At 41.8% G+C, this 72,089-nt stretch overlaps 1 protein-coding gene across 1 annotated transcript; it reads right to left on the reverse strand.

Annotated features, from left to right (window-relative positions):
* Window positions 1-5,276: 5,276 nt before the first annotated feature.
* Window positions 5,277-52,308, reverse strand: LOC124545818 (odorant receptor Or2-like). The gene is made up of 5 exons (XM_047124770.1): window positions 51,509-52,308; window positions 44,288-44,387; window positions 32,200-32,301; window positions 25,486-25,641; window positions 5,277-5,351 (listed from the first exon to the last, which is right to left on the reverse strand). Exons 1-5 carry the CDS (start codon window positions 52,306-52,308, stop codon window positions 5,295-5,297), a joined length of 1,215 nt encoding a protein of 404 aa, XP_046980726.1. The 3' UTR covers window positions 5,277-5,294.
* Between the last annotated feature and the right edge of the window lie 19,781 nt (window positions 52,309-72,089).

The following is a 72,089-nucleotide window of genomic DNA, read 5'->3' on the forward strand; positions in this document are numbered from 1 at the left end:
GATGGTTTTAAATATTTATTGCAACTATTACACTCAACTTGTTTCTATCTTGGTATATTACTTCTTTCGACAATGATGTCAAATTGAAATTCATATATACAGTAGTCATATTTATAAAGATTAAAAATTTAAATACTATTAAAATTTTGTTCTATATAAATGGAAACTCTACTGAAGAAGCTCAATAATGCAAGCAAATCTAATCTGTTTGAAAAGATTAGTGAATCTGAGGCAAATGAGTGTTATTACATTACTGATTGTGAATGTTTCAAAACTGGATATGGTGGGAAAATTTCTCCTGAACTCAATAGTAAATTAAAATAATTTTGCCATAAAGGTTCAATAAAGAAATAGAAAACTGTGACTTCCAATTTTTATGGATGGCGAAATGAAACTAAAATATAAAGCATGAAAAGAACTGAAAGTAATGATAACGAATTTCATGATCTGGAGATTTTTGTGTAGCTGTAGAATTTTAGTTGAAAATGTTTAAAAATTTATATTTTTCATGACTTTCATCCATTTGTAAAAATTTTTAGTAAGTAAGTGGCTAATGTGCTCAGAAATAAGGTTTATAAGAAAATAGTTTATAAGAAAAAATTTATACATAGATTAAAAACATTATTCAATAATCTGTGACTGCACTCAATGTACCCACTTGCTACTCATCTCTAGGTAATTTTGTTGTGGCTTTAAGTGTATTGTGTATCTCTTGTGCAACTGATCTAATTTCCTCACTGCTGTTCCTGGCACAAGCTTTAATTTCCTCATGTAATTGTACTCTAGTTTCATTACATTGCACCGAAATGATTGAAACCTGTTCATTAATGTTTTTGAATTGTTCATTAGTTTTTTTGCACGACCTGTCGTGTTTTTCATTCGACTATTTGAAATTATTATTAAGATGTTTGTTCGATCATTAAGCTGTAGAAATATTGCCATAATTTGACAACATCAAATTTAGTGGTTCTGTTTCCTGTGCTGTGTGATAGTGTTCGAAAAGGTTTCCTGATTGGTTGTGCACTGTTGGTCACTACATCGAAATTAAATAAACCTGACATATTTTGAGTAAATTGTTCATCTCGATGATTAACATTTATCTGCTAACTGTGTAAATTTGGCACATATGATGTGTCAAACTGGGCAGCATTTCCACATGAGATGCAGCGTTCACAAAAATACGTCAGTATCGCTCTGATTTGAAATATAATTGTATTTTACAGATGCTGACTTTGCTGCACCATGCTAAAAATATTCAACAGCTGCATTCCCCGAACTAAAAACTGTTTTATTCCTACAAAAGATTAGCCCATTTCGCTTCATTTGACTTCGCACACGAGCTTCATTTTATTTTACAGCCGCCTGAATACGAGTATTAGTTATGAAGTACTCTTCCATTGTGCTTTGTTTTATGTCAGCAAGGAAAACCACTCTCGTTCTATTCTTATGTGAAAAAAGATCAGTTTGTTCGCCAGTCATCAAATACAATGAACATGTGTTTCGTGCTGACTATCTACACTGCTTTTTAATTTCTTAATTAATTTTGCAGAAAACTGATGTATTTCACTTTTTGGAGGAAATCCACAATAACTGCTTGCACAACAAATTCTACCCTTTGACCAGATTACATATTTTTGTAAAATTGCCGACGGTTCTGTTTCCATGAATCCGAAAATGGTCATAATTTTATATACGTGATGTAATGTGTACTATGAATCCGGACAAACAATATAACGTGTTTCCTCATTTTCTTATGCAAGTTAATGACGTCCTTTGCTTTACAGCCGTTAGTCGCATCCTTTTTATCTAGTAAATCGCTCTCATGACGAACGCCTCACTCGGCAGTTTACTCGGGTCACTCGTAGTGCATATTAATGTATTATGACTTCTACACTTATACTTTACTCTGATGAAGGTCCCAGACCCATAGGCAATACTGAAGAATGGCTCTTGTTTCGGGAGTCACACACGTTTCCGTAAGATTCTTTCACAGAATCTCATCCTGGTTTCTGCTTTTCGCATAGATGACTTTATATAGTCCTTCCACTTTAGGTGGTTCCGGGTTGTTATTCACAGATATTTTATGATTGTTACTGTTTACAATGATTTATCAGCAGTAGATTAATCCAACAGTAAATAATCTCCTACGTTATTTTATTCATTTACCTTATCGTTAACAGAAATGAAGTGAATAAAATAAATAAATTTCCTGCAATGAGGATACTATTGTTACATTAAATACACTTTTGTCTACAGTCTATGACCTCCCACGCCAGAAGTGAAGAAGTCATCGACACAACAATTTTTTATGTTTAATCAACCCGACCTGAGATTCTTTGCCTCCGTGCCAAGGTCGGGTATCCTCAGTGTTACACGAAGTATATACACATCACCATACACACTTTGCAAACTGAAGGGCATGGCATACGGTATTTGTGTAGTACTATAGAGTAGTGTTTCGTCACGTTTAAGCTTCAGCGCGAGATGAATGAGCGCTTTCATACTTCTGCTTATGCTGCACTTAGTATAATTTTGTATTCACGATCTTGAAGTGAGTGATACGTTCCATTCTGAATATTTCTGTGTTTTTCTCTTAATACAGGGTCTTGAAATTTTGTGAGCAGGGACAATGTGTGACAGTCTTCACGGGTCTACTAGTGCAGCTTTTTCTACTTTACTGTCACTGTCTAGTTTGAGCCAAAGTAACCTGCGACCACTGGTGCTACGGCCTTCGGTATGTGTTGTACATCCCTGTTAGGCTACTTGATTTGGGTCCCACCTACTGCCAGAGTAATCTAACATAGGAGAGGAAGACTTGTACATGGTCACTTTTGTAGTATGACTGTATTTTCTCAGAATCCAGTCAATGAACCGAAGTCTCTAGCGTTCTCTACCAACTACTCAGGCTACGTCACCTTTCCATTTCATATTCCCTCCAACTGCAACATTGAGAGTTTTGAGACTTGACTAATTAAAATTGTGAATCATTTTGATTGTTGACATACCACACGACATTTTTCTCGTTCTCTAAACCACATAGTCTTACATTTAAAGCAAGTCGCTAATTTTATGCCATACTTTGTAATCTTATCAAGATCTGATTACAATCTTATCAAGATCTGGCCCTCAGCTCGTGGTCTCGCGGTAGCGTTCTCGCTTCCCGAGCATGGGGTCCCGGGTTCGATTCCCGGCGGGGTCAGGGATTTTTCCTGCCTCGAGATGACTGGGTGTTGTTGTGTCGTCTTCATCATCATCATTCATCCCCATTACAGTCGGAGGAAGGCAATGGCAACTCACCTCCACTAGGACCCTGCCTAGTAAGGCGGCGAGGGTTTCCCGCGTCGTTCCCCTACGCTCTGTAAAGGAGTATGGGACTCATCATCATCATCAAGATCTGATTGAATATTTCAGCTGTTTATTTCAGAAACTACGTCATTACTGGTAACTGCACCATCTGCAAAAAGTCTGAGTTTCCTATTAATATTGTCAGTCAGGTCATTAAAATAAAACATGAACAACAATAATCCCATCATTCTTTCCTGGTCCTCCCATGAAGTTCCTTTGACATCGGTTAACGACTCATTCCGAGGTAATATGTTGCGAATTGCGTACCAAGGAATTTTAAGTGCAGTTATAAGCTTTGTTTCATATCCCATAACATATTACGTATGCTAATATATGCTGTCGTTGTGCTGACTCAGACGTTATAGAGAAATGAAGAACAGCTGCATCTGTTTTATTTCCAAGATGCATGGCTTTCAAGAAGTCTTGTGCGAAAAGTGCAAGGTTGTTTTCGTGAGATCGTTGTTTTCGGAATCCATGTTTGTGCTCAAAAAATGTTGTAGGGCGCTACAGCTGGTGGGCTTCAGTGCGACCTGGTGGTAATTTTGTGGATGTGTTCTGTTACCCTTGTTATAGAGAGACATGGACTCTGATTTCCTTTTCTAATCTTTCTGCACATATTTTTGTTCGATGGGTCATCGTTATGCAGTGGTCGAAATGGGAGCTAACTCAGCTGCATGTTCTATATAAAACCTGAAAGGAACTTATCGGGCTCTGTAGTCCTGTGTGATTTTAGAGATTTCAGCAGTTTTTCAACTCCACTGATGGCAACATCTTTACAACTCATCTTTTCTTTGCTGCTAGAACTTGGGATGTACATCCGTATGTTGCCTGACAATGGAACATTGTGAAACATGTTCAGTACTTTTGCTATGCTACGTTCAGTTTCAGGTGCTCTTATAGCGTATGCGTTTGCGAGACATTATCGAGGGAGCTGTGGCGCACTTTCGCACGCTTCTGCTACCAGTCACGCTGGTAGTGAATGCTGTGGGCTAACACAGTTCCCCAGAGCATCCAGTGTCTTTCATCGTAGTAGCTATTATTACTCCGCGACCCTCCATCAGGATGAAAATTCGCCATTTTCTCTTCTTGTGGGATGTTACTGGTTACATTGCTCATTACCATATTGCAATAGAGAAACTGGATGACATTACCATTTTCAGCCATCATCAGTTTTGTATGAGTCTTTCAGACAGTCAACCCTTGCAGTCAGCAGAAGTTCACCAAAGAGAGTGCATTAATGTTTGCTGAAAAACTGCAAACTGACGAGAACGAGCAACATGTTTCATCAAAACTGCATCAAACTAGTCTCCGGACATAAAACAACAACTGTGAAAGGGAGGAACAGCGCTGTCATAGATCTTATGTAAACTTTTCTTACTCACCACTGATATCTCGTCGTTAATGTCACAGTAAGCAATAGCGCTTCATTCAACACTTAGGACATAGGTTGTGGAAACGTATGTTGTAACATCTCTGCAAAAATTGCTTTTGTTATTTCTTTAGACCGTTATATTACAAAAATATGGGCGTTGTAGATAAATGAAAGGAATTTACTTGTGAACAGCGAAGGAACATATCTTATCGGGTATAAAATCTAGAGCACTGGTATACATTTTATATCTTGCAATCTTCATTGAGTTTAATATCAGTTGATATGCAAGACAACACATAATATAAAATATTACGTGATGTGTAACTATACCTTTAGAACTAAGTAATTGTGGCTTAGATAAGCTCAAGTGACTGAATACATTCATTAGTATGCCTCATGTGAAGAACATTTTTTTTTCCGTCAACCAAGTTACAGAAATCTTTCAGAAACATCTCTCGTGTGCTTCCGAGGGATACTATATGACAGACATACAACTGAAACGGCGGTGGAATCTACTGTTAGACGGATGTCCATGCAGTACCCAGCTCAGTTAACTTCCCTGCGCCGAGTCCTTCATCTAGCGTTTGTTGATTTGGCCCAGCAGAGCGTAGTAGGAGTAGGAGGCATTCAGCAGCTGTAACAGAGGTGAACAGAGGTGAGGATGCGCGGAACACGATGAAATTATTACATATTGCTTAGAATATCCTTATTGTTTCGTCTTACATGGTTCAACGCATTAAAAGTTCAACACTATTCCGGATATATATGGTGATTAGCCCCCCCCATGAACCATGGACCTTGCCGTTGGAGGGGAGGCTTACGTGCCTCAGCGATACAGATAGCCGTACCGTAGGTGCAACCACAACGGAGGGGTATCTGTTGAGAGGCCAGACAACCGTGTGGTTCCTGAAAAAGGGCAGCAGCCTTTTCAGTAGTTGCAAGGGCAACAGTCGGGATGATTGACTGATTTGGCCTTGTAACACTAACCAAAACGGCCTTGCTGTGTTGGTACTGCAAACGGCTGAAAGCAAGGGGAAACTACGGCCGTAATTTTTTCCCGAGGGCATGCAGCTTTACTGTATGGTTAAATGATGATTGTGTCCTCTTTGGTAAAGTATTCCGGAGGTAAAATAGTCCCCCATTCGGATCTCCGGGCGGGGACTATTCAAGACGATGTCATTAACAGGAGAAAGAAAACTGGCATTCTACGGATCGGAGCGTGAAATGTCAGATCCCTTAATCGGGAAAGTAGGTTAGAAAATTTTTAAAGGAAAATGGATAGTTTAAAGTTAGATATAGTGGGAATTAGTGAAGTTCGGTGGAAGGAGGAACAAGATTTCTGGTCAGGTGACTGCAGGATTATAAACATAAAATCAAATAGGGGTAGTGCAGGAGTAGGTTTAATAATGAATAGGAAAATAGGAATGAGGGTAAGCTACTACAAACAGCATAGTGAACGCATTATTGTGGCCAAGATAGATACGAAGCCCACGCCTACTACAGTAGTACAAGTTTATATGCCAACTAGCTCTGCAGATGACGAAGAAATTGAAGAAATGTATGATGAAATAAAACAAATTATTCAGATTGTGAAGGGAGACGAAAATTTAATAGTCATGGGTGACTGGAATTCGGCAGTAGGAAAAGGGAGAGAAGGAAACGTAGTAGGTGAATATGGATTGGGGTAAGAAATGAAAGAGGAAGCCGCGTGGTAGAATTTTGCACAGAGCACAGCTTAATCATAGCTAATACTTGTTTCAAAAATCATGAAAGAAGGTTGCCTACATGGAAGAAGCCTGGACATACTGACAGGTTTCAGATAGATTATATAATGGTAAGACGTAGATTTAGGAACCAGGTTTTAAATTGTAAGGCATTTCCAGGGGCAGATGTGGATTCTGACCACAATCTATTGGTTATGACCTGTAGATTAAAACTGAAGAAACTGCAAAAAGGTGGGAATTTAAGAAGAAGGGACCTGGATAAATTGAAAGAACCAGAGGTTGTACAGAGTTTCAGGAAGAGCATAAGGAAACAATTGACAGGAATGGGGGAAAGAAATACAGTAGAAGAAGAATGGGTAGCTTTGAGGGATGAGGTAGTGAAGGCAGCAGAGGATCAAGTAGGTAAAAAGACGAGGGCTAGTAGAAATCCTTGGGTGACAGAAGAAATACTGAATTTAATTGATGAAAGGAGAAAATATAAAAATGCATTAAATGAAGCAGGCAAAAAGGAATACAAACGTCTCAAAAATGAGATCGACAGCAAGTGCAAAATGGCTAAGCAGGCATGTTTAGAGGACAAATGTAAGGATGTAGTGGCTTATCTCACTAGTGGTAAGATAGATGCAGCCTACAGGAAAATTAAAGAGACCTTCAGAGAAAAGAGAACCACTTGTATGAATATCAAAAGCTCAGATGGAAATCCAGTTCTAAGCAAAGAAGGGAAAGCAGAAAGGTGGAAGGGGTATATAGAGGGTATATACAAGGGCGATGTACTTGAGGACAGTATTATGGAAATGGAAGAGGATGTAGATGAAGATGAAATGAGAGATGCGATACTGCGTGAAGAGTTTGACAGAGCACTGAAAGACCTGAGTCGAAACAAGGCCCCGGGAGTAGACAACATTCCATTAGAACTACTGACGGCCTCGGGAGAGCCAGTCCTGACAAAACTCTACCATCTGGTGAGCAAGATGTATGGAACAGGCGAAATACCCGCAGACTTCAATAAGAATATAATAATTCCAAACCCAAAGAAAGGAGGTGTTGACAAATGTGAAAATTACCGAACTATCAGTTTAATAAGTCACGGCTGCCAATTACTAACGTGGATTCTTTACAGACGAATGGAAAAAGCAGTAAAAGCCGACCTCGGGGAAGATCAGTTTGGATTCCGTAGAAATGTTGGGACACATGAGGCAATACTGACCCTACGACTTATCTTAGAAGCTAGATTGAGGAAAGGCAAACCTGCGTTTCTAGCATTTGTAGACTTAGAGAAAGGTTTTGACAATGTTGACTGGAATACGCTCTTTCAAATTCTGAAGTTGCCAGGGGTAAAATACAGGGAGCGAAAGGCTATTTACAATTTGTACAGAAACCAGACGGCAGTCATAAGAGTGAAGGGGCATGAAAGGGAAGCAGTGGTTGGGAAAGGAGTGAGACAGGGTTGTAGTCTCTCCCAGATGTTATTCAATCTGTATATTGAGCAAGCAGTGAAGGACACAAAAGACAAATTCGGTGTAGGTATTAAAATCCATGAAGAAGAAATAAAAACTTTGAGGTTCGCCGATGACATTGTAATTCTGTCAGAGACAGCAAAGGACTTGGAAGAGCAGTTGAATGGAATCGATAGTGTCTTGAAAGGAAGGTATAAGATGAACATCAACAAAAGCAAAACGAGGATAATGGAATGTAGTCGAATTAAGTCGGGTGATGCTGAGAGAATTAGATTAGGAAATGAGACGCTTGAAGCAGTAAAGGAATTTTGCTATTTGGGGAGCAAAATAACTGATGATGGTTGAAGTAGAGAGGATATAAAATGTAGACTGGCGATGGCAAGGAAAACGTTTCTGAAGAAGAGAAATTTGTTAACATCGAGTATAGATTTAAGTGTCAGGAAGTCATTTCTGAAAGTATTTGTATGGAGTGTAGCCATGTATGGAAGTGAAACATGGACGATAAATAATTTGGACAAGAAGAGAATAGAAGCTTTTGAAATGTGGTGCTACAGAATAATGCTGAAGATTAGATGGGTAGATCACATAACCAATGAGAAAGTATTGAATAGGATTGGGGAGAAGAGAAGTTTGTGGCACAACGTGACTAGAAGAAGGGATCGGTTGGTAGGACATGTGTTGAGGCATCAAGAGATCACCAATTTAGTATTGGAGGCAGCTTGGAGCGTAAAAACCGCAGAGGGAGACCAAGAGAAGAATACACTAAGCAGATTCAGAAGGATGTGGGTTGCAGTAGGTACTGGGAGATGAAGAAGCTTGCACAGGATAGAGTAGCATGGAGAGCTGCATCAAACCAGTCTCAGGACTGAAGACCACAACAACAACAACATGGTGATTTGATAACAAGTCTGAAGTCTCCATATTTGTTGTGATTTTTCTAGGGAATGATCTTCTGAAGAACAACATAGGAAATACTCCGACTGGCGGTGCAACGGTTGCATTTACAGTGGCACTTCCCACCAAGAAGACCAGCTTCAGAAGGTGGAATGAGTGCATTACGAGAGGTACTATACCTCGATGTGAAATGCAAATATTGTAAAATCAGGATTAGTAAAAAGAATTGGTCCAAGATGGCGGTGATAAAGGCAGCCATTTTGTAAATTGTGCTAGGTTCCGCATATCAATGACAACTCACCCGACTATGGGGTGTACTATACAGTATCATGTAGGAGTCAACACAAGAAAACGTAATGTAAACGCAGTGATAAAGAGTCTACGGATTTCTCACTCACGTCTGTGTAAAAATAATATCGGGAAGACAAAGATTGGGTTCTTGAAAGGAAGCAGGACCACTTAACGATCCAGTGTGCTTTTAAAGCTACGTTGCGTAACTTTTGTTCCGCTCCATGCACAGATCGTATAATGTGTGTGCCAGCTGCTCCCTATGAAATTAACAAATTGTTAAGCGAACACATTCTGCTGGTGACACGTCCGGAATAACAGAAGACGACTCTTCCTTGGGCAGCAAATTGTTGCAGTAAGTTTTAGAGCTCCGTCTTAGTCTTGGACTAGGTCACCTTTGGCTGCATAAAATAAGTTGTAGGGACTGTTAAGCGATGCCCCTTGCCGTACCCTACCAGTAACTGCAGTAACAATTTGCACTTGATAACGTCTAAGTCATTATGCGACGTATACTCAGAACGTACATTTATGTTACTTGTAAAATACGGACAACATATTTCTGATTACAAGAAGTGACTGCAAGTACATGCAGTATAAATATATCAGGAGTTAATACGCCAACAGTAAAATCAAAATACTAGGGCGACTGGAGGCTGGTCAAACACAACAGGTCGTAGCACGGACCCTCCGTGTGCCACAATGTGTGATCTCAAGATTATGGCAACGATTCCAGCAGACAGGAAACTTGTCCAGAAGCTACAGTACGGGACTTCCACTGTGTACAACACCACAAGAAGACCAATATCTCACCATCAGTCCCCGCAGACGGCCACGGAGTATTGAGGTAGCCTTGCTCGGGACCTTACCGCAGCCACTGGAACAGTTGTTTCCAGACACACAGTCTACAGACGACTGAATAAACATGGTTTATTCGCCTAGAGACCTGCAAGGTGAATTCCTCTGACCCCTGGTTACAGGAGAACACATAAAGCCCGGTGTCACGAACACAGTACATTATTTTTAGAACAGTGGTCCAAGGTTATGTTCACGGACGAGTCCACGTATAGCCTGAACAGTGATTCTCGCAGGGTTTTCATCTGGCGTGAACCAGGAACCAGATACCAACCCCTTAATGTCCTTGAAAGGGACGTGTATGGAGGTCGTGGTTTGATGGTGTGGGCTGGGATTATGATTAGTGCACGCACACCCCTGCATGTCTTTGACAGAGGAACTGTAACAGGTCAGGTGTATCGGAACGTCATTTTGCACCAGTATGTCCGCCTTTTCAGGGGTGCAGTGGTTCCCAACTTCCTCCTGATGGATGATAACGCACGGCCCCACCGAGCTGCCATCGTGGAGGAGTACCTTGAAACACAAGATATCAGGCGAATGGAGTGGCCTGCCTGTTCTCGAGACCTAAACCCCCTCGAGCACGTCTTGAATGCTCTCGGTCGTCGTATCGCTGCTCGTCTTCAAACCCCTACGACACTTCAGGAGCTCCGATAGGCACTTGTGCAAGAATGGGAGGCTATACCCCAGCAGCTGCTCGACCGCCCGATCCAGAGTATGCTAACCCGTTGTGCGGCCTGTGTACGTGTGCATGGTGATCATATCCCATACTGATGTCGGGATACATGCGCAGGAAACAGTGGCGGTTAGTAGCACATGTGTTTCGGGACGGTTTTCTCAACTTATCACAAATACCGTGGACTTACAGATCTGTCTCATGTGTGTTCCTTATGTTATGTGCCTATGCTATTAGCGCCAGTTTTGTGTAGTGCCACGTTGTATGGCACCACTTTCTGCAACTATCCTCAATTTATGAGCATGAGTGTACTTTGCAGAGATGCAGTTAATTAAAACTCTTGCCACGCACAAGTCGCCATGACACCCTGAAAAGCCAGAAAAAATTAATTAGTTATCCTCCACTAAATTACGACTCACAACCAAAACATCGTCAGTGACGACAATAACACTGCGCTTGAGTAGTTATATCTTGCCACTACATCGTGCACAACCTCCATATTCAGGAGTGTCTAAGTATCACAATATGAGCATAAGCAACGGTTAATGTGCAATCCCAGTGGTGCGGCAACAAGCGCACGTCCGTCTGGCAAAACCTCCGATCTGTACGTCCCTAATAATGGTGTGTCACCCTACTGCTCAAGATTCTTGGGGGCAATGACGTCAGACACTGCAGTTACACGGATACTCCGCAAAAGCACTTAAATGCCTGGCAGAGGGTTTATCGAACCACCTTCACAATAATTATCTATTATTCCACTCTCTAACGGCGTGCGGAAAAGCGAACACGTACATCTTTACGTGCGACTTCTGATTTCCCTTATTTTGTTATGATGATCATTTCTCCCTATGCAGATTGGCCTCAGAAAAATATTTTCGTTTGGAGGAGAAAGTTGGAGATTGAAATTTCGTGAGAAGATCTCGCTGCAACAAGATACGCCTTTGTTTTAATGATGTCCACCCCAAATCCTGTGTCATGTCAGTGACACTCTCAGCCCTATTTCTCGAAATACAAAACGTGCCGCTCTTCCTTGACGTTTCTCGATGTATCCGATAATCCTGTCTAATAAGAATCCCACACCACCCAGCAGTACTCCAAAAGAGATAGACAATTGTAGTGTAGGCGGCTTCCTTAGTAGATCTGTTGCATCTTCTAAGCGTTCTACCAACGCAACGCAATCTTTTGTTCGGCATCCTCACAAGATTTTCAATGCTTTCTTTCCAATTTAAGTTGTTCGTAGTTGCAGATTTGATTGATTTATCGTGTAACTGAAGTTTAATAGATTCCTTTTAGCAGTCACATGGATGAGCTCTTACTTTTCTATATTTAGGGTCAACTGTGAATTTTCGCAACATACAAAAATCTTTTCTATATCGTTTTGCTATTTGTTTTGATCTTCTGATGAGTTTACTAGATGATAAACGACAACATCTCCTGGAAACAACCTATGACGGCTGCACAGATTGTGTCCTAAATCGTTTATATAGCTAAGGAACAGCAGAGGGTCTCTAACAGTACTTTGGGGAAGTCCAGAAATCCCTTCTGTTTTACTCTATGACTTTCTACATCTACATCTACATCCATACTTCGCAAGCCACCTGACGGTGTGTGGCGGAGGGTACCTTGAGTACCTCTATCGGTTCTCCCTTCTATTCCAGGCTCGTATTGTTCGTGGAAAGAAGGATTGTCGGTATGCCTCCGTGTGGGCTCTAATCTCTCTGATTTTATCCTCATGGTCTCTTCGTGAGATATACGTAGGAGGGAGCAATATACTGCTCGACTCTTCGGTGAAGATATGTTCACGAAACTTCAACAAAAGCCCGTACCGTGCTTCTGAGCGTCTCTCCTGCAGAGTCTTCCACTGGAGTTTATCTATCATCTCCGTAACGCTTTCGCGATTGCTAAATGTTCCTGTAACGAAGCGCGCTGCTCTCCTTTGGATCTTCTCTATCTTTTCTATCAACCCTATCTGGTACGGATCCCACACTACTGAGCAGTATTCAAGCAGCGGGCGAACAAGCGTACTGTAACCTACTTCCTTTGTTTTCGGATTGCATTTCCTTAGGATTCTTCCAAAGAATCTCAGTCTCGTATCTGATTTACCGACGATCAACTTTATATGATAATTCCATTTTAAATCACTCCTAATGCGTACTCCCAGATAATTTATGGCATTAACTGCTCCCAGTTGCTGACCTGCTATATTGTAGCTATATGATAAGGGATCTTTCTTGCTATGTATTCGCATTACATTACATTTGTCTACATTGACATTCAACTGCCATTCCCTGCACCATGCGTCAATTCGCTGCAGATCCTCCTGCATGTCAGTACAATTTTCCATTGTTACAACCTCTCGATATACCACAGCATCATCCGCAAAAAGCCTGAGCGAACTTCCGATGTCATCTACAAGGCTATTTATGTATATTGTGAATAGCAACGGTCATACGACACTCCCCTGCGGAACACCTGAAATCACTTTTACTTCGGAAGACTTCTCTCCATTGAGAATGACATGCTGCGTTCTGGTATCTAGGAACTCTTCAATCCAATCACACAATCGGTCTGATAGTCCATATGGTCTTACTTTGTTTATTAAACGACTGTGGGGAACTGTATCGAACGCCTTGCGGAAGTCAAGAAACACGGCATCTACCTGGGAACCCGTGTCTACGGCCCTCTGAGTCTCGTGAACGCATAGCGCGAGCTGGGTTTCACACGACCGTCTTTTTCGAAACCCATGCTGATTCCTACAGAGTCGATTTCTAGTCTCCAGAAAAGTCATTATACTCGAACATAATACGTGTTCCAGAATTCTACAACTGATCGACGTTAGAGATATAGGTCTATAGTTTTGCACATCTGTTCGACGTCCCTTCTTGGAAACGGGGATGACCTGTGCCCTTTTCCAATCCTTTGGAACGCTACGCTCTTCTAGAGACCTACGGTACACCGCTGCAAGTAGGGGGGGGGGGCCAATTTCCTTCGCGTACTCTGTGTAAAATAGAACTGGTATCCCATCATGTCCAGCGGCCTTTCCTCTTTTGAGCGATTTTAATTGTTTCTCTATCCCTCTGTCGTCTATTTCGATATCTACCATTTTGTCATCTGTGCGACAGTCTAGAGAAGGAACTACAGTGCAGTCTTCCTCTGTGAAACAGCTTTGGAAAAAGACATTTAGTATTTCGGCCTTTAGTCTGTCATCCTCAGTTTCAGGACCATTTTGGTCACAGAGTGTCTGGACATTTTGTTTTGATCCACCTACTGCTTTTACATAAGACAAAATTTCTTAGGATTTTCTGTCGAGTCAGTACACAGAACTTTACTTTCGAATTCATTGAACGCCTCTCGCATAGCCCTCCTCACACTACATTTCGCCTCGGGTAATTTTTGTTTGTCCGCAAGGCTTTGGCTATGTTTATGTTTCCTGTGAAGTTACCTTTGCTTCCGCAGCAGTTTTCTAACTCGGTTGTTGTACCCCGGTGGCTCATTCCCATCTCTTACAATCTTGCTTGGCACACACTCATCTAACGCATATTGTACGATGGTTTTGGACTTTGTCCACTGATCCTCAACACTATATGTACTTGAGACAAAAACTTTGTGTTGAGCCGTCAGGTATTCTGAAATCTGCTTTTTGTCACTTTTGCTAAACAGAAAAATCTTCCTACGTTTTTTAATATTTCTATTTACTGCTGAAATCATCGATGCAGTAACCGCTTTAGGATCGCTGATTCCCTGTTCTGCGTTAACTCTTTTAAACAGTTCGGGTCTGTTTGTCTAATATGTTTGTCTAATATGTTGTCGCCACGAGTCGGTTCTCTGTTTAACTGCTCAAGGTAGTTTTCAGATAAAGCACCTAAAAAAATTTCACTGGATTCTTTGTCCCTGCCAACCGTTATGAACGTTTGAGTCTCCCAGTCTATATCCGGCAAATTAAAATCTCCACCCAGAACTATAACATGGTGGGGAAATCTACTCGAAATATTTTCCAAATTATCCTTCACGTGCTCAGCTGACTTTCCGTCAGTTACTACGAACTTTGACCTTTGACAGGAAATCACGAATCCAGTAGCATAACTGAGACGGTATTCCATAAGTGGCCAGTTTGATAACAAGCTGGAAATCTAGAAATATGGGATGAATTAGAAATCCCTAGTCAATAGTACTCAACACTTCGTATGAGTAAAGAGCCAGCTACGTTTCACAAGCACGATATTTTCTAAATTCGTATTGGCTGTGTATCAATAGACCGTTCTCTTCGAGGTAATTTATAAAGTGAGATCACAATATGTATTACGAAATCCTGATAAACATTGACTTTCATTACACGGGCCTGTAATTTAGTGGACATTGCTGTCACCTGTGCAACTTTCCAGGCTCCGTATACAGATCTTCCTTCTAGCGGGTGGTTGTGTGGTGATTGTACGGAGCTGTCAGTTCTGTTTGTAGTAACATCATACGCTACAATTTACTGTCATGGATACAAACTGTAAACGTTATAGACAAGTATTGGTAATTCTATACTACCTGCGACAATAAAATTTAAGGTTGCCTGTTTTCCCCTTGCGCTGGATTTGTTGATGGGCTTGTCCACCGAAGAGGTCTCAAGCCTTGGAAACTACATCTTAACCTTAACTCGGGTTTCTTTCTCCGTATCTCTGTGCGTGCCCCTCCACTTTCCAGACTCCACAGGCTTAGATCATCATGCTGACTGGCAATATTTGAAGCTGCCCCCTAGCACACTAGCTGGCTACCTTGAACTCCAGCCGCCGTTGAGAAACTTCTGATAGCATCTCGGAATTAAGACTCAGATATCTCTACTACTTATATCTCAATCTTTCTGCTGTTTTCACCATCCTTAGTTTCTTAAATTATTGCCTAAATTATTATGTTTTCCAGCAGATTACCTTTCTTAATTATTATGCTTAATTGTTTAATTCGTTTAATTGTGAATTTGAGTATGCGCTGTGTTATGAGAGCACAGTCCCATGTCTCATGCCCTGTGACAAATATATTTTTATTATAAGATTGTCATTGTTACGGTATTTCTCAAAGCAGAGGTTGTTTATGCATGCAGAATGCCCAGTGGCGTTGTTTAGTAGTTAACATAAAAATATGTGTTCAGTAACTGCATGGGCAGTACCTTCAATCATTTTCAATGGTCATTTTGTGCTCTTGAAGAATTAAATACATCAGCATGAACTTTCTGGGAGTTTAGGGCGTGTACGTGGACTCTAGAGCTCGTATGCTATTACGAAGCTTTTGGCTTCCACAATGACCGTAACATATCTGACCTTGATGAACTGTTCAAACGATGTTTGATGAAAATAAACTTCAGTCCTTTGTTAGACCATTTAGTTTAGTAACTAGATCTGTGATTTGCTGTAGAGGTATATTTTCGAATCCATCAGTACCGGTGAAACTGGATGCTGTGTATCCTAAACACAATGCACAGTTGCTATGTATACGTTCTGTAACGATTTCTACCTGACGTCTTGCTAAAGGTGTCCCAACTCTCTTATTAACAATGTTCATCTAATTGTACCTAATGTCGCTGTTGAAGTTTTCCTCTTAAGAAGAACTTGTTGAAAAACTGACTTAATAGAACCAGTGTTTCGTGGTAGGAAATGGAAAGGAGCTTGAATAAGTGCATGAACCACGTAAAGTATTTGTTGTGCATACAAGTAGTGACTGTGTGCAGCACATGTACCTCTCTGTAAGGTCTGACTACAGTACGTAGGTTCAGATGGACGTAGGGTTCAGCAGCTTACACAAACAACAGCATTGATAGCTGCATTAATGAAGTCATCAGACTGAAGGTGGTAATAACAATTCTAGCTAAATAAATTACATACTCATAGAAAACGTTGAGAACTTAGCGTGTATTTGGTTACGCTGTGTTGTTTCATAACAACTGGTTACAGGCAAACATGTGTTACCAAAGTGAAATAATTGATACACTTCTTCACAATCCCATACGGGGCTATTTTTCCGTGTGTGCTGAAAATAGAATTACATGTATAACGTTGCAAACCTCAACCTCATGTAGAATTTTTAGTGGAAACGAAAATTTACGAGGCTATCGCCAAAAAACCCACTCATAAACGATTTAATCTGAAGACCATGAAACTAACTAATAAATATGTAAAATGTTGAAATGATATAGATACATGAAGCTGCCTCCTCAAAATTTAACATATTGATCACGTACTTCAGAAAACGTTTCAGTAGTTGTCCAGCCGGAAAGGAATCGTAACTTATGAAACGCTGTAGTTCCTCCGGGTATGTTAGCAGTGCAACCTGGCATATGTGCCACGATTTCATCTGTACGTACACAACATGTTAACGTTAACAAAGAGGTCTTGTACATACATACGTGTGTCCTACATGTGTCATCAGCTACTTGACCAGTGACAGGCGGTTTCACAAGACCGTTCCTAATAATAAAATTTTGCTGTGTTATTTGTTGACCAAATGGTTGGCCAGCAGAAAATGGAAGAGTAGTTTTCTTCTGCAAACCATCTTCACTTTCAGCTTGTGACATTTACGTTTGTTCTGAAAAGTCACTTTGTATATACCGGGTGATTCAAAAAGAATACCACAACTTTAGGAATTTAAAACTCTGCAACGACAAAAGGCAGAGCTAAGCACTATCTGTCGGCGAATCAAGGGAGCTATAAAGTTTCATTTAGTTGTACATTTGTTCGCTTGAGGCGCTGTTGACTAGGCGTTAGCGTCAGTTGATGCTAAGATGGCGACCGCTCAACAAAAAGCTTTTTGTGTTATTGAGTACGGCAGAAGTGAATCGACGACAGTTGTTCAGCGTGCATTTCGAACGATGTATGGTGTTAAACCTCCTGATAGGTGGTGTATTAAACGTTGGTATAAACAGTTTACAGAGAATGGGTGTTTGTGCAAAGGGAAAAGTTCTGGACGGCCGAGAACGAGTGATGAAAATGTAGCACGCATCCAGCAAGCATTTGTTCGCAGCCCAGGAAAATCGACTCGCAGAGCTAGCAGAGAGCTGCAAATTCCACAATCAACTGTATGGAGAGTCCTACGAAGAAGGTTAGTTATGAAACCTTATCGTCTGAAATTGGTTCAAGCACTGTCTGCAGCTGATAAGATTCTGTGATTTTATCCTTGCTCAAATGGAAACAGATGAATGTTTCGTTTCAAAGATTGTGTTTAGTGATGAAGCAACTTTCCACACTAACAGGAAAGTCAACCGTCACAATGTCTGTATATGGGGCACTGAGAATCCGCGGGAAACAACTCAGTATGAACGTGACTCGCCTAAGGTGAACGTTTTCTGTGCCATTTCAGCCAATAAAGTTTTTGGTCCCTTTTTCTTCGAAGGTGCTACTGTAACTGGACTACAGTATCTGGAGATGTTAGAGAATTGGCTGTTCCCTCAGCTCGAACAAGAAGCACAACAATTCATATTTCAGCAGGATGGAGCGCCACCACATTAGCACTTATCTGTCCGTAACTACCTGAACGTCAACTACCCGAGGCGATGGATCGGCCGCCAGGCAGCCCGTGACAGAGCACTTCATCACTGGCTTCCAAGAAGCCCTGACCTTACCCCCAGCGATTTTTTCTTATGGGGGTATGTTAAGGATATGGCGTTTCGGCCACCTCTCCCAACCACCATTGATGATTTGAAAAGAGAAATAACATCAGCTATCCAAACTGTTACGCCTGATATGCTACAGAGAGTGTGGAACGAGTTGGAGTATCGGGTTGATATTGCTCGAGTGTCTGGAGGGGGCCACATTGAACATCTCTGAACTTGTTTTTAAGTGAAAAAAACCTTTTTAAATACTCTTTGTAATGATGTATAAGAGAAGGTTATATTATGTTTCTTTCATTAAATACACATTTTTAAAGTTGTGGCATTCTTTTTGAATCACCCTGTATTATTGGGGATAAATGTGAGGAAGAAAATATGAAACAGTTATAGAACACTGGAGAACACAGTACGTTGCAAGAGACAAACTGTAAAGCAGTTCGAGATGCTCCTTCTCGTTAGGACAGGTAAACATGAAAACCGTCTGTTATAAGCGTTTTCCATGTACATCTCCATCTAAATGATGATTCTGCAATTCACAATCAAGTGCTTCGCATAGGGTTCATCGCACTATGTTCATGCTGTTTCTCTACCACTCCACTCTCGATCAGCGCACAGGCGAAACGAAAACTTAAATCTTTACGTGTAAGTTCTGATGTCTCTTATTTTATTCTGATGACCATTTCTATCTTTTTAGGTGAGTGCCAATAAAGTATCTTCTCATTCGGAGATGAAATTCGTGATTCAAATCTCAAGAGAAGATCCTGCTAAAAAGATAGACGCCTTTGCTTTAGTGATTGCCACTCCATTTCGCATATTATGTCTTTGGCACTTTCTCTCCTATTTTGCGGTAAAACAAAACAAGCTTCCCTTCTTTAAACGTTTGTGATGTTCTACATCAGTGCTATCTGATGCAGATCACACATAAGCATGTAGCGTAGGTTCGTTTCTTTTTTGAAGCTTTGCGCCCATTACTCCCAGTCTTTGGTGCGCTTTCCCAACAGCAATCTAAGAGATCATCCCAAGTTAGTTATAGGTAATTGTCATCCATAACTAATAAGTTGAATTCACAGGTCTTATATTTGTGTAATTAAGGTGTAGAGAAATTTTCAGTACCAGTCCCACTAAAAGATTATTTATTCGTCACAGGACAGGTTTCGGGCTTGTCTCCATCCTCAGGCCTTGATAATTCATGTACATGTTTATATTGCTGGAGATCGCTGTTTGAATACAAAGAAAATTATTTGCTTGTGACTAAGCAGACACAGGTGGAACAGTTCTAAGTGGCTATACAGTATTTATCGAAAATATATCTGTACTTACAAAAACGTTCAAATGTGTGTGAATTCCTAAGGGACCAAAGTGCTGAGGTCATCAGTCCCTAGACTTACACACTTCTTAAACTAACTTAAACTAAGTTTTGCTAAGAACAACACACAACTTATGCCCGGGACTAGAACCTCCGGCGGGACGTGCCGTGCAATCCGTGACATGGCGTCTGAAACCACTCGGCCACTCCGTCTGTATTTGCATAAAGGTGAAGTATCCGTTTTCTAATTATGCTGTGGTGAGAGTTTTTCGACTCAGTAGCACATCAGTTTCTCGTCCATGTTTCAGTATTTTAAAATTTTGGTGCTTATTTCACTACTGTGTCGTGAGCTCGTGAACCACATTATGAATGTGGCAAAATTTTTTAAAAAAAATAGTAATATGGGTCAAACCTTTCTAAGTTTATAATAGCTTTATAAGTTTATATGTGTGCAACATCAGTCCTATGGCTAAGTTCTTTGACCATAATCTACATGTTTGTATGTAAAACACAGTGCACGAGTAGAGACCGTAAAATAAGGTTCTCAGTTTTTTTCCACAGTGTAAAACATGTTTATTTCATGAATGCATACATTTTTGGAAAGTTCTGACTTTAACCTATTTTTTTACATAGTCGGCACTGAAGTCAATACATTTTTGCACGAGCTTTGGAATGCCCGAGTCAAAAAAATCTGCCGCCATGCCGCACAGATAGCTGAGAACCGCTTCTTCCAATTCTTCTCTGTCGCCGAAATGCGTTCCATCCAGGTGTTTCTTCATGTCAGGGAGAAGATGGTAGTCACTTGGGTCTAAGTGCGGGCTGTAGAGTGTTTGACAATACCCCATCAAAATTTTGCCATGAGCTCGTTGGTGGCTTTAGCGGTGTGCGGTCAAGCGTTATCCTGTTGAAAACGCACCCCCTTGGACAACATACCCCTCCTCTTGTTTTGAATTGCACGGCGCAATTTTTGAAGTGTCTCGCAGTACCCGGCAGCGTTAATTGTTGTGCCGGTGGGCAAGAACTCGCACAACAATACACCCTTCCTGTCCCACAACATAATTGCCATCACTTTGCCGACGCTAAGCGTTTGTTTTAGTTTTCGCGATCTCGGCGACTCTGGGTGCTTCCATTGTTTTGACTGTTCTTTGGTTTCGTGTTTGCGGTAGTGCATCAAAGTCTCGTCTCCAGTGACGACTGCGTCGAGGTATTCCTCGCCATGAGCTCCGTGATCTTGAGGAAGTTCTTGGGCCGTTTCAACGGGTTGACGTTTGTGGTCTTCAGTCAACATTCTTGGCACCCAATTCGCGAAAACCTTGGCATACTCTAGTTGCTCCGTCAAAATCTTGTCAATAGAGGTTTTGCTGACATCAGGGATCATTTCGGAGAGCTCACGAACCGTCACTCTTCGATCTGAGAACACCGCTGCCTCCACTTTTGCGATTGTTTCGTCAGACACAGACGGCCGTCCGGGACGCTCCTCATCATGGACGTGAGTACGCCTGTTCTTGAACTGTCTGCACCATTTGCGTAGGTGTTGTACGCTCATACACTTGTCTCCATAGATTTCGCATAGCTGGGAATGGATTTCTGCCGGCGCAATGTTTTTTGCCGACAGGAAACGGATCATCGAGCGCACCTCACACCTGGCGAAGCTAGGGGGAGATCCATGACGTACGGCTGCCAAGCCAAGACTGACCTCCGCAGGCAGCTCGCTAAGGAGGGGCTTGGAATGGGGATACCAAGGTACACTACAGAATCGCGGGATCCACCGTAACGGCGCTTTTCAGGACTGTAGCGCCGTGGGAACCTTATTTTATGGAAAATCCTCCTATATCACGAGCTCACGACACAGTAGTCAAATTACAGCTAAATTTAAAAAAAAAATTAAAAATGGACGTGACAATAGTGACAGATGTGCAACTGAGTGGAAAAACTCCCAACACAGCATAATTATAATAACAATACTTCATCTTTATGTAAGTCTTGCCACTTACAACTGTTCCACTTGTATCTGTTTAGTCACCAGCAAATAATTTTATTTCTATTCAAACAGTGATCTACAGCAATATAAGCTTGTAGGTGCATGTTTAAACACCTGAGGTTGCGTACAAGTCCGAAACCGGTCGTGTGACGAATAAATAACCTTTTATTGTGACTGGTAGTGGAAGTTTCTCCACACCCTATAAAGGAACAGTCACGGATTTCAACAGCATCCACTATGAATAAAATTCACTTTTGTGTGATTTATCACTATAAGCAAATTCCTTGTAGTTCTTGTGTGTATGAAGCCACATTTTTCATTATTTAGAATCATTTGCCAATTTCTCGCCATAGAGATATCTTGCCCAAATCGTTTTGCAATTGGTTTTGATCATCTGATGACTTCATCAGGTGGTAAATGACAGCATCATCTACAAACAGTCACAGAGGGATGCTCGTTTTATGTAGATCAAGCAGAGGGCCTGAAATAATTTTTTCCTGATCGCCAGATTTTGCGTCCGTTTTACTCGATAGATTTCCGTCAGTTGTTCTGAAATGTGACCTTTCTGAAATCACAAATCCAGTCACACAACTGAGACGAAACTCCACGGGGCACTCAATCTGATTAGAAGTCGCTTGGAAGGAACGGTGTCAAAAGCCTTCTGGTAATCTAAAAATTTGCAATCAGTCTAATACCCCATATCAAAAGCACTGATTACTTCGTGAGAATAAAGAGCTAGTTGTGTTTCACAAGAACGAAACTTTCCGAATCGGTGTCGGCTATTTGTAAATAAATTGTTTTTTTTTCGAGGTAATTCATAATGCTCGAAAAAAGTATATATTCCAGCAAGCTAGTGCAAATCGGCGTTAGTAATATGAGTCTGTAATTCAGCAGATCAGTCCTATTTCCTTTACTGAGTATCGGTATGAACTGTGCAAATTTCCAGTCTTTAAGTGAGTAGGTATCTTTAACTAGCGAAAGGTTGTACATGGTTGCTCAGTAATGAGCAGTTGTATCAGCGGACTTTGAAAGACAAATAACTGTTATGCAATGTTGACCGGAGTACTTTCATTTATTAAGTGATTTAAGCTGCTTCGCTCCACCGAGGGTAGCTACTCCAAAGCTAGTCATGTTGGAAGATGTCTTTGGTTAAATTCTGGAAATTTACTTTGTCATCTTTGATGAAGGAATTTCGGAAAGCCACGTTCGGTAAATCTGCTATAGTTGTACTGTCATCAGTAGCATTGCCATTGGTATTTTTCACTGAATGTATTGACTACGTCTTGCCATTTGTGTACTTCAGTTATGACAAGAATCTCTTTGGGTTTTCTACAGAATTACTGATACAGATTCGTTGTGCAGAAGATTAAAAGTATCTAGCATTGAAGATCGCGTTCAATTTCGAGTTTCTGTAAAATTTTGACAGTCTTGCAGTTTTTGCGTTGTTATAAACTTGTCATGCTTTTTGCGTCAAATTTTCAAAACATAATGTAACATTGTGCTAGTTACGAATTAGTCATTTGACCCAAAGTCTGTATGGTGCAAGTTTCACTCTCCTAGCGAAATCTTATCTTTGGCGGAGTAGTGCAAAAGCACGTCTTTACACCGTATCTTGAGTGAGGAGACTAGTCATTCAGTCAGTCCGCTTGGGGCCAAGGTTCAAGGTCGATAGGGCCATGTAGTCAGGCAGCCAGTCTTCTTTTGGTCTCCGCCTGAAGCTGTCAGGATCTTATCGTCTGCTGGCGATTTGTGAAGGTCAGACATTTGTCTTTGTATTATTTTGATGGGCACTTTTAAGCTGCAGCGTCCAGCATTATTGGTGAGATCGGTGCTTGCTTGTTTTGCATTGGCGTATTTCAGTTTTCATGATTTTAGGGTGCATCTGTGAGACTTGCTTCTGCGATTGTATATCCATGTGAGCAACGTTAGCACATCGATCGGATCACGTCTTTGTTTGAATATGCGAGGATCAAGATCTATTTTTCCTTGATTCATCGGATAAAATAGGTCGTCTTTCATGTTACTTTCTCTAAATATTACTACGGAGATTGAAAAGTATGTGCAGTTATATTTTTTTTTCTTATGGTCGCATTCATACACCTGGTCCCTTAGAGGAGAGTTTTGTATGTTGTTTGTACAAAAATGGCTCCGGGCACTATGCGACTGAAATTCTGAGGTCATCAGTCGCCTAGAACTTATAACTAATTAAATCTAACTAACCTACGGACATCACACACATCCATGCCCGGGGCAGAATTCGAACCTGCGACCGTAGCGGTCACGCGGTTCCAGACTGAAGCGCCTAGAACCGCACGGCCACACCGGCCGGCTAAGTTGTTTGTAAGTACGAATAATTGCAGTAAATTTCAAACTTTCCACGAATTACTGTGCACATGAAGTGATCATTTTTCAATTCTACGAAATTTTATAGTCATTCGCGTATGATTTCATTTATCGTTGTTTTACACTAGTATCAGGGAATACCACAACATATTTAATATGGACTGCCATCGCAATAGTTAATATTGTGATAAACTGCCTTCAGCAGACACCGCCGCCCCACACCGAACCCAGGGGGAGGCTTCGTCCCGCCATCATAGCCTTCAGTGGTTCACAAACCCACAGCAGACTACACTTGTCCACCCACCACACCGTCGCCCCACACCGAACCCAGGGTTATTGTGTGGTTCGGCCCCCAGTGCCCCCCCCCCCCCCCCCCGGGAACGTCTCATATCAGACGAGTGTAAACCAAGATGTTTGCGTGGTAGAATAAATATTGTCTACTGATCCGCCGGGCGGATTCGTGGCGGCGACCGGCACGCCTTCCCGTTCGCAAAGCAGCGCGTTAGACCGCGCGGCTAGCCGGTCGGGCTGTTTTATGTGTAACGTCACCTAAATACAGTATGTGCTGAGAACTTCAACAAACGTGCTGCATCAACAAATCTTTCAAGTGTTTGCATTTCAATGCACCAATTTCCTGTTGCTGAATTTTAGAACACACAGTGTGCAGTTACATCTATATAGAACGCATCTTTACTAATAGAAGAGGTTCACTTACACTGTTACGTTATATCAAGGCAACTGAAGATCTTGGCAGCAACTGGCCGTCCTTTAATTTAAGCTGAAGGTCGCTTTCTATGTTCCGTTGCGCTGTGTAGACTTTCGTACCACTTCATATTTTGTTAACGGAAATAACTCGCGTTGATATTCGTTGATGGGTCAAATTAAAAAAAGGAAAGTTTGATATTTGCGGAGCATTAGTACCGGTGTCATTACGTTCCATTCACTCATACGCAAAACAAATGAGGTTGTGTGTAGCTTTTAACATGTATAAATTGTGAACTTTGAAGATCATACCAGTATATAAGCAGTCATTCATGGTTCAACAGACGTTTAGGATGGAAGAGAACAGTGCCTGAATGTTTCTTCACCCAAAAAAAAAAAATCTTTTGCGTATTTTTCGCGGCAGGGCTGTTAACACGTATACTGCAGTGTAAGAGGTGAGATACATTAAAATCACATAAATTATTTGCTGTGGTCTGTGGCCATAAAATTATTTAGGGATTCGCATTCAGGATACCTGCAGTTCGTTACCTTCTGAGCATCCCTGACATATTATGAAGAATTCGGGTCTAGAGATGTCGCTATACGCTCCAAATCGTGGAGTAATGGAACTGTGAGACTCGTCCGACGTAGGACCGGATATCATTATCCTCGAAGAGCAGGTTTGGAAAAAACTGTTATTCTGAAATGTCACACCTACCGTCTCTCTATAGACACCTCAGTTCCTCTTTGAATCTGATGCACTTCTTCTGGTTGTCACTTCAAATCATGAAATATTCCTTAGCTACACAGATAGCAGAAAATATTGGCCATTCACAGCTGTTACTCAACTTTCAGTTTTCCTGTTCTCTCGATAAATATTAATTTTGGACTTACGTTTAATGGGTGTAAATGTACTGCATCGTCTCTTTAGGGGTAATGAAAATCGCTTCCGTGTTATTTGCGTACCGAGAGAAAGGCACCCCTGTTGATGGGGTAGAGGTGTCCAGCGGTGAGAACCAGCGGTTTCTGTGCGCGGACGATGAGGATTCTCAGAGCGTGCTTGAATCTCGCGCTGCACTCCACCCAGGGGCAGCTGTAAGCCGCCGTGGAAACCGACTCTCCCTGTGAACACAAATAAATAAAACGGTTGTAGTGTTCATAACAAGCAGGATCAACAGAAGCTCAGAGCATTAGTTTCACCAAACTAGCACAGTTTAGAGGAAGTAATAAGGCTCGTATAAATGTGTCTTTGTTCTGATGAATAACAACTAAAGATGCTAAGAAGTTCTTCATGTTATTTCATTTATGGTTTCAGAGTTTATATGGAAGCTATTTTCTAGTGGAATCTGAAAATTACATAGTAAGTGTAAACGATCGCTCTGAATAATCATACAAGGGATATTTGTTTGATACTGTGCACCATGTTACAATTTGCATCAATTCCTCTTTTACGACTTGGTCTCATATTAACTCAGAAATATTTTAGAAAACAGAATGTTCTCGTCGTGTAAAACTCACAAGCTTCACTGCTACGTGTTATAACACAGAACATTAACAATGTGGTTCAAATGGCTCTGAGCACTAAGAGACTCAACTGCTGACGTCATCAGTCCCCTAGAACTTAGAACTACTTAAACCTAACTAACCTAAGGACATCACACACATCCATGCCCGGGGCAGGATTCGAACCTGCGACCGTAGCGGTCTCATGGTTCCAAACTGTAGCGCCTAGAACCGCACGGCCACTCCGGCCGGCAGAAAATTAACACAAACAGAGCTATGGCATATACAAAATTTACTGTTCTGATTCTAAGGCTAGCGGCAAGGATCAAACGGGAAGTAAGTTTAAGACACGATGCAGGGAACACACAGAATAAAAAACGAAAAGCTTAGGAAATATATTCGCCTTTGCTGCTCATCTCAGACGTAATCGTCACACGTGAGCCATTCAACAAAACATTATCAATATGGGCTTTCGGAGGCGAGGTTCCACCCGTGACTGCACGACACAAAGCTTTAGGCCTCACCTGGGCCCGTCATCATTGACACTGGAATGTTGTTAACTGGAAACATGTTGCCTAGTCGGACGAGTCTCGTTTCAAATTGTATCGAGCAGACGGACGAGTACGGGTATGGAGACAACTTCATGAATCCTTGGACCCTGCACGTCAGCAGGGGACTGTACAACGTGGTGGAGGCTTGGAGGTTCTGTAATGGTATGGGGCGTGTGCACTTGGGGTGATATGGGACCCATGAAACGTCTAGACACGACTCTGACAGGTGACACGCACGTAAGAATCCATTCATGTCCATTGTGCATTCCGACGGACTTGGTCAATTACAGCACGACAATGCGACTCACCACACGTCCAGAATTGCTACAGAGTGGCTCCAGGAACATTGTTCTGAGTTTAAACACTTCCGCTAGCCACGAAACTCCCCAGACATGAACATTATTAAGCATTTCTGGGATGCATTGCAACGTGTTGTTCAGAAGAGGTCTCCACCCCCTCGTACACCTATGGATTCATGGACAGTCCTGCAGGAGTAATGGTGTCAATTCGCTGCAGCACTACTTCAGCCATTAGTCGAGACCATGCCACGTCGTGTTGTGCCACTTCCGCGTGCTCGCAGGAGCCCTAAACGATATTGCGCAGGTATACCAGTTTCTTTGGCTCTTCAGTGTGTTTGCAGGATGTGTTCCATACGGTCTTTCCCTATATTTTTTCCCCTCTACAGCTCCCTCTATACCATAGAAGGTTTTCCCCGATTATTTCACATACCTCCTATTATCCCATTCTTTCTTCTTGTCAGTATTTTTCATGTATTCTTTTTCTCGCCGATTCTGTGGAGAATCCTCATTCCTTACGACCTCAATCCACCTAATTTTCAACATTCCTCTGTAGCACCATCCGTTCTCTTCTGTTCCGGTTTTCCCACAGCCTACGTTTCACTACCATATAGTGATGCGCTCCAAACATATTCTTAGAAATTTCTTACTCAAATTAAGGCCTATGCGTGATACTAGTAGACTTCTCTTAGCCAGAAATGCCCTTTTTGCTACCTGTAGTCTGCTATTACATCCTCCTTCCTTCGTCCATCATGCGTTATTTTGCTGCCTATGTAGTAGAATTCGTTAACTTCATCTAATTCGTAATCACCAATTTTGATGTTTCTCGTTGTTCTTATTTCTGCTAATTCTCATTACTTTCGTATTTACTCGATTTACTCTCGATCTATGTTTTGTACCAATTAGAATTCATTCCATTCAAAAGATTCTGTGGTTCTCTTTTATATTCACTGAGAATAGCAATATCAACAGCCAAATTTATCACTGACAACTTTTCACCTTGAATTTAATCCGAATCTTAAATTTTGCATTTATTTCCGTTATTGCTCCTTCGAAGTACGGATTGAACACTAGAGCGAAAGATATCGACCCTGTCTTGCCCCTTTTTAACACGATCACTTCGTTATTAGCCGTCTACTGTTATCTTTCCCTCTTCGCTCTTGTATATATTATGTATCACCCATCTTTCCTTACAGCTTATTCCTGCTTTCATAAGGATTTCGAACGTTTTGCACCACATTACATTGTCGAACGCTCTTTCCAGGTCGACATATTCTACGATCGTGTCTTGATTTTTCTTCAGTTTTGCTTCCATCAGCAGCCTCAACGACAGAACCGCCTCTCTGGTGCCTCTGCTTTTTTCTGAAACCGAACTAATAGTCTCCTAACATACCCCCAATTTTCTTTTCCATACATCATTCACCACCTTGGATTCATTAACTTTTAAGCTGATTGTGCGATGATTCTCGCACTTTTCAGCTCTTCCATCTTCGGAACTCTGTGGATGACGTTTCCCCGAAAGTCTGATGATATGTCGCCTGTTTTACACATTCATTCTACACACAAACACGAATAGTCGTTTTATGGCCGGTACTCCCAGACATTTTAGAAATTTCGATGGAATGTTGTCCAACCCTTCTGCCTTATTTCATCTTAAGCTTTCTAAAATTCTTTTAAATTTTGTTTTTAAAACTGGATCCCCTTTTTCTCGAGTGATATTTCCTCTTCTATCACATCACCAGCCAACGCATCCTCCACACAGGTCTTAAAAGCACTTTTTTCCATCGATCCGCTGTCTCCTTTCAATTTAATAATGAAATTTCTTTCCACTTTTAATGTTACTGCCCTTGCTTTTAATTTCACCGAAGGTTGTTTTGAATTTTCTATATTCTGAGTCGCTCCTACCGACAGTCATTTCTTTTTTGATTTCTTCACATTTTTTATGTAACTGTTTCGCTTTAATTTCCCTGCGCTTCTATTTATTTCATTCGTAAGCGATTTGTCTTCCGTATTCCAGTTTCTCCTGAACATTTTTGTACTTATTTCTTCCGTCGATCAACTGAATTTTTTGTTCTGTTACCCATGGTTTCTTCACGGTTAACTTCCCTGTATCGTTTTCTTTCCAACTTCAGTGACTGGCGTTTTTAGAGGCGTCCATTCGTCTTCAGCTCAACTGACCACTGAGCTCTTCATTGTCGCAGTGTCTAAAGCCTAAGAGAACTTCAACTTTATCCCATCTTTCCTTGGTACTTCCGTGTTCTAGTTCTTTGTGCACTGATTTTCCTGATTGGTCACTTCAATTGCACTCTACTGTTCATCATTACTAAATTGTGACCTGAGCTTAGATCTGCTTATGGGTACGCCTTACAGTCCAGTATCTGGTTTCGTAATTTCAGCCTGGCCACGATGTAATCCCGTATCTCCTGATCTTTTGGAAGTATATCTACGCCTCTTGTGAATCTTAAACAGAGTATTCGCTATTACTAGCTGAAATTTATTGCTGAACTCAATTAGGCTTTGTATCCCCTCATTCGTACTACCAAGCCCATACTCTCCCGTAATCCTTTCTCCTGCTCCCTCTCTCACAACTACATCACAGTCACCCATGAATATTACATTTTTATTTCCTTTTACGTAATGAATTACCCACTCAGTATACTCATATAACTTATCTCTTCCACTTCGGCTTGCGACGTCTCCATTCACACCTGAAATAAAGTTGTCGGTGATGGTTTGCTGTCGGTCCTGCTATCACAGAGCTGTTAACAATGAGTCACTCTTTGACTTACGTTCCTATTCATAAGGAATCCTACTCCCGTTGTAATGTTTCCTGCTGCCGTTGTTAGCAGCCTAAACTCGTCTGACCAGAAATCCTTGTCTTTCCCACTTCATTGACTCTCACTAGATCTAGGCTGAGCCTCAATATTCCCCTTATAAGATGTTCTGTCTTTGCTACCACGTTCCAAGCTTGCGACATTCTACTCCTGTGCTGTAGAACGTTACCCTTTCGTTCGTCATTCAATCTTTTTCTCATGGTCACCTCTCGTTGGACTGTCACCTTCTGGAGGTCTGAATGGGGGACTAATTTAGAATCTTTTTGCGAATAGCGAGATTATGATAAACCTTTTTTCAGTTGCAGGCTATATATTCCTGTGGTTTCCATTTCATGGTCGTGCCATTGTTCATTGCTGATTCTTCTGCCTTTCAGGATAGTTACCCATCCCAAGAGCAAGAGAGTGCCCTGAAGCACAGTCCGCTCCTCCGCCCTCTTTGACAAGATGGTTGGCAGGGCAACGATGACTTCTTATGCCGGAAGTTTTTGGCCGCCATTGCTGATGATTTTTGCAGTGATGTGGTTCGAACCCAAAATCAAGGATGCTACACCTAGACGTGCTTGATAGCTTCCTTTAAAGTCTTTCTGCAATTTTGTAGCTGCGCTCAGGTTTTAACAAACGCGTTATTACCATGTAAGCAGTTCACGTAGCGACCATGGCGAACAAGGTGCCTCTATGGTTCTCTGTGTTCTAACTTCGTCAACTCTCGGTAGAGGACTTTATGCTTGACTTGGACACACAGTGCACTGCAAACATGTTAGAAGTTCACTAAATTCAAACAGCTACCTTTAGTTTTTCTTCGGTAAAGAACGCAGTTTAAAATTTCGAATTTATCAAATGTAACTCTTTATAACGGTAAAACGTGCTATTACTTTAAATTTGTACGACTTTTACATTCGTAACCATTTGACTTTGGTTTACCAAAGCGCTATATAAGCTGTATTTTCTTATTTCCTTTTTTCTGTTCCTACGGTGTATACGTGTAATCTTGAAGTTATTTCTTGTGGGGCCTTCTGCGTTTCAGCTACCTAACGTTTTTAAGTATTCACTATTTTTTATGTACAACACTTGATTGCATTTAAAATGTCGGTGGTCTGTTCCACTAGCGTATGTTTTCAGTGTGAAGATGAAGCCGGTCATGGAGTAAATAAGGAAATAGTTAGCAATTGGAGTAGTTATTCATCATACTTAGGAGTAGCAGCGCTCTCCAAATATGGAGAATATTATAAAAATGTTATTCTTAATGTTATGAGAAATCATTAAGGTCAGTGACATGCTATATCTGTCCACTGATGTCGAGTAGCGCGTCAACGGCCACACCTCTAGAACATAAGCTGTTACCAGTGATCAGCTTTCAATTTTCTCCTCAGTGTTAGTGAAACGGTTTAGAAAATTTGAAGAGAACGAATTATGTTCATTACATATGTTCAGCCCACATAGGGATTTCCCAGCAGGAATGTTCAGTATTGAGGTTTATGCCAGGAACGATCAATGGAAGCAAATAAGTCTAGTGAACAGGGGCACTGAAATGAATACCTTAAGGGCTGTGAGAACTTGTTCGTCTTCGATGCTGTGAAAAACATCTCTTCTATCACAAGCTCATTGGTTTCCATATTCTTCGAGGAGGTATCATGAATCACAGACCAGAGAAAACTACAGTAGATATGGACTCTAAATTGCATAATTTTAAGAGATATGAGTCCTTGCTTATCTTCGACTGTGTGAGACAAATCTCTTATACTGAATAAGTGCTCGTATCTCTTAAGTTATGCCAGTTAGTGTCCTTGTTCCCCAAACTTTTGCTTCGAATGATCATTCTTGTCATATAGCTGAATACTGTCAATTTCTGCTGGGACATAGTAGTTTCTAATTTCTTGCTACACTTTATTACTAACGAAATACAAAAAAACAAAACAAAAAACAGAGGATCTGGCAACGCGTCAGTCATGAAACACATGGCAGTGGTTGTTGAGGACTCTTGTTATCAGCAACCAAAATGCAGCCATAAAGATGTACTTATTATTCTCATAATCGTTCGCAGGCCTCACCCATGTGTGTCGCTAGCTGAAGTGAGAGGAGACAGGTAAGGGTCCTGAGTCACCTGGAATACGAGTCCAAGTAGATACTAAGGCTACGGAGATACGAGCAAAGTGTTCTACTTGTCGTGTTCGCTCACTGTAAGAGGCGAATATCTTCCGCAGTGGCTCCATAGTGGCTGTGAGTTTACACAGTAAATGGGCGCAGAATAAGAGAAATTTTGGTACTGCTTAAAAACGAATAATAAACAGTGCAGTGGATACTACTTTCTTGTTGAGTGAGAGAGCTCCTGCCGCTTAGGGATTGCAGTTTTTCGAGTGGTGTCACCCGATTATAAAGAGGACGTCATCAGCATGCCACAACACATGGAAAAAAGTGGATTGAAGCAGAGAGTACGAGATTCGAGATGTGGTTAACAAGAACAGCGTTTTCCCATTCAAAGTGTGGCGTGATACTCACGTTTTCGGTCACGCTGTTAGCTGCCCAGCAGTAGAGGTAGACCTGCCCTCCTGGAATTGGAAGGTAAGAAGCGCACTTCAGCGCAGCACTAATGTCCTCACCCTGTGAATAAAAGGAATATGTTGATCACTGGCCCAAATTTTTGCTTAAGAAGAGTTTCACGAGGCCAAGTCATCCACAATTCTACGCTGTAGTAAGTTTTCGCCATGGTAACTTCATCTTTTTCGTTTCCTCCTTAGCCGATGCCTATATTATGACTCTTTTTATACCGGATACGTCTGAGACCATCGTAGTAGTAAAATGGTGCTGATCCAAACAAGAGTTAATCACTAATCACTGTTCCATCAATTTTATTGTGCTTGTTTTTGTTGTATAAAATATGACTCATGTTACCACATAACTTTGTTCCTCAAACTCTAGCTGCTTATTAAAGTTTAATGGATATCTCAAAAAATACCAGCCGTTCTCCGAACCACAATTTGGTGTTGGTGTGTGTTGTTTGGGGGAGGAGACCAGACAGCGAGGTCATCGCTTTCATCGGATTAGGGAAGGATGGGGAAGGAAGTCGGCCGTGCCCTTTCAAAGGAACCATCCCGGCATTTGCCTGGATGTTTTTCGAGTGGTGTCACCCGATTATAAAGAGGACGTCATCAGCATGCCACAACACATGGAAAAAAGTGGATTGAAGCAGAGAGTACGAGATTCGAGGGGGAAGGAAGTCGGCCGTGCCCTTTCAAAGGAACCATCCCGGCATTTGCCGGAAGTCACGGAAAACCAAAATCAGGATGGATGGACGCGGGATTGAACCGTCTTCCTCCCGAACGCGAGTCCAGTGTGCTAGCCACAGCACCACCTCGCTCGAACCACAATTTGGTAAAATAGTGTAGACCGTTAGGTGCTACGTCAGCCAGAGAGCTCCTATTAACAGGAACACTTATCAGTTAATACATATCACTTATTTAAACGATGCCAAAATAACAGTGTCATGGCGTCTGCAGATTTTCTAAACGCATTATTCAAATTCCTGGTCAAATGAAATTTGCGCAATGTTTTGCTCAGCGTGTGTTCACATAAGATCATACAAGGCACAAGAATTTGATATCAAAAGCCTGAAGGGATGATGTAATTATACAACATACAAACAGTGATATAGTTTATTAGTACAATATACGTTTGGTGAGAATGTGCTAGTAATGGGCCACCAAATGGATAATACGACATTGGATTTTAAAGAAGACCACAGAATTTACCATTAGTTGCTAGTTCAGAGAGTGGTTACACGAACGTCGCTGTGACGTTATACACTGCCCCAGACACCGCACTTTGCTCAGCTGAGCACTGGTTAGCCATACTGACATTTACATTTGTGGATGACGCTTAAATTTCCTCAAAGTCTCGAAACCACATGCGGCAGATAGATCTTACAGTTGTGGAAGAAGAGCGTTGCAGCATCCGGATGGGACCCAAAAATAAAATTCGGTGTGGTCAGGTCTCCCTCGTCTTCAAGACCCTTCCGCCTCTGCAACTTACCAGCGCCCGTACAAATTCCCAAATCTTTTCACATTCCATTCTTGAATGATTATGAAATTGTCAGTACAAACACCCATACCCTGGGCGGAGATAATCTCCGACCCGACCGGAAATCGAATCCGGGCCCCCGTGATTCGGAGGCAGCAGTGCTAACCACATCTCTTGATCTCCAACGTTCGGTATTGTGATTTCGTGCACCTTCCTCCATCAGTTGGACGGCTAGTTCCAAAACTTCTTTCCAATGGAAAGTTTAATAACAGATTTACAGCTTAATGAAAAGCCTTTCCAGTTGTTTTTTACGACTTAATTAAGTTCACACGACAGGTTTCGGCTTTTATACTGGGGCATCATGAAGTGTGTCTGAAAGGTTTGGTGCAGAAATAGAACATCAAACGCCGGCTGCGGTGGTCTAGCGGTTCTAGGCGCGCAGTCCGGAACCGCGCGACTGCTACGGTCGCAGGTTCGAATCCTGTCTCGGGCATGGATGTGTGTGATGTCCTTAGGTTAGTTAGGTTTAAGTAGTTCTAAGTTCTAGGGGACTGATGACCACAGTAGTTAAGTCCCATCGTGCTCAGAGCCATTTGAACCATTTTTTAGAACATCAAATGAAACCGATCGTGTGAACATAATTAAGCTCTAAAAAAAGCAGCTGAAGCGGATCTTCATTAATCGTACAATTGTGGAATCAGATTCATCCTGACGCGGTGAAGCTAATAACAGTTACATCACCCACTCATGGGTTCCTCTGAATACACCAATTGACACCAATTCAATGCACGGAGAAATGGGCAATCAAAACATCTGCAGGCTCAGTGCTGCACTGGCACCTTCCGCCCTCACAAAACCGAAAAGAAAGCAGAGCCCAAAGTGGCAACTGCTTTACAAACAACACAGAGAGATGCTATCTTCGTGAAAAATTTTTCAGCCAGCACATCACAAATGCACTCTTCTGGTAAATGCTTTCGTGTTTTTCTGCATCTAGGGGGTGTACTTTGAAAAACGTCATACATCTCGACATTGTCCATCTCTATATTTCTTGAGCGGGCCCCGTATCTACCAGTACTGTTCCTTTGTACCACAAGGTGCCGCACTGCAAGCATCATCATGGCGTCTGCTAAAGCAGCGAGCGCTCGGCTGCAGGACTTGACACGACGCAGGGAAACCCCTGCTGTGATAGAAATCTCAGCTGTATGGCAACCGCCGGGTAAATCGCGTCCAGTGATTTTTCAGGGTTTCCCGACGGATGTGTTGCAAATATACTTCTCGGGTTTGCCGCCAGAACATATTGTTGCAAATATTACAATATTTCGTCGATGCTACTGTTTCATATCTTCAGGTGGTGGTACTTACCGTTGTCTCTGCGAGACGCTGCTGATAATGTACGCGTGGTGGCGCTGAATTTTATCAGGCCAGAAGCAGGGAATAAGCGATCTCGGGAAGACACTAAAGCTGCGCTCCTATTTCCCCCCTACCGAGTGCCGCAGGAAGGTTCAAAAAGTTCAAATGTGTGTGAACTGCTAAGAGACCAAACTGCTAGGGTCATCGGTCCCTAGTCTTACACACAACTTAAACTAACTTGAACTAACTTACGCTAAGGACAACACGATACCCATTCGCGAGGGAGGACTTGAACCTACGACGGGGGATGACGCCTCAGACCGGGCGGTTACCCCGCGAGGCCCGCAGGAAGGCCTTTCGCTTGTGCACTGTAGGCAGTTAATGTGCTGCTAGACGCTCCTGTGGTTAAAAGGTAAATTAAATCTCAGCTGTGCGTTGCGTCAGGTCATGAATCGGAAGTCCTTGCCTCTCCTGTTTTAATTTAGTAGCAGCCAGTGCTGGATTTAGGCGGCGCTTAATTGAAAACCTGCATCCCTGTTGATAAGACTGCCCGCCGTGCGGATCTCGTTAAGAAGGGTGACACCGAAGATGAATCCTCTGTCTTCTCATAAAACTTGCAATTCCCCATCTACAAGCAGTGCTCCACTACGGCTGGTTTATCAGGTTGTGACAGGCATGTATGGCGATACTGTTCAACATAACGCTCTTGCACGGTTCGGCATGATTACAGAATATAAAATTTCACACACTGGTGTGAGACCCTTTATGCAGGAGGGGTAGATTGCAGTGCACAATGGCCTTTGTATTGAGATGCCGTGCAAAGCAAACCGTCCCTACATTTGCAATATCATATTAACTCTGTCGCGCTGTTAGAATTACGCGACGGTCAAGTGCAGCCCTAGTAAGAGGACGGTACGTTAAACGACGAGGGCTGCACATTGAGTCCATGAAATTACTATCACTGCATCTAATGAGTCCTTTGAAACTCTCAGCTGTATCCTTGGATTAGATAAGACGGCGCCACCTGGGCGCTAGCTGATTGCGCTAAATAACAAGCCAAGTTTCTCCAAATGTCAAGTATACTCATCTCAAGGCCCAACTGCAAGAAGAAAACGCACCGTCTCGAGACACCGTGTTCCAATCCAATCAGTGATATACAGAACTGAACATGCAATTTAGAAACTTCCCAGTGACGTTGGAAAGAGATTAGGCGGGTCGTCTGCTGAATTTTGTTTCGAACCCCACTGAAAAAGTTTAATATCAGTTCCGCAGAAAGGAACGCTATGCGAAACTAGAGAACGGACAAAGTCCTCATCATTATACTTACCGACAATGTTAACGCCAACGCCCTTCTCTCATCAGTTGAATACAACAGAAAGATGAAGACGTTGCTCTATGACCCTGGTTATCAAGAGGTAAGAGAGGACCCGATTGGGGAAATGCAGATAAAACACCCTCTAAGGAACAGTTCTGTTTTGACAAAAGCCATTAAGGATTTGCGCCATCAGGATGCAGTCTCGCCAGTACTGTACGCCCTACCGAAGGTATGTAAGGATGAGTCAGCTCTCCGCCCATTAGTGTGCAATACAGACTTATAAAACGTATACGTAGTTAGTTTAAATTAGGAAAACATTAAAGAAAACGTTCGGACATTAATTTCAGTGCAATAATTTTCAATTTAATTTTTCCTAATTCTATAATTTTGGCATACAAAAACTTATATTAGTATTTATATAAGCTAGGAAATGGACACGCACAATGCAAATCAATATGCAGCTATGCCTAGAGCATCCAAATACAAAATAGAAAGAAAAAATGGTCAATCTGCGTATTACACAGGCACAACAAAAACTGTACTACACTGCCTTTCACAAAGGTCTACACATTACTGGAGACAATATTCGCAAACAAGCATACTATGTTCATCGTATACATTGTTGGATTATTTTGAACAACAGTGCGAAATATTCCTTTCCAGTTCACGTGGACACAAAAAACATCTTCGTCTGCACATTTTTCTTTGACGGATGATATCCGTTTCGGGCGCCACATGTAGGCAATGCCTGTAAGATATTCCTTTTCAAATATGGAGTTTTCGCTCTGGAATCCATACGTCGTCGAATAAGTTATAGGACCAAGTCTTTCAATAAAATCCTCCTTTTACGTGATTTTCCATTGTGATTTTCTGGATATTGGTTTGTGTATAAACAGAAAGATTTCAAAAGTGCAGCATCCGCTACATTAGTCCACACATCAAATTCCTATTTCCTTGTCTGTCTTTTAAAAGCGTAAGGATGTATCTTTTGGTATAGAGAATCGGCACCTGATTTTATTTTGTTGTAAAATAAAGTCATTTCTGGTCTAGACTGCCTGTAGCGTATGATGTCAAAGAGTCGCTGAGGCAGAATCTCTGTATTCTATATTTTGTTGGGTTGCTTGAAATAAATTGTAGAAAACTGCAACGGTCTCTGGGAGACATTAGCCGCTCATCTATTGTGGAGTTCTCTCCTAGATAAAATTTTAATTGGAGTTGTTTAAGAGCAGTTCCCACACATTGCGAAAAACTGTCATACTATCATCTTGTCTCCTAGCTTGTCTGTTGTCGAGCCTTATAACTCTACTTATTTCTTCAAACCTATTTATAGAAAAAATGGCCATGAAAACAGAGTTTTCAGTAGAGTTGTAAAAAAATTCCCACACAGGAATATTCCATCTTCCGCAACTGTCAGCTATTAGAAGAATTATAAAAAAATTCATGAATTTCCTCGTTTGTGACATTGCACCATATTTTACCTTTCAGAACTGCTGAGCGCCGTCCTTCCAGATTTGTGCAATGAACTATTTCATTCACAATATTATTTGTGATGATGTAACTTCAAGCATCTTTTGGTGTTTGTGTATTTATTTCCCTTACAGGACCTGGAGAAATTTTAATTATATTATGAGTGATCTTTCTGTTAGAAAGAGGTGGTGTTTTGCTCCACTGGTGTTTTCCGATAGAAAAGTTCGCCGTTTGGGCTAGACTTGCTACAATAATTTTCAAGCTGAATTGTGGTTGATATATTAATTCCATTTGTAGGCTGGGGTATGCTTGCTACATTATTTGAATTTACAAGCAGTGCTATATTATCAGGCTAAGCTATCCTTGATAAGCCTCATCCTTTACATCCAAAGATTCATCACTCACAGATTGTGAGCTGTCTAACTTAGGTCTATATTCAGGATCAATTTCACCTTCGGCAGCAGTACTAGTTTCGCTTTCGTCCAACCATTCAGAAGTAGTTGTTAAAACGTTTGGATCACGTGCATTTATACTAATAGTAGGTTGCTTTTTCGGAAAGCACTATATCAATCCATATACTGTTAGAAACGAACGAGCCGTGGTTAGAAAGAAAGTCTAAACAGTTACTTTGTCAGAGAAAATGACAAGAAAGAAAAACAGAGAGAATAACAATCACTAATATCAGCTATGAGACCAACAGCTTTCACATCTGAGGTCAATTTCAGCAGCGAGCAAGAAGTCCATTATTGTTGCTGCTTGAATCTGGCACGTGCAACAATTGCCCACATAAAAATATCACGGGTACAAACATTCAGAGACTGGAAGAAAATCACTTGCCAAAGCAATAGATTACAACGGCCTGAGAAGCCCCTTTCATCAATCACGTACATAGCCTTAACGAAACACTGTTCTCATGCATTCTCTACTATATTATGTACTATTCCATCACATTTTTTAATCCTAAACCCAGTAGAGTCCAATTACATATGGTTTCAATAGGATTAAATGTGTGATTAATTCACTCTCACCCTGAAAGGGCCCCATCATGCGTCCAAGGGTTAAGTCCACAGCCTCAAATAACTGATATATCCCTCTCATGATAGACAAAATATCACAGAAATCCAAAAACCATCACACAACAAAGCTTCACATCAGACAACCATGTGATTAACACAACATGCAGTAGAAAGAATGTTGCACTTCTTTCCTTAGGGAGTATATCCCACGAAACATGCAAGCTACTTTAAAACACGAACATTAAGATAAGCTCCGACACAAACAACGAATTTCAGCACATAGCAGTTCATAACTTAGGGGATAATAAGGTCCCATAAAAATAAATGAGTCATATACGGTACAAACTCAATTGCTGAACTTGCATTTCCTACTACATAGGACAAAATGAGAACAGCTTTGAGCCATAGTTCAAAGAGCGTATAGATGCCATACGTTTCAACAACACATCGAAATCGACATTTGCAACGTACACAACTGTCACCAATTACGGAACACAAAGCACTGAAGCTGAGAAAGGTAGTTCGATGAATTTGGTAGAAGAGAGTGAAGTATAGGTACTTAAAATCAGGTCATCACAAAATCTCTTCAATGAACATATCGAGCTAGTTAATTCAGCTTTTCTTCAAATGTTATTCACATATTTTCTCGTTTAAAACAAACACTACTCTCTTTGATAATAACAGCATGCAGACACTAGCTCGATATGAAACAATGCATAAAATATAACAACTTGCTTAGTTGTACAATACCTTCAGCTACTTTCATATTTTAATATAATGTCTATTTCTGTAATACTTATTTATGTAAACCCATCCCTGAAGATTTATTTTGTTTTCTGGGTACTCTTTAATATTTACATTGTGTCACTGTAGTAACATTTTATAACCAACTACTTTCTGTATTTGTTTGTCTCTATGGTAATCAGTTCTAATTTCCATTTTAAACTAAACACTACCGCCTCCGAAAATAACAATATGTAGCACTAACCCAACATGAAACAGTGCATAAAATACACTGAACTGCAAAGGGCATGCGTATACAGAGATACGTAAATAGGCAGAATACGGAGCTGCGGTCGGCAACCCCTGTATAAGGCAACAAGTGTCTGGCGCAGTCGTTACATCGATTACTACAATTACACTGGCCGATTATCAATATTTAAGTGACTTTGAACGTGGTGTTATAGTCGAAGCACGAGCGATGGGACACAGCATCTGGGCTCTGAGCACTATGGGACTTAACATCTGTGGTCATCAGTCCCCTAGAACTTAGAACTACTTAAACCTAACTAACCTAAGGACATCACACACATCCATGCCCGAAGCAGGATTCGAACCTGCGACCGTAGCAGGCGCGCAGCTCCGGACTGAAGCGCCTAGAACCGCTCGGCCACCGTGGCCGGCGGACATAGCATCTCCAAGGTAGTGATGAAGTGGGGATTTTCCTGCACGACCATTTCGCGAGCGTATCGTGAATATCAGGAATCCGGGAAAACATCAAATCTCCGACATCGGTGCGGCCGAAAAAGATCGTGCAACAACGGAACCAACGACGATTGCAGAGAATCGTTCAACGTGACAGAGGTGCAACTTTTCCGCAGATTTCGATGCTGGGCCATCAGCAAGTGTCAGCGTGCGAAACATTTATCGAAACATCGATTGTATGGGCTTTCGAACCCGAAGGCCCACTTGTGTACCCTTGATCACTGCACGACACGAAGCTTTACGCCTCGCCTGGATCCGTCAATACCGACATTGGACTGTTGATAACTTGATAGATGTTGGCTGGTCAGAACAGTCTTGTTTATTATATCGAGTGGATGAATTTGTACAGGTATGGAGACAAACTCATGGACCCTGCATATCAGCACGGGGCTGTGCAGGCTGGTGGAGGCTCTGTAATGGTGTGGGGCGTATGCAGTGGGAGTGATATGGAACCCCTGCTAGATACGAATGTGACAGGTGACACCTACGTAAGCACCCTTCTAATCACCTGCATCGATTAATGTCCATTGTGCATTCCAACGGACTTGGACAATTCCAGCATGACAATGAAACACCCCACACGTCCGGAATTGCTACGGAGTGGCTCCAGAAAAATTCTACTGAGTTGAAACACTTCCGCTGGCCACCAAACTCCCCAAACATGAACATTATTGACCAATTCTGGGATGCCCTGCAACGTTCTGTTCAGAAGAGATCTCCACCCCCTCGTACTGTTATGGATTTGTCGACAGCCCTTTAGGATCCGTGGTGTGAATTCCCTGCAACACTACTTCAGACATTAGTTGAGTCCATGCCGCGTAGTGCTGCGGCACTTCTGCTTTGTCGCGGGGCCCTACACGATATTAGGCAGGTATACCAGTTTCTTTGGTTCCTCAGTGTATTGTAGTTTGGTTAGTCATACGGTATCTTTAACTAGCTATCATTTTTCAGAGTAATGTCCACTGTTCTAATATTTATTTATATACATTTAGTCCTCACATGTACTTTGTTCCCTATGTACACCATAATACTGACAAAATGTCACTGCAGTTACATTTTATACCAAATTTGCTTCTTTATTTGTTTGTCTTAATTGTAATCACTTCTAATTTAATATAAATTGTACGTATTCTGTTTGTAATCTGTACATTTCTCCTGTCACGTCAATGAATATATCAAATTATCCCTAAGAGTGGATAATATTTGGCACAGATAGGACTGTGCTATCACCATCTTAGTATACGTCCTTCAATGTGGCAAAACTTTCTGGTGTGTTTGAGTCGTGCTTTACATTATGTTTGTACATAAATAATGAAATAGTGCTTTCCATATCCTTCGATACTGCACCAGCAAAGCAGCCAGCTGTGCAACGTAATGGTTCAAATGGCTCCAAGCACTATGGGACTTAACATCTGCGGTCATCAGTCCCCTAGAACTTTGAAGTACTTTAATCTAACTAACCTAAGGACGCACACACATCCATGCCCGAGGCAGGATTCGAACGTGCGACCGTAGCAGCAGCGCGGTTCCGCACTGAAGCGCCTAGAACCGCTCGACCACAGCGACCGGCGTAACGCAATGGTGCGTGTTACCGACTTAAGTTATTAAAACATTTTCACATCGTAACTTGTCTACAGTCGTTAAAAGGCACTATTTCAATTCAACAGACGGTGTATGACACATTTTCGTTGTAAGGTACTGACACCCCAAGGAACTTTCACTGCTAGGGGGAATAATAATTGAAAAGTTCCGCACACTACAACAAATATGTGTCTTACTATACACAAGCCTTCTGATTATGAACCTTTCAGTTATAAACAGGTAACAATGCTTTTTATTTGAATAAATAACGTTATCAAAACAGGCCCGTTGCTATTTCTTCTCTGCAAAAATTAACTTGTATTTTGTAAATAAAAATTCTGTATTCGACAAATAGGAATATGGCTCTTGTTCAATAATATGTTGGACAAGATTTAGAGCGCAACACAGCAGCGATTCTGCATGACCATGATTTGATAAGTCGTTGGTAGGCTGTATAGGTGAGAGGGATCAGATGTCTACGCGCAGAACACGATATTGTCGTAAATCATGAGTCGATAGTTGGTGAGCATATCTGAAACCTGGTAATGTTCCAGATACGTTCCATCCGTTTCAGATCAGGCGAGGTTGGTGGCCAAAGCGTCAGTGCGAGTCCACCATCACGCTCCTGTAACACTAACCGGTCCCTGTGACACAGAGGGCTATCCTAAGTGCTATCACTGTTGGGGAAGACATCGAGTATGAAGGGATGCAAGGCGGCCTCAAAGGTATTCATCTAGTCCTGGATTACTAGCAAATGTTCCAAGGAATCCCAAGTGAATGTACCCCATTAAATAATACCGCCTCGCACTGTCCTGAGTCTGTGGCGCTGAGCATGTTTAAACAAACAGCCGTTCGCCTGGATGATACCGTATCTGAAGACGACCTCTGACCTGATATAACGAAAATGTGGTTCAAACAGGCGACCCGGTTCCAAGGATCCGTGCTACGCACTCAATAAAACCACGCCCACTGTAAACTTAATTCACAGTGTCATTGGGCCGTCACGTGAAGAAAGAGGGATCGTCTTCTGCCATGTCGCATGTTCAGCAGTGGCTGTTGAACTGTGTGCTCTGGAACACTAGCGCCTGTAAGAGCTCTGAACTCAGCGGTCAGATCTGCCACACGCTGGACAAGCCTCTGATATTCCTCTGCTGTGATGAGAGGTGGCCGTCTGCCTACTCGTTGTTTCACCATACTTCTACTACTTCCCACAGATGCTCACGACACTGGACACTAACAGCAGACCAGCTGCGCCGTTTCCGAAATGCTCGTTAACGTGCAAAGGGCCACAACAATCGTCCTTTGTCGAAAATGACTCCGTCAGTAGATTTTCCCACTTTCGGCCCGTGTCGTCATCCGTACGTAGTGGTCTTGCGGTAGCATTTTTGCTTCCCGCGCACGGGGTCCCGGGATCGATTCCCGGTGGGGTCAGAGATTTTCCCTGCCTCGAAATGATTGGGTGTTTTGTCGTCTCCATCATCATCATTCATCCCCATTACGGTCTCCCGCATCGTCCCCTACGCTCCTCGGAGAATGGGACCTCGTCATCATCGGACAGATTTTCCATTCGTATTTGCTGCGATTGTCTACTTTCCTTATCGCTCCACGTGGCAGCAGTGCCAACGGATGATACTCATTCTCGCGGTGGGCAATGGTCAAAACTTTTTATTTTATTTCCTGCTACCAGTCACTTTTAGTTGTTTCATATTTAATTTAATATAAAGCATAAAGTTTCGAGCATGTTCTGCCTTTGTTCAGGGGTTTATGCACAGAGAAAGTTGTTACTTAGTAAGATTAATAATGCTGTTAATGGTAATAATAATAATAACGATAAAGTGTTTTGGTTCATCACCTTAGGGGATTGAAGCAAGTTCCGTACATTTTATGGGCAGAAAATCTCCCTGTCTGTCTGATAAATAAAAGATGTTGTTTGTTCCATCCAGCATGAGTTTTTATTTACGGTTGTGATATTCGATAGTATGAGGCGCAGTATTTTCTGGAAATAACTACTATAATCACCCATCCACTGCGACGAGTGGTTTACGTAATACAGATCATACATCTACGTTTTTAATGAGAGCGGTCATGACATTTCGACTAAACACAAAACAGCAGGAAGCCGTGAACTACAACACAAGAAAAATGTGCCTACTGCACTTCCCCATTCGTTTAGCATGTTGCCATTCTAACGAAAGAGCATTTAATTTTTAAAACATTTTGTAAGTATCTTCGGTTTTGCAAAGAGATCATGAAGAAACCAAAATAATAACACGTAAGCTGATATAGAGTACTTAGTTGTTAGTAGCGGGTATTACCTATGATCACATGCAGTAAAACATGAAATTCGTGGCCTTACGTAAGTCGATTGAAAGAGTGCCATGCATGCGATGACTACACTGCTCGCAAACTGCGTCATTGCTATGGGGCTCATGGTAACTTGCAGGTGCTTGACGAACCTGGAACAATGACATAGATGTTATTGGTAAGTGCAAACTTCCACAGGAAGTGCGCTACCGTTTACTCAGAAACTGAGGCATCTCTCCTATGATTGAAATGGCTCTGAGCACTATGGCACTTTTAATATCTGAGGTCATCAGTCCCCTAGAACTTTGAACTACTTTACCTAACTAACCTAAGGACATTACACACATCCATGCTCGAGGCAGGATTCGAACCTGCGACCGTAGCAGTGGCGCCGTTCCGGACTGAAGCATCTCTTCTATAAAAGCCAGTACGAACCGCCCCACCACATCAGAAGACACTATAATCAATCTCTTCAGAAATCATTGCTGTATTGTAACGGGCTCATTTAGCGTATATTATTGTCTTGTTCATCTACTACTGCTAATCGTTTAGTGTTCTGTAAAAGATTAGTGAAGTCAGTATGCATTTTTTCTTTTTTTGCGTTTTTCTTACTCTGTCTTCTATTAACGTCGCTTATGTTGGATTGTAATTATTTTGTATGTAAGACGCAATGTAATGTACAAGTATTACGTATAATCAATGTTGTTACTTATTGTGTAATTTTAATTTTATGTGTGTACGTAATTTCGATGTAATTTTAGGATCTTCGTCCCGTCAGAAGCAGTAATGAAACTTTCTAGCAGAGTAGAACTGTGTGGCGTACCGAGATTCGAACTCGGGACATTTGCCTTTCGCGGGCAAGTCCCATACCATCTGAGTCGTGTTTGGGTAGCTCAGATGGTAGAGCATTTGCCCACGAAAGGCAAAGGTCCCGAGTTCGAAATATGTTCATCGAAGTGTATTTACTTAAATAACGCATTGTGGTAATTGTTTAACATTAAAAATCTCACATTTAGAATCACCTGCTTGTGTCTTTGGACGACGACCTTCAAAATTAGCTGAAAGTGGGTATCTGAAATACTGGGCAATGCTGGCCAAAACTCTAACAAAATGCCCCAAAACTGCGAATAGCAATGGGAACTGGTCATAAATTGTCAGCGGCTAATCTTTGCTGGTGCTGATGGTGATGCATATTCTTCATGGTGTTCAATCAAGGTAACGGAGCACAAATGTCTATCTTATGATGGTGGCTCCAACACCCATATTAGTGGTGGTGGTACACCACATTTCGGAACGATGGTGAGGTTGAATTCTTAGCAACACAGCTCACCCAATTCTCCTAGAGGAGTGGGGGAGAGGGTAAGAGAGAGAAATGGCTGGATGAGGAAAGTACAAAAATGAATCCAGTCATAAAATTGAATTAAGTAAACGTGACTTAAGAGCATACGTTTTCAATATGTTTACATTAGGATCGTAATTTAAACATGAATAAATATACACTAAGAGCGCAAGTAAGCAGATGATTTCCATAATGAGGCTAGAAGAAATGGCCAGTTTACGAACATAAAGAGAGCAATGGGCCATTTGACCTGAAATCACCTCCAGTTCACAACTAATACTTTCTGTTTTTATGTTAATGGCAATAATCTCACAAAATGCATCTTGTAGATATATCTGAGAACATTCCTCACCGTAAATTTCCTCAGTTACACTAACTTGCAACCACTAATATACCCATGTGTGAAACCATGAACTGACATGTAATTCTTTCATTTTACAGTGAAACCAATTCAGAAATAAGTTCTGCCCTCACTATTAAGTAATACTTAAATTTTTAATTGTGTACATCATGTGTGGCGGTCTTTTTACCACTACCATTCAGTATCTCGACAACTACAAACAAGACAGAAGCATACACACCAACTCACATCTTAGCAACTGAATTATTTATGTCCAATCGTATAGAAAAGACAGTGTTGTAAATCAGAAATTAATTACTTACTAGTTGGTTCTAGAATGGGAAAAATCTCGCTCACTTGCTTTCGTATTTCGTCTAACATTCCGGAATAGGTTGAGCAGATACGGAAACCAGAGGCATCAACATGGCATTCACTTCACCTGTCCATCGACTTGTCTGGCGAACTACTGACTAACGGAAGAAGAACAGTGAGCAACCGAAAGGTTGGTAGAGCCAATAACAAGGTGCCCCACGAAGAACGATCCAGTTGCGGCTTGCTATTATCACCGACTACGTACGAATTTCAAATAATATTAATAAATTCGCCGTGGCTTCCACGTTATCGCGTCATGCGTTAATGCTCAATTTTGATATGATCAAATGTATGTGAAATATTATGCGACTTAACTGCTAAGTTAATCAGTCCCTAAGCTTACACACTACTTAACCTAAATTATCCTATGGACAAACACACATACCCATGCCCGAGGGAGGACTCGAACCTCCGCCGGGACCAGCCGCACAGTCCACAATTTTGATAGTTGTATGTCGCGCAAATAATTTTAATACCTCTTACTCTGTGACTCTCTGTCCTCGGTATTTTGTGCCGGCCGCTGTGGCCGAGAGGTTCTAGGCGCTTCAGTCAGGAACCCCGCTGCTGCTACGGCCGCAGGTTCGAATCCTGCCTCGGGCATGGATGTGTGTGATGTCCTTATGTTAGTTAGGCTTAAGTAGTTCTAAGTGTAGTGGACTTAACATCTGAGGTTAAGTCCAATAGTGCTTAGAGCCATTTGAACCATTTTTAGGTATATTTTACGCTGTGAACTGCTTAGTACAACATATTCACTATAGTGTAAAGGTAATATACTATTTACCATCTGATGATTTGCGTTTTTGTAAGTGCATCAGTACGAATATGGTATATATAGTCTAGAGAAATACGTCTTCTGCGGCATAGTCTAAATACAATTGATGGAGTAAATAGATATCAACCAAAGAAGAGCAGCGTCCAACGTCTCAGAGCTTCGGTTAGTAATCATGAAAGCGTCATGGAGTCGTTGTTACAACCCTGTTTCCAGATCCTACATAAGGGCCGGTATGTGCCTGCGCTTCACAGTGTGATTTACTGTTACAGCTAAAAGAGTGTATGTTCCGAGAACCAACACACTGCCATACCCTTGGCACATCTCGCGAAATAACCATCCAGATGCAATTACAGAGATCGTGCGCACACCGATGCTCATCAGAAATTGTTCTTCATATACATCGTTCGCAAGTAGAACAGGAACTGGGGAGGTAGCAAAGTACCTTCTGCGAAGCATTATGAAGCATCTTCTTGAGAATAGATGTATAGATATACAGTGTGTTACAAAATGATGCCGACAAACTTCGAGGAGAACCCATGCCCGTAAATGTCATCCAATGACGCTAACGAGCTTTGAAGAAACATGCCACAGCGCCTATCACTAGGCTACTCCTTCAGCGGCAAGCATAACTTTTCACACTGACGGACCATAGGTTGCACATCCTGCAATGTTGTTTGTTATAAAGTGTTTGCGATTGATTGCCACGTTCGCCAACGGAGACGTTGGAGCTAGCTGCTCCGTAGACAGGCCTGGTCGTCTATAAATGCGATAGTCTGTTGTTTCAGTGTTTGACGGTTTTGGAAACAGGTTTTCATCCACGGTTAATTTTTCCCCAGGAAACATCTAAAATCTCCAATGTTCATCATTATACAGGAGAAAAATAAACTGCAGTTGGAAATCAGTATCAGAAACCGTCATCCACCAACATAGCATTCATACAGCAAGAACTGTCTGTGAAGCAACTACCTCCGTCTTCTCCATTATCGATTATGGCATTCAGTCGTGATCACTGAATAACAAGCAATCCGTCAGCAGACAAAGGGGTGGCCTTGCGGCCGGCGCCAGTACCTATAACTTCGACGATCGGTTGCATCGTTGAACATTTCCGGACACCGGTCCCTATCTACAGTTTTTCTCTCAAAACACCCTCTGCACCCTTTCGAATTCCGTCTGTACAGGTTTTTAGCACTCTGCATATAAAAATTACTACGGAACGCTTTCTTGCAGTATATCAGTGGAAAACAGTTTTCTTACCGTTAACTTCTGTGCTGTAGCTGTCAAACAAGTTTCGTGAAAACGCAGCTCAGCAGCAGCAAACCATAATATACCACAGGCGAGTTCTTCCCCGAAACCGTATGGAAAGTGGCGGAGATTGTGCGCAGCAGCATTATGCAGTGTCGATAACACAACGGAACGAGCGAATGGTATTGTTTGTGGACTCAGACAGGTACTGCTTTGAAAGCTTGCGCAGCTGACTGAACGAATTTGCCGAGCACATAAATTTGCAGCACCACTGTCTTCTATTTTCTGTGGTACAATGTGAATGACAACTTCCTGTAGACCACAGGAACACGATTGTAGTAAACTGCTCGTCCACTGCCATTGAATTCATAAAAGTAATGTTTCGCAGCCCAACAATGCAGTTGATCGTCGAAACACAGTCTGTTACTAACACCCTTCTACTATTAAAAGTGTGGTTTGATAAGTCTGATAAATTTCCATAGAAGAACGGGATATTTTCTTTGAGCCTTCGTTGTTGGTAAGGATCCTACAAAGAATTTCAACAAAGTGAAGGGTAGAATTCGTTGCTGGCAGCCATCTCAATTGATCAGTGTGTCGACTATGACTGAAAAAAGAATAAACCGAGTTCGTGTTGTTATTAACAAAAAAAAAGTTCAAATCTGTGTGAAATCTTATGGGACGTAACTACTATGGTCATCAGTCCCTAAGCCTACACACTACGTAAACTAAATTATCCTAAGGACAAACATACACACCCACGCCCGAGGGAGGACTCGAACCTCCGCCGGGACCTGTAATTACATTTTCTTATAAACGACTGGGCTGCCGCAAAAAGCAGAACAGAATTAGATGTATTTCACGCGGACTCTGCACCATCATTGAATACGTTTACTTTTGGATTATTGTATTGGTTGTACAAGCATTGGAGACGCAACGTGCTCCGGCGTCCAATTGATGTCACCACAATCCGTGGCCACGCAAGACCGCCGAAGAAAAATTGGTGTGGTTACTGAGGCTGTTGACATCTGACCTGAGCGAGTTCATAATATCCTGCTCGGAATATTGACAATGAAAAGGATGTGTTCGAGGTGGGTGCTGCGACTGCTCACAGTCGATTAAAAGCGCATCCAGCACAACATGTCTAGATAATGCTTGGCGGTGTTTAATCGCAATCTGCAAGACGTTTTGAGCCGATTTTGGACTTTTGATGTAACCCGGATCCATCATTACACAACATAGTCGAAACAAAGGAAGAAGGCTGTTGGAAGTGCACTGAAGAATGTAAAGGCCATTTTTCAACTGATAAGGTGATGTCCTTTTTTTTTTTGGGGGGGGGGGGGGGGAATTAACAAGGAATAATTCCAAAAATAATTACTTGGAAATAGGCAAAACCATAATTGGACCCTATTATGCTGTACTGGTGTGTCATTGAAACTTTCCTTGGCTGGAAAAAGACCAAGGCTGACACTCAAAAAAGAACCCTTTCATCAGGATAATACACCATCCCATACATCAACGATAACAATAGCGAAATTGCATGAATTAGGCTTTGAACTGGTACCTCATCAACCCTATTCAGCAGATTTATCCCCAAGGCCTTCTTTCTCATCCCTGACAAGCCGCGCGGGATAAGCCGAGCGGTCTGAGGCGCTGCAGTGATGTACTGTGCGGCTGATCCCGGCGGAGATTCGAGTCCTTCCTCGGGAATGGTATTGTGTGTTTGTCCTTAGGATAATTTAGGTTAAGTAGTGTGTAAGCTTTAAGCTTAGGGACTGATGACCTTAGCAGTTAAGTCCCATAAGATTTCACACACATTTGAACATTTCTTCTCCGACCTAAATCTCTGACTTGCTGGGAAGAAATTTTGAGCAAATCAGGAAATGGTAGTTGCAGTCAACTACTATTTTGCTGTGTTTGACAGCACCTATTCTTCTGGTGGGATGAAAACGCTGGGGGATAGCTGGAATTTGTGTGTACCCTCAGAGAAGACTATGTCGAGAAGTAGGGTAACTTGTATATGAAGCAAACAGTTTTTCTTGCTTTTGTACCAGACTTATCAAATCACTATAACGGTACCTAAGAAATGAAATTTTTCTCTTTTATCTAGCCTCATACGCCAGTTTAACCTCTTTAGTTTCACACAGCTAAGTGCTCAGGTTATATGCAACAGCAATGAACACTTCTTGTCCACTCATGACGATAGTGACTATTTAAATTCTCCTTCATACTATACATACGTATCATAAACTAATGTTTACATTTGATCTAACCAGTGAGCTGATTAAAAATACCATAAACAGTTTTTCTTAAATAACTTGTTCAAAAATGTTCAAATGTGTGTGAAATATAATGGGACTTAACTGGTAAGGTCATCAGTTCATAAGCTTACACACTACTTAACCTAAATTATCCTAAGGACAAACACACACAGACCCGTGCCCGAGTGCCCGAGGGACGACTCGAATCTCCGCCGGGACCAGCCGCACTTTAAATAACTTCATCCTAATTCAAAATCGTGTACCCTTTACGTGAATGCTCATACAACCCTGGGGTACTCTTCACAATTTTTATTTGGGGGAGGGGGGTCCGAACTTTCATTCAGCTTTCACGTATGTTTCATATGCTCTTCACTGGAAGCATGGTAAAAATGCAGACGAGAATAAAAACTCGTATCATACGTTCGCGAGCATGTCAGGAGTTACCACATCCATTGCTGTTGCTGCGTGACGTACTAACTGGGCAAGGGAGGCGTGCAGTCGCGGTCTAGTCTTTCACAATTTCCTCCACAAATATCACATACCGTCCGACCACGTAACCTTGAAATCAAACACCGGATCGTAAGATCCGCACACAACTTAACATTCCTAAGAAAATTACGGAGCACAATTACAAGTACCTCAATGGACCTGAACACCAGAGCACAGGAAACGCCGTTTATTGCTGTGTTTCACTATCTGGACTCGTCGACCGCTGGTTAATGAACGTGAGGGCGAGCAAGCGACCAAGGAGCTTCAGGGTGACCAATACAGACAAGCATATGAAATGGCATTTTACGCCCAACGCCAAAGTAATATTTCACTTTCGACACGTCAGGTAAAATCCGTACCTCAATTCTGTTATCATTCATGTGGAAGACATTTGTGAAATCGAATGATTCTTTCTGAATTGCAACATACTTCTTAATATACAATTAACTAATATAGCGTACCTGAGAATATTTTGGTGGCTGTCGATGCAAAGGCACAATCTTTCGTACATATTATCATAGCATTTATCTGCCGGCATCTGAGCCCACCGACAAAAACTATCGTTTCCATCGGCAGAGATCACTTCCTCGTGCAACTTTAAAATGCGTCTTCTGAGGATCTTCAGCTGTGCAGCCACGAGGATCATGATGGACGCAAACAGACAGTCCAGACCGAAGCTGATCTGGCTCATGTACAGACCAGACACGCACTGCAGAGTGTAAGAGAGTTCGTAGAAGTTACTGTTGTTGTCCCACCCGTGCTGTGAAAATGGCAGACGTCGCTCTCCTGCGTGCGCAACAATGGGGATAGGATACCAGATGAAGCACTGCGAGAACATGAAGAGCAGCATGCCCCTAGTAATGCGGAACGCGTGTTTGTGGGAGTCGTGTAGGATGGCCGCCAGCGCGGGGTCCTTGGAGCTGGCTCCGTTCTGTAGCGCCATGAGACCAGCCACTTCCCGCACCATGAGGCTGTAGCTCTGCGGGTTGCGCACGAAGAAAATCATCTTGATGATGCCGCAGCTGCACGTCGAAGTGAATATCAACACTAGAGTAGTTTCCTCAATGTGGCCCCAACTGAAGTAAACAGCCAACAGGCATTCCGCAACGCTCCAGACACCCACTGCGAATGTGAAGCCGGTGTACAGTTTGAACACAGAAGAAGAATCATCCATCGGCCACACTCCCAAGAGCCACAGGTGACGGATATTCAGTTTTAGGACTGATTGCCCACTTTCTGTCCAAGACAGTGGCTTTATCATACCTTCTCGTCGATACATTTGTATCGTTTTGCCAACACAAAGCCGAAATAGGTACCGAATAACTCTATTCCAGTGCACTTGTTCTTTTATAATGTTGTACCGTTCAGTATCTGTGTTCCTAATCAAGTACCTTCGGTAACCAAGAGAAGTGAGATCAACTGAAGGCGGAGAACGAATAACCGCTTTTGCATTCTTCTCGACCTTTTAGTCTATTGGCTCGGAAGATACCATTTATATAGCAATACAACCACTGTTGTGAATATTTGCAGCGGTGGAGGTGTGTTCTGAATTATCAAGTAATATTGAAGCATTCTATGGATGATTAATTTAGTCTCTTCTTCTCCTGTTCGGTCCCTGTCATATAATATAAATAAACTTAACAACCCAATAATCTAAAAGATAGATAACCTCTCATGTATTGAATACAGGCTCCGACGAGGAGGGTAATTGTGTCATTTACAAGTTATGACCTTACGTACCGCAGCACGTAAAAGTTTCAAGCGGAAAAAAAATCGCCAGACATTTAAATCAGAAACAGTGGCACCACTTCATAATTTATAGACGTTCTTCAGATATAAAACTGGTAGACTATCTGGGAAAGCATAAGGAAAATGACACCAAAAGCAAACTGCTATACGAGAATTGCTTACCCTTGTAGTGGTTTTGTTTGCTCTGTTCACTTGTTGCGAATCCGAGATACTTTCTCTTCCAAGATCACAGTCGGTTTATTCCGCATCCTTCTGCATCTGAGATGTTTCGTAATCTGTACTGAACATTATAACTACGTTTCGTAACTGTAGTTTTTTACAGAATATCTTAAATTTTCAGTAGAAACAATTTCCGATATAGTTTCAGACAGTGTAAAACTCGTTTTATTTCAGAAGTACACAAGTAAATAAACAGTATTTTCAGTCTAGTGGATCAGATACTTGCAAGGAACTTTGCATTTGATTACCTATAGAGATCAGTCTTCGTGATAACAGCCTACTAGCGTGCTAAATGATGCATTCACCATGAAACACAGAATTACATTTTAAGAAAAATAAGGGGATTGAGGTTCATTATTCGTTGCATTTTAATTTTCTGCTATCAAAATTCCTAAATCCTTCATCACTGCGATTGATTACAACGAAACGTGTGGAATACTGAGTGTGGATTCTTTTCGTTCACTTACTCGCAGACTGTTAACACTAATTATTCCGATAATCCGCCGCTTACTGTTACTGAAACGCCGATGGTCTGCAGATAACCCACATTTCCCTACAGGCTCCACGTCTCCAACTGTACCTACGTCGCCTGTAAACAGACGTAGGCCTATAAATCCTGTTTATTATCTTTTCTACTTAATATCCCACTAGTGTTGGCCATCCTATCAAACGTACTAGGGGTACACACATGACGCTTATTTTGATTAGATGACGGTTACCAGTCAAGTGTGCACTATTATGAACTCAGTACTGTCCACATCTGATATGATTTTCGTAAAAAAGTAACTTTTTTTCTAATGATTTCTTTATAGCTATTGTTTCTATTTTTTTAATTCTACAATTTGTGTTTCGTTCTTAGGCAAATATAGGATTTACAATGGTTGTTATTCTTGGTCATTGCCAGTATGTGTCTCTGTTGTTCTTTTTCATTTCCAAAAATTGTTTTTACAATATTAAGTTTTCTGAGCCCTTTAGTGTACAGTGTATCATGTTTTAGTGTGGTTATATCATTTCTTTAGTTAAGCTTCGCGTGAATATTCGCAAAAGCTCTGTTGTGCGAGTTTGATTTATTTATTTAGGCATAACCGATGATGATGACTGTGGTTCACTGCATAAACAGTGATGTCTTGGTACTCCTTTGCTGTCACACCTGGGACGGTATGGCAGTTCAATGATTGTAGTTGACTACCGACGATCGTCACCCAATGTTGTGCTGTGACGTCTTGGTACTTCAGAGCTGGTTCGGTATGGCAATTTGATGATGTGGTAGGGAGAATACTGTCATTTTGCTGAATTTATTTCTAGATAATGTTGGTTGGTACTACTTAATATTCCGTTTGCCGTTCGCTTGTATTTGTTTGACGATTCTAGGTTTATTTATTGGAGAGGTGGTTGTAGTAGTTGCCATGCCTCTAAGTTCTTGGGCTAGGAATATGTGAATTGTAGTGTAGGAGTGATATAGGATTTGTAGTATCTGACTGCCTTTCCAAATGTTACTTGATGAGTTTGTAGATCTTTGTAATTTTTTGTACCTTCATTGTCGTCTCGCCACATTATGATTCTCCCCGTGCTCTTCCATTGTGTAGCAGTGTCGTGACATATGAAATGTCCATGCTGCGCGTTGTCATCCTGAAGTCCAACCTGGTTGCAACCTGCATTTCCAGTGTGGCATTGGTCTTCATGTTGTTGTTATTGCCCTAAGTGCTTTCTCAACATGTCTGTACCCTCTCCGTCGCTATCTCGAAGCATCTGGTGTTAAGGCAGCTGGTGATTGGTTTCGGTGGCGATGTCCCTCTGACGTGTAGAAATATTTACAATTTTTTGCTTTATATATAATTTTTATTTACAAATAACTCTGATTTTATATAACGCAAAAATTTTCTGATAGTAGCAGAAATTATTATATATATATGATTTATTTTCTTTATTCTAATTATGTCCTTCCACTTCTTCATTCTTTTAATTGTTGTGTACCATTTATTGTTTGTGTGCATGTTGTAGTGTACCTGATACTTCAAGATATTGTTAGCGTGTATTGTGTCTCTTTTCTTTTAATTAAGGTGTTATTTTGTTGATTCTTAATTTGTTTTTTGATTTAGTGGTTAGTGTAAGATAGGGTGGACGTTAGTTTTCCTAACCTCTTCCGCATTTTTCAATCTTTACGTTTTGTAGTATTCGGTGGCCTAACTTCTACATCTGGTTTCTCTTTGCTTTGTTGTTCTTGTTTTTGTGGACCATAATTTGCTCGGTAGTTATTCGCGCCGTGGTCTCACCAGTTGCCGTTTCAAACATCGTTACCTCTTTCAAAGTACCCTTGACCGTTGGCATTTTGATTCCTAAACCCATATCCGTATGCATTGCCGTTCCTATTTCGGTACCAATTATTCTGGGTATCGTTTCTATGCCAATTGTCTCCATTGTGCCACTGTCCTGTCTGTTAAATTGCCTGAAATTGTTGGTGTTAGGATTACGATTATTATTATTGGAGTATTCGTTCCTAATCCTCTTCTTTTGCTGTTCCCTTTCCTTTCTTTTTTCTTTCACCTCGTCTTCTTTAAACATAAATTTAAGTTCCTTTAGAACCTCTTTGAATTCTTCGGTATTTTAATTTTTTCCTACTGTCACCTGTTGATACTTTACCGGTAATTTCATTCTACATAGACGTATCAGCTCTCCGTTACTGTATGGTTTGTCTAGTCATTGATTCTTTTTGTCCATTGTATTAAAGAATTTTACCACACTTTTCTCTCCTGAGTTTTCATATGGCGTCATCTGAATTAACTCGTATTTAATTTTGTTTTGCGCCTCCTTAGACCAATATCTTTAGAGAAACGCTGTTCTGTAGGTAAGACGTACAGGTAGCCGCGATCTTTTGCATTATCTCTGCTACTGTCCCTGACATGTGTGCACAAATGAAGTCAAGTTTGTGAGCTACACTCCAGTGGTTTGGTAAGCCTACTTGAAACTGGTCGATGAATGCACGTGGATGCAAGATACCGCCTTCTTCCTTGAAATGTTGAAATTTTCTAACTGTAAAGAAGTGGTCTGTATCATATCTACTCATAAATCCGGTTTGTGGCTGATTCATGGACTCAGAAAATCTGCCGCTGCTTGTGTCGTGTTTATTCTCTGGTAATCTCTTGCCTGTCTGCCTATTCTCAATTTCCTGACACATATCCGTGTCATATCGTATCATTGGTGAACAAAAGTGTTGATCATGTGTTTCTACTTTCGTCGTTCGTGGTATAGTACTTGTGCTGCTATTATGTTGTGTCATGGGATTTACTGGTTCAGTTGCCTGTCTTTCGATTGGTATCGGCTGAATGTATGTGTTCCGTTTTTCTAGATACTGTGCCTGGTCCTGTGGCATGTCATGAATTACTTTAATCGGGGTTTTCTCTTTCGATTTCTGCTCGAGTGTTACGTTTTGCCTTGGTTCTACTTGAACTTTCTTAGACGGCGCATGTTCGTGTACTGAATTAATGCTTGAAGTATCAGTTGTTTCGCTACAGGTGTAATCGGTCTCGACCTTTTTCTCGATAGTTTGTATCAACTCTGTTCGAAGATTAGCAAACTGATCTTTGTTTTTAAGTTCTATTTTATTGCTACGCTGATCATATTTTTTCAGTGCAACCTTTGCGACCTTGATTTGAATTGCTTGTTCTTCCGAAATTTTTATTGCTGTTCGAGTGGCTTGTTTCGTTAAACGTTCCACCTTTTTGTCAACGTTTACGATGTCCAATTGGACTTTGTCCACGTCAGTGCGTAATCGCTGCTGACCTTGTGTTAGTACCTGAATTCTTTCTCTAGATTTTTTTGCGTCTTTGTTTATCTGACTATCAATTCTGGCGATCCCTTCTTCCATCTGGATTTTAACATGTTGAATCTGTGTCTTTGTCTCTTGTCTCAAGTTCTAATTATCCTGTCTCAATTCCTGATACTGTTTTGTCATCTGTGTAATAATATCCTGATTCTGTTTCGTAATACTAGCGTTCATTTTTTGTAACATCTCCATGATCGCGTCCTGTTCTGTAACACTACCTTCTGCTGAACTACGTATTCTTGATCTATTGTTTTCTAGTCGGTCAGTTACGTCGTTTGCTGGGCTATGCTGTGGCGTTTCTAAGTTTGATAACTGCAATAACTCGTGCTGTCTGTGTTGACTAGTTGCGTTTGTCATTGAACCATTATGTGGCGCAAAACAACTCCGCATTCTGCCCTCTCTGTTGTGAATGTCTTGTGTTTGCAGGTACAGTTGCGTCTGTTACGGAAGCTTTTCATGGCGCTCGTAACTCCGCAAAATTCTGTGTCTGTTGTTGGGGCATATTTAGAATGTGTACGATAGGTTCGACGTATTCTAAACGTTCCCCCTCTTCCTCACTGTCTACTTCTCTCTGAACGTTAGCTAACTGCCGGTTAATTGACTGTATTGACGCGTATTCTGTCCCTGAGTATCCGGCATACAAACGCGTTTCCTGTGCTCGTTTCGCTTCTAATCTTTAGCATTTCCTACATGGGCTGTCTATTTCTGGCTCAGAATGTGCCCTACCTGGAATTTCATGTTCTGGAAATTCGATGTTCTCGTCCCTTCGATTCCCATCTGTTTCAATTTTATCCCAGTCTAACTGAGCCTGCTGATTCTGCAGCTCCCCGACTGTCCTATTCTCTGATTCACCGTCCGTCCAATTCTCAGGTTCACCTTCTATTCTCAATAAGCTCGTATACTTACTGCCTATCTGGTTGATGCAAGAGCTGTAGCGCACAATACCGTAAGCTGCGATAACTGCTGTCTGCACCGCTCGCTGTTGACAAATAAGATAACTCTCGTTCTATTTGGATTCACCTTCGCCAATCAAACTCTCCCTACGCCTTGATGAAGTCAAGGACTCCTATTCGCCCCTAATCTAACTATTGGTGTGGTAAACTGGTCAGATACCAGTCCACTGCAATGCCACTATAACTCCGTCCATTTACACCACACAGTAAGCCGAACACGAGGTCGTCCTTTCACTCGGACAAACGCTGTCTGCTCTACGGGTGGTCACCAGCTGACTTGATGTGCGGAAGATGATTGTGAGGGAGGAATATGTAAGCAATGAAGGTCAGGAGACCACGACGTCTTATAGTGTCACTCAAGACAAAAAACAGTAACATACAGTTCCACCTATTTTTGATATTTGTAAGATATTTTGTTTCCGCGCGCAGTTAGTCACGAAGATTTATAGTTCAGTAGTTCACTCAACTTCATGCCAAAATTAGATTCACCACTTTCTTCTTCTAATAGTGACTTTGTGAATAATTCAACCACTCCCAAATTGAAATGGATTATTGTTAATAAAGTTCGTCACTGGATAAAAGTGCTGTGTGGCTGTGTTTAATATTCCCAACTGGTTAAAAGGATTAATGCAAGATGTAGGTTTGTGACCTTTACAACTTAATCAGATTGCCGTCATTTGTAAATACTTCTGCATTAAGTTATCTTCGAATATTGACCAGTAAAGCACCAGTTAATAAATATCTGAAAAAGGTTAGCTTAGTGATTTCCGTTTCCAAGAACTTGATATTTATTTATCAAAACTACACATGATTGTCTTATTGGGATTGCCGTGATCGTTCTTTATAATAAAAACATGGTATTTCAGTCTCTGTCATATGACAGTGAACCAATAGTTCTGTACCGACAAGTTACTCTGTAACTTCAATATATGATCTGATGATGGGCAGCTAGCCTGAAACCGATCACTGAAAGTAAAAAATAGCGATCAAAGACTGAAATACCATATTTTTACTGATATTTATTCTTAAGACAAAAGTAGCTACACATAAACGCTTTATCAGATCTAGTACATGGTTTCTCCGATGTGTATCGAGCTATAAGCAGAGCCTAAATTTGTGGGTTGTATTTCACTTATTGTGGGTACGCTACAATAACGTATGTGGAGAATTTTTTACAGTACAAAACTGTATCTGCTGTTCTCCGAAGTTGAAAGCTTGTCCGTCTGTACAATATCAGATATAAACTTTTAAAGACACATCACTTACTAACTTCCGTGTTGGTGCTTATTTATCTTGCTTCACAACCATGGTTGTATTATTTAAGGAATGAGTCTGCCTCCTGATTCAAATGAAAAGGCAGATTAATAACACAGAGGAAATGCTGTAATTGCTCCAAGATCAATCCTTGCCAACGTCCACTGCGATTTTTCCCCAGGAAGAGGATGTGGTGCCCGTCTCAGTATTATTCAAACATCGCATTGGACCTTCCTGAACACTCATTCTTAAACAGAACACGAATCCTACAAAAATTTAATTTCTCTAATAGAATATTATGACTGACACTTTCTAAAGTTGTCGGTAAGCCACAGAAGATCGCTAATCGTCATATTTCATCTTTTAATGGTTACATTATGTGCTCAGTGAAGCAGTAAATACGTTGCTTCAGCAGTGCAGCTTTCTAAAATCCTAACTTTGCTTGTCGGAGCATTCCATTACCACACAGCCGGATGAGAATCCTTGAATATATTACAAGTCTGCAGTGTCTGAAGCGTTCAATGAAGTACGATTACATTTTAGCGAGTTATGTGGGGTAGTTATATGACAATTGTCCGGCATTTGTTAGGGTGGCAGTTCAAAACTCCACCCAGAATTCTAGGTTAGCGAAAACGGTACCTTTGAAAAGAACACGGCCGATATCCGTCCCCTAGCTGAGCTTTTGTTCCTTGTTTAGCGATATTCAAGTCGACGGAATATTAAATTTTAATATTCTATCCTTTCCATTATTGCAGTTATCTTCCAGTCATTTCAGTCCCCTGAAACATTAGCAGATGGAACCGTATAATAACATTTTCTTCTAATCCTCATTAGTTTAACGTACTCAGCAGTCTGCTCGCTCTACATGCACCAGACGGTATGCAGAATGTTTCTAATCCTTGTTTTGGATTTGCTCTTTATCATTCCATACGACAAAACGTGATGACGTCACGGTAGCTTAGAGTGTTCGGTGTGTTCAACGATGAACTTGAATGGGTGTCATGTGTTATCTCCCCAGATCAAATGACGAGAACGATGACGAACGAGATTATGGAAAAAAAGAGGGGTAATTCCTCTGACTAACAATCTAAACGCCCTGGCTATCAGCTTCGAATAAAACCACTGCTTATGTTATGAATAAAAGTCATCACCAAAAGCATCAGAAGCCTTCAGCGTAAGAAGGCTCCCTCGCAACGGCCTTGTCATAGAGGGCGGACGAACGGAGCGAGGTTCAGGGCACTCTCTTGCCCTTATGGAAGGAAAGTGCCCCTAAAGGAGGAACGATCAACAGAAATGGAGAGCATGAGGATGCAGAAGGCATTGGAAACCACTGCATTAAAGACAAATCATATGTATCAACAGGACGTGACCTGTAGTAGAAAAAGTGTGATGATTATCTCTCCATTAGCAAAAGATTCCAGACTAGTACACCATTCGGATCTCCGGGAGAGGACTACCAAGAGGGAGGTGTTCATGAGAAATAAACTGAATAACCAAGGAAAGAATGACCTTCTACGGAAAGGGGGGTGTAACGTCAAAAGTCTGAACGTATTAGCGAAGATAGAATATCTAAAACGGCAAATTATAAGACTCAGTCTAGATACCGTCGGGGTCAGTGAAGCAAAGTGGAAGGAAAACAATGATTTCTATTCAGACGAGTGCTGGGCAATATCAAAATCGCCAGAACATGGTAAAACGGAGGTAAGATTCATTGTGAATAGGGAAGTATGGCAGATGTTGGGTTATTGTGAACAGCACTAGCGCCGACAAAAATAGTTCAAGTATACACTAATGAGTCAAAACATTATGACCACTGCCGACTTCGAGGCCCACTTCCTGATAGTGCTGCGGACATGTGACACAGAAAGGAAATAATATTAGCGCAACAGAGACAAATGGGTCGTCATTATAGCTAAGAATATATACGGAAATCCACCGTCATAAGCGGTTTTGGCAGAGGACAGATTGTAACGCTGCGGCTGGAAACTAATATATCTTAAACGGTGAAGCTGGTCAACTTTTCACCTAATACTATCGTGACCACCTACGGAAGGTGGTCGAAGGATGGTGAAACGATGAATAGCCCACGTAGTCTCATCACGAAACGTAACGATCGGAATATCGCCTGCTCTGTAATCCAGGATACGTAGCGATATGTGAAAGATATGACAACAGAGTACAGTGATGATGCAGGCAAAAGCGATTCGGTGCACGCAGTTCAAAGGGCAGTGTTGAACATGGAGCTCCACATCACAAGACCTCTATCTGTTCTCCTGCTCACTCAACGACATAGTCAGTTACGACTGCCGTAGGCACAACATAATTGAGTTTTTACCTTGGATCAATAGATACGTCAAATGAATTGCATTTCTTCTTAGGAGGGCGTTCGAAAAGTTCGTGCTAAAATAAAAAAACTATTTACGTGTTTGGGGTAAGCCTTTTTTATTTTTCGACATAATCTCCTTTTAGCCTGATACACTTCGTCCAACGCTGTTCTAATTTGTTGATCCCTTCCGAATAATAGGAATTGCCCAAGTCTGCTATTAGTTGCTGCAATCACCTCCTCGTTTGAATAAAATCTTTGTCCTGCCAGCCATTTCTTCAAATTGAGGAGCAAATAGTAGTCCGAGGGAGCCAAGTCTGGAGAATAGGGGGGTATGTGAAACGAGTTGGTATCCTATTTCCAATAATTTTGCGACCACAACTGCTGAGATGTGTGGTGGTGCATTGTGATGATGGAAAAGGACTTTTTACTGTCCAATCACCGGCATTTCTCTTGCAGCTCGGTTTTCAAACGGGCCAATAACTATGAATAATATGCACCTGTAATAGTTTTACCCTTTTCCAGATAGTCGATGATTATCCCTTGCGAATACCAAAAGACAGTCGCCATAACCTTTCCGGCCATATTGTATCCATGTTTCATCCACAGTGACGAAACGACGCTTAAAGTCCTGCGGTTTCTTCCTTGCAACACTTCACACGATTCCGTTTGAGATATCGCGGAACCCATCTTGCGGATAGCTTTCTCATGTCCAAATGTTTATGCAAAATATTATATATCCGTTTATTCGAGATGCCCTCAGCACTAGCAATCTCACGCAGCTTAACTCTTCTGCCATCCATCACCATATCATGGATTTTATAAATGATTTCTGGAGTCATAACCTCCACAAGGCGTCCAGAACGTTCAGCATCATTTGTGCCCATATGGGCACTCCGAAAATTTTGAAAGCACATATAAACTGTTGTAATCGATAGTGCAAAGTCACCGTAATGTTCATCAAGCTTCTCTTTAGTCTCCTGAGGCGTTTTGCCTTTCATAGAGAAATTTTCAATCACCACACGAAATTTTTTTGACAATCACTCGACTTCCTAGATTCACGTGAATGCCAAACACAAAGAAATAGACCAATATGGCTGACATCTGGTTTGCGTGCGTTCTTTCCTAAGATGAGTCAGCCGGTGTGGCCGAGCGGTTCTACACGCTTCAATCTGGAACCGTGCGACCGCTACGGTCGCAGGTTCAAATCCCGCCTCGGGCGTGGATGTGTGTGATGTCCTTAGGTTAGTTAGGTTCCGCCATAATCTTCCGTGTATGCTCGCACTATCCCACAATAGTTCCCTGATTTGTATATATAGAATTTGCTGTCAGGCTGTACTCCAACTTGTCGTTCACCTGATCGGTCGTTATGACTCATGAACTGTACCCACTCTTTTCTCTGTATGAGACATCTTGTATAAACAATGTGATGTCTCATCATCCTCCGTCTCTATTATTTCTATTGGTCGGACTTCTACGTCATCATCAGTCGAATGCCAATCAATCGAGTCCCAAAACGCTACTTGTGCTCTCAATCCGAACTGTTCTATCTCGATGGTTTCTTTTTTCCTGACTCATATGTAAGTCGACTAATTTGTTTACTGCCAATTTCACAATTTTTCGTGGGTCATGAGTTATTCTCGTGGTACCCCGCTTCTGCAGCTAGTTGTGACGTTTTCCTGCCTACTAATGATTGCTGGTATCTTAATGGGAGTATCATCGTACATAATTGGATTAGTTCTCCATCACTGAATGGATCATCTAAGCGCTCGTTCTCCTTTACCATGTTTTCAAAGAATTTAACTGAACTCTTTTCTTTTGAATTGTCACACATTTTCTTCTGAAGCAGTTCGTATTTGATTCTATTTTGTGCTTCAGGCGACCAGTTTGTGACACAAATGACGATTAGAACTCTTAGTATTGTCTACAAGTTTGAGCTATCCTTTGCATCGTTTCTGCAATCGCACCGTTTATGTGTGCACAAATAGAATCTGACTTGTAATATAATGGCCAATGTTTTGGTAAATCAATCTGAAACTAATTGATAAAGGTCCTTGGAGACAAGGAATTTCCATCGTCTTCGTAATGCTGGAAGTTACTTACAGTAAGGAAGTGGTCATTGTCAAATTTAGTGTTTGTTCTAAACGACCACTCCTTCCTTAAATGATACCTTTTTCATTCACGCCTGTGCGTTGTACCGCCACTGGGTATTGCACGCTTCCTTTATAATCTACATGTGTATTAAATCGTTGTAACGGTATACAGTTATTCGTCTCAAGCTGAGCCACACGTCCTGTATTCTCTGTCATTGTTAACGGTGTTAGATTTTGGCACCTACTGTTCATGACAGGATAGGTATCCATTCTTGCCAGTGGCATCCGACTCTGGTACCGCCTGAACTGTTCCGTATAGCAACTTGCTGTTACCTGATCTACTTGTTGCGGCACTGGACACTGCTCTCGTGAACTTTTACCAGCATACGCTACATTTTGCACTTGGCGTATGGGATGATTTTGTTGTGCTCCCCGCTATTCTGTCTCTACAGGACTCTGATCAACTGGTACGTTCGACTGCTGCTTGCCAGTACCCACTCACTGCATCGGCGTACTCGCTTTTACGCTTCTTTTGTCCCTTGCACGTTTGTGCACTCAGACATGCTGCTACTTTCAAGACTCTCCACATTTTCGAAAAGTTTTGCGTCTCGTTATTCTCTGCGGATGATTCTGTTAGTGTCTCTATTTGAATCTGCAGTGGATTCTGACGTCGTAACGAGCTGTGAACACACGCATTGGTTGTAACTTCGACCTTCTGTACTTCACAATGATTTCGCTCTGAGTCTTTGGAAATGCTCTTTGTTTCGCGATTCTGTTTTCAAAATACGATTATTAAGTCTTTACAGCAAGCAGCTAACATGAGTGCATCTTTTGCCTCCTTTCCAATCTTATCTAGCCTTTGCAGTAAATTTCGTATGCCCATATTCGTCTGTGTAAACCCCCTTTCGGTTTGACGTCCTTGTGTCAACAAACTCACTTGAACACTACGCATGGCCTGTGCCAAATACTGAAACATTGTAAACATATTGTCGTGTACGTTTGTATCCCTACCAGTAGTCATTTGTTGCGATCTTTCTCTCTTATGTTAATTCTGTGCCGGTTCCATAAGTTTTGCATAGTGTGCAAGTGTACTGACACTCATTTGTTTTGTCCTATTACGTGACAATTGTTTCATTACAACTACGCTCGGTTCGAGATCCTCCAACCCAGCATCATCTGAATTTACTTCTCTACCATGATCTGCCTCTTCTCCGTTTTCATTATCAACCCATTGATGTGAATGCCTTGAATCTGTCTCAGTTTCATAACGCCACATATCGTTGCTACCTCGTACTCTTCACACAAGTGTTTTTGCTGGAATACAAGCTCGACCCCTTAAGGTCGTCTACCGTCTGTCTTTTATCTAGCCTACGTCCTTCCACCATTGTCGATCTTTCCAATAGACTTTGGGCTTCACGACTTTTATGCACCCTACTGCGAGTTAACATGCGATCGTATGACGCCTCCAAAACAACATCCATAGTCGTGTATGAGTTCTAGAATGCAACATAAAATATCTCTAAGTCAAATGCTGTAATGCTGTTTAGCGATGGTTGGAGCAGAATCCACCACACCCAACAGCAATGCGGCAGTCACCTGCGTAACATTAAATCACAAATAATAATTACTGAATTTAAATATTGAACTTTCAGTGCACAAAACGTAATCTAATTCAAAAGCAAGGTACACTTTCAATTTTAAGTTCACTTGCGGATCTAGCAAAAGTTTGTAGCTACACAGTTTTGTTAACTTCCAACAGGATAATGCTGCAAATTCACACCCTATCGGTCAATTAATGCTGTCAACATACTATTTGTAACCTTAAAATGTTAACAAAATTTTTCAAATCACACTTCAACAGGATAACACACCCAATCAACAACCCATCAACAGCATCAGTTTCTGTTTCTAATTACCACTAGACAGTCTCATATCCTAGCCATTAGCATATTCCGACAGTCTCACAATTGCCCACAAACGATTCTTGCAGTGTCCCTTCTAATCAAAAACGCATCCTGGCAGTTTCCCCAACAAGAAACGCATTAGGCAGGCTCCCTTCCAATTAAAAACACGTTCTGGCACGGTCGACTTTATCTGAGGGACTTGTAAGTAGAAATACTGGTAAATAGAAGATAATCTGTCTTAAGTTTTTAAAAACATATCACATTATAGTCACTTGATATAAAGAGAGACCGCTAAACAGGACACTTGACTAACTTGAGCATAAAATATTTTATTTTTTTTTGTCATCAATCTACTGACTGGGTTGATGCGGCCCGCCACGAATTCCTTTCCTGTGCTAACTTCTTCATCTCAGAGTAGCACTTGCAACCTACGTCCTCAATTATTTGCTTGCCGTATTCCAATCTCTGTCTTCCTCTACAGTTTTTGCTCTCTACAGCTCCCTCTAGTACCATGGAAGTCATTCCCTCATGTCTTAGCAGATGTCCTATCATCCTGTCCCTTCTCCTTATCAGTGTTTTCCACATAATCCTTTCCTCTCCGATTCTGCGTAGAACCTCCTCATTCCTTACCTTATCAGTCCACCTAATTTTGAACATTCGTCTATAGCACCACATCTCAAATGCTTCGATTCTCTTCTGTTCCGGTTTTCCCACTGTCCATATTTCACTACCATGCAATGCTGTACTCCAGACGTACATCCTCAGAAATTTCTTCCTCAAATTAAGGCCGGTATTTGATATTAGTAGACTTCTCTTGGCCAGAAATGCCTTTTTGGCCATAGCGAGTCTGCTTTTGATGTCCTCCTTGCTCCGTCCGTCATTGGTTATTTTACTGCCTAGGTAGCTGAATTCCTTAACTTCATTGACTTCGTGACCATCAATCATGATGTTAAGTATCTCGCTGTTCTCATTTCTACTACTTCTCATTACCTTCGTCTTTCTCCGATTTACTCTCAGACCATACTGTGTACTCATTAGACTGTTCATTCCGTTCAGCAGATCATTTAATTCTACTTCACTTTCACTCAGGATAGCAATGTCATCAGCGAATCGTATCATTGATATCCTTTCACCTTGTATTTTAATTCCACTCCTGAACCTTTCTGTTATTTCCATCATTGCTTCCTCGATGTACAGATTGAAGAGTAGGGGCGAAAGGCTACAGCCTTGTCTTACACCCTTCTTAATACGAGCACTTCGTTCTTGATGGTCCACTCTTATTATACCCTCTTGGTTGTTGTACATATTGTATATGACCCGTCTCTCTCTATAGCTTACCCCTACTTTTTTCAGAATCTCGAACTGCTTGCACCATTTTATATTGTCGAACGCTTTTTCCAGGTCGACAAATCCTATGAAAGTGTCTTGATTTTTCGTTAGCCTTGCTTCCATTATTAGCCATAACGTCAGAATTGCCTCTCTCATCCCTTTACTTTTCCTAAAGCCAAACTGATCGTCACCTAGCGCATTCTCAATTTTCTTTTCCATTATTCTGTATATTATTCTTGTAAGCAGCTTCGATGCATGAGCTGTTAAGCTGATTGTGCGATAATTCTCGCACTTGTCAGCTCTTGCCGTCTTCGGAATTGTGTGGATGATGCTTTTCCGAAAGTCAGATGGTATATCGCCAGACTCATATATTCTACACACCAACGTGAATAGTCGTTTTGTTGCCACTTCCCCCAATGATTTTAGAAATTCTGATGGAATGTTATCTATCCCTTCTGCCTTATTTGACCGTAAGTCCTCCAAAGCTCTTTTAAATTCCGATTCTAATACTGGATCCCCTATCTCTTCTAAATTGACTCCCGTTTCTTCTTCTATCACATCAGACAAATCTTCACGCTCATAGAGGCTTTCAATGTATTCTTTCCACTTATCTGCTCTCTCCTCTGCATTTAACAGTGGAATTCCCGTTGCACTCTTAATGTTACCACCGTTGCTTTTAATGTCACCAAAGGTTGTTTTGACTTTACTGTATGCTGAGTCTGTCCTTCCGACAATCATATCTTTTTCGATGTCTTCACATTTTTCCTGCAGCCATTTCGTCTTAGCTTCCCTGCACTTCCTATTTATTTCATTCCTCAGCGACTTGTATTTCTGTATTCCTGATTCTCCCGGAACATGTTTGTACTTCCTCCTTTCATCAATCAACTGAAGTATTTCTTCTGTTACCCATGGTTTCTTCGCAGCTACCTTCTTTGCAGCTATGTTTTCCTTCCCAACTTGTGTGATGGCCCTTTTTAGAGATGTCCATTCCTCTTCAACTGTACTGCCTACTGCGCTATTCCTTATTGCTGTATCTACAGCGTTAGAGATCTTCAAACGTATCTCGTCATTCCTCAGTACTTCCGTATCCCACTTCTTTGCGTATTGATTCTTCCTGACTAATGTCTTAAACTTCAGCCTACTCTTCATCACTACTATATTGTGATCTGAGTCTATATCTGCTCCTGGGTACGCCTTACAATCCATTATCTGATTTCGGAATCTCTGTCTGACCATGATGTAATGTAATTGAAATCTTCCCATATCTCCCGGCCTTTTCCAAGTGTACCTCCTCCTCTTGTGATTCTTGAACAGGGTATTCGCTATTACTAGCTGAAACTTGTTACATAACCCGTCTTTCTCCTCTTACATTCCTTGTCCCAAGCCCATATTCTCCTGTAGCCTTTTCTTCTACTCCTTCCCCTACAACTGCATCCCAGTCGCCCATGTCTATTACATTTTCGTCCCCCTTTACATACTGCATTACTCTTTCAATATCCTCATACACTTACTTTATCTGTTCATCTTCAGCTTGCGACGTCGGCATGTATACCTGAACTATCGTTGTCGGTGTTGGTCTGCTGTCGATTCTGATTAGAACAACCCGGTCACTGAACTGTTCACAGTAACACACCCTCTGCCCTACCATCCTATTCATAACGAATCCTACACCTGTTATACCATTTTCTGCTGCTGTTCATATTACCCGATACTCATCTGACCAGAAATCCTTGTCTTCCTTCCACTTCACTTCACTAACCCCTACTATATCTAGATTGAGCCTTTGCATTTCCCTTTTCAGATTTTTTAGTATCCCTACCACGTTCAAGCTTCTGACATTCCACGCCCCGACTCGTAGAACGTTATCCTTACGTTGATTATTCAATCTTTTTCTCATGGTAACCTCCCCCTTGGCAGTCCCCTCCCGAAGATCCGAATGGGGGACTATTCCGGAATCTTTTTCCAATGGAGAGTTCATCATGACACTTCTTCAATTACAGGCCACATGTCCTGTGGATACACGTTACGTGTCTTTAATGCAGTGGTTTCCATTGCCTTCTGCATCCTCATGTCGTTGATCATTGCTGATTCTTCCGCCTTTAGGGGAAATTCCCCACCCCTAGGACAAGAGAGTGCTCTGAGCCTCCGCCCTCTTTGACAAGGCCGTTGGCAGAATGAGGCTGACTTCTTATGCACACATCAAAACAAGTTTTTCATCATCGCGGTTCCCAGAGCTCCTGAACATAGACGTTCACTGTGGATACTGAATCACAGACATATTCCCTTTGACTGTTCAGAGGTGTCACTAAGCCCGCCCAAAGATGGAAACAACCTAGCACAAAAAGCGTCTATTACACAGAGGGGATCCGACAGCAGATCAGTTCCAGTCATCCCACGGGGAAGGAGGTACATGGATCGTGCTGTCTATAGTTCAACCATACCTACACTTTCAATGCCGCGTTTCGATCGCGTCCGCACTGTTTCGTTGTGCCACGAAGGGCTCTCAACATGGGTAGTATCCAGACGTCTCGGAGTGGACGAATGCGATGTTGTTCAGACATGGACGAGATGAAGAGAGACAGAGCTGACGATGACATACCTCACTCACTGTAGTGAATGACTGCTACCTACAGATTATGGCTCCGAGGAACCGTGACGGCAACGCCACCATGTTGAAAAATGCTTTTCGTGCAGCCACAGGACGTTGTGTTACGGCTCAAACTGTGCGAAATAGGCTGCATGATGCGCAACTTCACTCCCAACGTCCAGGCCAAGGTCCATCTTTGCAACCACGACACTATGCAGCCGCTGTGCAGATTTTCTCAATAACATGCCGAGTGAAAGGCTCATGATTGGCATCACGTTCTCTTCACCGATGAGTGTCGCATATTCCTTCAACCAGACAATCGTCGGAGACGTGTTTGGAGGCAATCGCGTCAGGCTGAACGCTTTAGACACACAGTGAGTGCAGCAAGGTGGAGGTTCCCTGCTGTTTTGGGGTGGCATTATGAGGGACCGACGTACGTCGCTGGTGGTCATGGTAGGCGCCGTAACGGATGTACGATACGCGAATGCCATTCTCCGACCGATAGTGCAAGCATATAGGCAGCATATTGGCGAGGCATTCGTCTTCTTGGACGATAATTCGCGCCCCCATCGTGCACATCTTGTGAATGACTTCCTTCAGGATAGTGACATCCCTCGACTAGAGTGGCCAGCACGTTCTTCAAACATTAACCCTATGGAACATGTCTGGGATAGACTGAAAAGGGCTATTTATGGACGACATGACCCACCATTCACTCAGAAGGATTTACGCCGAATCGCCGTTGAGGAGTGGGACAATCTGGACCAATAGTATCTTGAAGATCTTGTGGATAGTATGCCACGACGAATACAGGCATGCATCAATGCAAGAGGACAAGCTACTGGGTATTAGAGGTGCCGGGGTGTACAGAAATCTGGACCAGCACCTCTTAGGGTCTCACTGTTTGGTGGTACATCATGAAATGTTTCACGAGAAATAAAAAGGGCGGAAATGATGTTTATGTTGATCTCTATTCCAATTTTCTGTACAGGTTCCGGAACTCTCGGAACTGAGGTGCAGCAAACCTTTTTTTGATGTGTGTATAAGTAAAAGTTGTTAGTGAAGACAATGTATATCACTTTACGTGTGGAGAAGTACCTCAATACTACGAAAATATATTTATTTTTGTTCCGCGTTTATCAACTACACATCTCGTCCATTCGTTGATCAATGTTGCAAAAAATACGTAGTTTCCTTTTTGGAGAAACTGTATCTGGATTGTACATTCAGATAAAATGGTAACCGTTTCCGCTTTCATTAAAACGAAACCGGTCACAGATATTTTTGTTTCAGTATATCAAGGGGGTCCGCAGCTCGTGGTTTCGCGGTAGCGTTCTTGCTTCCCGAGCACGGGGTCCCGGGTTCGATTCCCGGCGGGGTCAAGGATTTTTCCTGCCTCGAGATGACTGGATGTTGTGTCGTCTTCATCATCATCATTCATCCCCATTACGGTCGGATGAAGGCGAGATGACTGGGTGTTGTGTCGTCTTCATCATCATCATTCATCCCCATTACGGTCGGATGAAGGCGAGATGACTGGGTGTTGTGTCGTCTTCATCATCATCATTCATCCCCATTACGGTCGGAGGAAGGCAACGACAAACTAGGACCTTGCCTAGTAAGGCGGCGCGGGTCTCCCGCGTCGCTCCCCTACGCTCTGTAAAGAAGTAAGGGACTTATCATCATCATCATGTCAAGGGGATGCTGATCGCATCTAATCGTCAATGTAGCAGGGTCTGTCGTAGCGCGTATTAATAGATAATGATATGTACTGTACTCCTGAAGGCTCCTCGTGGTGCACAGCAGAGGATACTATTGATGCCTACTATCATCTCTCAACTTCCCTGTTCCATTCGAGAACGGTGCCTGCGAAAGTCGACAGCCCTCCGCGTGTGCTCTAGTTTCTCGCATTTTCTAATCGAAGTCAGTTAACAATACTTATATTGGAAGAAGTAAAATTTTGCCGAACTTTCCTAAGAGCATTGGCTCTCGGAATTTAAACAGTAAGCCTCTCCTTTGCAAACATCGCCTCTTTTGCAGCGTCTGACACTGGAGTTTTGGATATTGCTGGCATCCCCTTTACTTTTTCGCACTTACCTAACGAACAAGTGACGAAACTTTCCGATCTTCGTCCGATCTTCTCTGTCTACATTCCCACGCTGATAGAGGTCATACATTGATTAGCAGTACTCAGGAAACACTCGAGTGGATGTTTCGTCGATAAATTACGTTTCCTCATCACGGCATCTGCACCCCACATAAGTACTTTTGTGAGATAGTTTCAATTTAGGTATTTCCCGGATATTTGTTGTTATTATTTCCCAAAAGCATAATCTAACAGTGACTCATCTCTTCTCCTATTCCTGTTTTACCAGTCTGCCCAGTTTACGACGTTCCACATCTGTAGTGAGGGATGGCCGCCCGACTAGCAACCGTTCCTCGCCAGCTGACGCTACTGTCGCGTGGGCGAGCTTACATCGACAGTAGGTCGGTGGTCATAATATACTGGCTGATCAGTGTGTGTGTGTGTGTGTGTGTGTGTGTGTGTGTGTGTGTGTGTGCATCTTCCACATCTCCTAAACGTTGGACCGATTGCAACAGATCTTCGTACACATATACCTTATTCTGAAGTGATAACTGTTGTGCGGGTAAGAACGACCTACTATTGAAAGAGGTTGAGGGAGTGTGATAACAAGTGTAACCTACGACGCATGAACTCCTAGATTTTATTTACACAATATTTGAGAATGAAAGCTCTTGGTGACTTGCAACGAACTTTTCACATAATTTCAGCCCCTTTCCACAATT

This window comes from Schistocerca americana, chromosome 8 (assembly GCF_021461395.2).
Source record: "Schistocerca americana isolate TAMUIC-IGC-003095 chromosome 8, iqSchAmer2.1, whole genome shotgun sequence".
Taxonomy (NCBI): Eukaryota; Metazoa; Arthropoda; class Insecta; order Orthoptera; family Acrididae; genus Schistocerca; species Schistocerca americana.

Excerpts from the sequence above, each read along its gene's own strand:
- LOC124545818 (XM_047124770.1), bottom strand. The coding sequence starts at position 52,308 with ATGATAAAGCCACTGTCTTGGACAGAAAGTGGGCAATCAGTCCTAAAA. Across the intron at positions 32,302-44,287 it reads CACTCTTTCAATCGACTTAC|GGTGAGGACATTAGTGCTGC; the intron begins GTAAGGCCACGA and ends TTTTATTCACAG. Across the intron at positions 5,352-25,485 it reads ACAGGGGTGCCTTTCTCTCG|CTGCTGAATGCCTCCTACTC; the intron begins GTACGCAAATAA and ends CCTCTGTTACAG.